Genomic DNA, 72,089 nt, shown 5'->3' on the forward strand with positions numbered 1-72,089 from the left:
CCAAGAAGCAATTACAATTGATAAAGATCGAATTCTACATCAAATCCCAATTCCGGCCAAAAAGCACGCCCGAGCCCACGCCTCGAAACTCGACAAAACTTACAAAATATGACAATCCATTCAATTACAAATCCTACCATACTAGTTTCACTCAAATCTGACTCCAAATTAGTGTTCAAAACTCAGAAATTCTTGTTATGAAACTTTAGGCCAAAACTCCCAATTTTCTCTTTCAATTTATCAACCAATTGCTAAAAATGAAGATAGATTAACGAAATATAATCAAAACAGAGTGTAGAACACTTACCCCAATCCTTTTGATAAATATTGCTCCAAAAATCGTCTCAATCCGAGTCCCACATCTCAAAATATAAAGAAATAACCAAAACCTCGATTTTATAGCTTCTGCCCAGCAGATTTCGCATTTACGGACAAATAGTCGCATCTGCTACCACCCTCTGTGGTAAATGATTTGCTTCTGTGAAAATAGCCATGTTCAGCAACACCTGCACCTGCGGTCTTAAGCCGCTTATGGGGTCGCGCTTCTGCGCTCATGAACCGCATCTGTAGTTGCACAGATGCGTCCAAGCACCCGCACCTGCGATCCTCACGCCCATCTCTCTTTCTCGCTTCTCGGATGACACTGCCACTTTTGCAGCTCCGCACCTGCGCCCAACACTCCGCAGGTGCGGTCACACCAGAACCAGAAAATCTTCAGCTATGCAACGTGGAGTAAAAATGATCCGAACCTCGTCCGAAACTCACCCGAGTCTCTCGGGACCCTATCCGAACATACTATAAAGTCTCAAAACATAACACGAACCTACTTGAGGACTCAAAACACACATAACATCAAAATGACGAATCACACCTCAAGTCAAAATCATTGAACTTGGAAACTTCAACATTCACTACCGATGTCGAAACCTATCAAATCACGTCCGATTGACCTCAAATTTAGAACACAAGTCACATTTGACATTTCGGTCCCGCTCCAACTTCCGGAATCGAAATCTGACCCCGATATCAGAAGGTCCACTCCCGGTTAAACTTTGCAAAATTCTAATTTTTGCCATTTCCAGCCAAATTCCACTACGGACCTCCAAAATACGATCCGGACATACTCCTAAGTCCAAAATCACCCAACGGAGCTAACAAAACCGTCAGAGATCCAATCCGGGGTTAAATACTAAAAAGTCAAACTTGGTCAAACCTTTCAAATTTGAAGCTTCTAGCCGAGAATCATTCTTTCAAATCAAATCCGGATAACCTGAAAACCAAAACCGACGATTCACATAAGTCATAATACATCATATGGAGCTACTTATGCCCTCAAACAACCAAGCGAACTGCAATTGCTCAAAACAACCTGTTGGATCATTACATTCTCCCCCACTTAAACATACTTTCGTCCTTAAACGTTCTGAGAGTTGTTCCAAAAACCATCAAATCGCTGTGTAATCTTTCTACGCACATACCCGAGGTGATCCCAAGTCACCCTACCCCATTTAGGTCTTATAACACAACATAACTGAAATTTCATAATCCAACCTAGCCCATAAGCCTTGGAACCAAAATTTTCAACATCCGGGATTTCTATAAGATCAGAATTTCGCATCCACACATTAAATAAGTCAGAACAAGCTGAAATCATAACCCAAGATGTAATCACATGATATACCACATAATTCAAACACTTATAGCGACAAATTTCTAATCACAGTAGTTGCTCAAAATAACTCAATACCGGTAATAAACCTCTTACCAACAAAGCCTTATTCTAACACCTTCATATACTGCCCATGATGAAAGAAACGCGCAGAAACTCATAACCATTCGTCAGATCAACAAGTCATAGAGCTCCCTCTTCTCCAATAGGAACTATACTCGGCCCCTTTCCTATTTAGCTGTGCCGCCTATTAAGAGAATAGGTCCCGAAAAAGCGGCCCGCAGATTTCTAAGCCGACTTTCGATATTTTCCCTCCAACTATGTTGTAATCAATTCTGATAGTATTCATTCTAAGTCCAGTGACCTCATCTCATCTAACACAACCACTCTGGTGATACGGCACATCAATACAACCCAAAGCCATAACCTATGCAATTCGTGCACCCAATAGCAACATCCAAAATGTACTCAATCATGAAAAAATGACTCAAACGAGAGAACTGTCCCGCCAGCTTAACAAGTACTATCACAACACCATGCTAAGAGCCTAGCACACATCGTATAACAAAAACACATGAATCCAATACCAAGGACCATATCTCAACATAACTCCACTACAATGCGTGAGCCCATCCAAATGCCGGTCCATTTTATATTCCTCGAGCCGCCTTGCTCAAAATCAATAACCACTCAAAATTCGATATCAAGTACCCAAGGTGCATTACCTTAACCACGGAGAGCAAATAACACAATGCCACCATCCGGAAAGAACATAGCCAACACGCCATCAATCATGCAATAAAAACTCATCCCGCTCAAATACCGATATAAAGCCCAAATAGAACCACACTATGTGTGCATATAACCAACGAATCACAACTCTTCGTAGCATAGAAGAGTAACTTACAGATCATTTCAGAACGTGAATAAGCTCAACAACAACTGAATGGCACATCCCTCAACAATAGCAGTTCAGGGCCAACAAATCCGACTTGGTGTAGAATACACATCCCAATTGGGCCTACCAATGGACCCCCAAATCAACACTGGTCACCCACCATAGATAAATAACCCTCCAAAGGTCCACAATGATTGAATCACAACACATACTATCCTCTGAATAACCTTGGCTACATTTTTACAGTCCACAACCATGAAATAATCCACTCACGAGAACTCCCCGTCTCCAAATCCATATAACATACGAATCGCCATATCTGATCTCAACTCTACCGCCTGAATGTCCATACTTCTCTAATTATATGGTCACCCCAAGAAGAATACTTATATAATTCTTCCGTGCCACAAAGAATTCGAACATCAGCAGTCGACCAAACAAAAGAATGCCACAATACCAATGAAGTGTTCATAAACCAAAACACATTTCCCCTTCTGAAATGTATACTCCTATTAAGCCACACAAGATAGTAATATCATTTACCTAGTCATCTGAAACTATCCATGCTGCCTAAGGACTCATGACGTTCCCTTCACAACTGAACCGCGACCTTACACATGTAAATCTCAATCCTACACAACTCACCACATATACCATGCAATTATATGAAAAATACGAGAACTTCATGGTCCACTCCGAGTCACAAGCAACTACATAATCAATTAGCCAAGAACTTTCTATTTGATTTCATCTAGAGAAAATCACTATACATCACATGCTCCTCACGCCAGTAGGAAATATAATCCTCGAACTGTGGTAGAAACTACTGAGATCTCTTCGAAACCCATTTGCACATGATTAAGCCATCAGAACTAAATCTCTCTAACTCAACCAAGCCACGCCGATCATTAAAAACCCAAGAGCATTACCATGAAACACCTGTAGAACCCCACCATCTCATCAGTACCCAAAGAACCGATCATAACCATTACCATGCCGATCCAACCTACTACCAACCTGTCCTATTTCTCCAAGTTCCTTCTAAATTACCTTCAAATTGATACTTCTCCTTGCCATAATGCCACAATCTTCAGCCAAGACTCACCACACGAGACCCTAGCATAAAACCACACCACACTAAGCTCAAAAGCGGCTGAATACTCTTCTTAAATATCCCCAAAAGTACCACATTCAAAATACTTACCCCCAAGAGTCTTCCTGCGAATCTAAGGCCTTTACCTTCACCTTCCTGATACTGATACGTAGAATCCATAATGATATAGAAATGCCACTAGTCTTGACACCGTCCAATGTAAACCTCAGTTTCTAGCCAAATACGCATCCTAAAGATCTCCAATTGTTACATATAAATCTTGAATCCATTAGAACCATTCTAGAGAGTCATCCACCCTACTCAGATCTCAATTAAACTGATCAAATGAACCGAACGACCAGTGCTCCATTAGCACTCCAACACCCAAGGAAGTAACCCCACCTTAATGCAATCAAATAAATTTCTGCCCCACATACATTATATCATTCACCAATAATAGCTCAAATCATTCCATGATTCTCATATACTCATAAAGCTTAATACAACTCGTATCTAGAAATGCCCTTACTCGAGTCATCCTTGATCTCAACCTCTAAAAATCATAAATAATTCACCAGTATACCTCAAACTGAAACTAATACGACACATGGCCATGCAATTAACTTATCAATAGCACCCATTTGGCTCAAAGCCATAGATCAAAGAACACAAAAAATTACAATGCCCATACTCTATTACTGCCATAATACCATAGTGAGATTCAACTAAATCCTTCATAAGCTCATGCAACACAAACCATCTTGTATTTCAAATCGTCTGCAAATCTCTCATTCACCCTTGTAACAGTCTAGCCAACTCCCATAAGCAATCCAAGCTCAAATTGCAACACATATAATTTACTGGTAAAAGAGAACTCCCAACAAACAACATAGGGATCACATAAATCAAAAAGCACATGCTCACACAATCAATACTTCAGTGCTCAAGCTACAATCAAAACTCGACTCAAGTCCTACAGACTGGCCCACCATCAGCATACCGAATTCATATCTCGCACCTCTTCCATGGAATCACAAGTTGTCGATGCACAGTTCATACCGAACGCTCACATGCGCATACAAATGCATGGAAGGAATTCAAAGAGTTACGTTTCAAGCTGAATCAACACCACACGATAAGGAAAGAAAGATGGGATATATATCCTAAATGTCCTGTAGCCTCTCGAAGATAGGTACTGTCGTCATCATAGCGATCCGCAAGACTCTACTAGACACTTGATCATGACTTGTAGAACCTATGAACCTAGAGCTCTGATACAAATCTGTCATGACCTAAAATCCAATAGTCGTGATGGTACCTAACCCAACCCGCTAGGTAAGCCAACTTCTAACGGTTCAATTTTAATAGTCTTAATTAAGCAATTAAATAAAAGAATTTTCTGAATCTTTTACATTTTTTCCAAGGACTAGTAGTACAAATCACGAGCTTCTAAGAATTGAGGTTGCAAAGCTGATATAAAGAAAATACATCTTCTGTTTGAAAATTACATAAACAGAGTTTATAGATCTAAGGCTACCGTGAACAAGAGGCAGCTACAACAGGAACGCAAGTATGCCTTCAAATCCAACAGCCATCGATCGAAGCAACATCAGATACAGGATCTGCACGCAATGTGCAGGAAGTGCAGTATGAGTACAACAGACCCCATGTACTCAAAAAGTAACAAACCTAACCTCAGGTTGAAAGCAGTGACGAGCTATAACATAGGTCGGGTCCAATACCAACCTATGTTTGTTATATAATCACAGAGAATAAATGTTCATCCTTTGCATAGTTTTTCGAAAATAGTTTTGCTTTTCAAGAATATCATTGAAAATCCAAATCCTTTATCAAAATCATCAAAAACAATTATGAGATAGTTTGAAAACTGTAGTTTTTCCTGACAAATCCTTTCCAAGTAACAAGTGTGAAATACCACTCTATGCCCACATATCAATGTGTGTAAAAAGTCATGAATGATGTGACACCGTACATCATGAGAAAAATGCATCTCTATGCATGCATGCCATATATGATTGCCAATTCCATGTATCTCATAGATGAATCATGTACTCACACTCTTAGAGTACTCAACCTCACTGCATCCCACTCAACCACTTGGTACTGTATATGGCCCATACGGCCCAGGGAAATCTATCACGGAACATATACAACACTGACTATAAGTCGCCCAGTACCGAGGATAAAAGGGTAATCCAACCATGTGGAGAAATCCATCTCTAGGTATCAAGTACTTTGGACAAATTCATGCCTAGGGAAATCCATCGCATAATAATATATAACTGCTCAACCATGCGATATCGTATATGGTCCATGCGTCCCAGGGAATCCATCCCGGAACATACTCAACAATGACTATACGTCACTCGGTATCAAGGAAAAAGGGAAATCCATCCCTGTGGAGAAATCCATCTACATATATCAATACTTTGGACAAATTCATGTCCAGGGGAATCCATCCCTCAATAATACATCCGCACTCATTGGGGGTATGTTATAGATTCCCGAGGGGGCTCCTACAACCCAAGAGCTATCACAAAATCAGTATAACCGCTGCGACGTGCAGCCCGATCCCATAACTGTCACTCATAATCAGGCTCTCAGCCTCACTCAGTCATCACTCTCCAATATCACCCACGGGCTCATAATGTCATGAAAACTGACCCGGAACAATGATATGACGTATCAATAAGTATCTACTGAGACTGAGATATGATATGAATGCATGAATGCGGCGGAGTACGAAATATCAATGATATCAATGAGATGACAGCAAGAAATAACCACTATGGTTCCCAACAATATTAGCATAAAATCTAAACATGATATCTAGCATGATGTACACCTCATTTACTTAATGACATGGTGAAAACACAGATATCAACAAAAATGGGGCCACTATTCAGTGCCCTGGGAACAACAGAATCACAATTCATAGGGTGCACGCCCACACGCTCGTTACCTAGCATGTGCATCACCTAAACGCCAATCACATAACACATAATTTGGGGATTCATACCCTCTACACTAAGTTTAGAAGAGTTACTTATCTTAAGCAAGCCAATTCCGACACCGAGCAAGCCAAGCGATGCTCCAAGAATGCCATCAAATCCCAATTCCGGCAAAAAATCATACCCAGGCCCATGCCTTGAAACTCGACAAAACTTACAAAATCTGACAATCCATTCAATTACAAATCCTACCATACTAGTTTCACTCAAATCTGACTCCAAATCAGTGTTCAAAACTCAAAAATTCATGTTATGAAACTTTAGGCCAAAACCCCCAATTTTCTCGTTCAATTCATCAACCAATTGCTAAAAATGAAAATAGATTAACGAAATATAATCAAAACTGAGTATAGAATACTTACCCCAAACCTTGTGATGAAAATTGCTCCAAAAATCGCCTTAATTCGAGTCCCACATCTCAAAATATGAAGAAATAACCAAAACCTCAATTTTATAGCTTCTGCCCAGCAGTTTCCGTATTTGCAGATACATAGTCGCATCTAAGACCACCACTTTTGTGGTAAATGATTTGCTTCAGCGAAAATAGCCATGCTTAACAACACCTGCACCTGCGGTCTTAAGCTGCTTCTGCGATCGCGCTTCTGCGCTCATGAAACGCATCTGCGATCCTCACACCTATCTCCCTTTCTCGCTTCAGCGATGACACTGCCGCCTTTGCAGCTCTGTACCTGCACCAAACACTCCGCAGGTGGGGTCACACCGGAACTAGAAAATCTTCAGCTATGCAATATGGAGTGAAAATGATCCGAACCTTGACCGAAACTCACCCGAGCCCCTCGGGACCCCGTTCGAACATACTATAAAGTCTCAAAACATAATATGAACCTACTCGAGGCCTAAAAACAAACATAACATCGAAACAACGAATCACACCTCAAGTCGAAATCATTGAACTTAGAAACTTCAACTTCCACAACCAATGCCGAAACCTAACAAATCACGTCCGATTGACCTCAAATTTTGCAAAGAAGTCACATTTGACATTACAGACCCACTACAACTTCCAGAATCGGAATCTTCCAGGGTATCAAAAAGTCCACTCCCGGTCAAACTTTCCAAAATTCCAATTTTCGGCATTTCAAACCAAATTCCACTACGGACCTCCAAAACACGATTCAGACATATTCATAAGTCCAAAATCACCCAACGGAGCTAATAGAACCGTCAGAAATCCAATCTAGGGTAAAATACTAAAAAATCAATATTGGTCAAACCTTTCAAATTTATGCTTCTAGCTGAGAATCATTCTTCCAAATCAGATCTGGTTAACCTGAAAAGCAAAACCGACGATTTACTTAAGTCATAATACATCATACAGAGCTGATTATGCCCTTACATAACCGAGCGAAGTGCAATTACTCAAAATGATCGGTCGGGTCGTTACAAATATAATCATAAATTCACATTGCATGACCTTAAAATATCATAAAATAAACTCAAAAGTCATGGAAAAACTATGAGTATTGGTTACTAGACCGTTTCCTATGGACCTAGAAAATTTCAGGCCAACCAGAGTCTATTTTTATATTTACAAAATCAATAGGCACACGAAAAAGTGGATGTAGTCATGCATGACCTGAAATAGCCAAAAATAAATTCGAAAGTCATGTCGAAGCAATAAATAGTGGTTATTCGGCCGTTTTCTATGGACCTATAAAATTTTAAGCCAATTAGAGTTAGTAATTTTTTTTTTAAAAAAGCAACATATGCTAATACACAATAAAAAGTGGATATAATCACAAATTCGTGTAGCATGACCCTGAGACGTCATAAAATAAATCCAAAACACCAAAAAGCAACGTTAGTCATGTTAAAGCAATGAGTATTGGTTACTAAATCGTTTTCATAGGCCTCTAAAATTTTCAGGCCAATCATATTCGTCAAAAAAATTATAAAAAATTAATATCTACTACTACACGCAAAAGTGCATACAATCATAAATTCATATTGCATGACCCCGAAACACCAAAAAAATGAACCCAAAGGTTATATAAAGCAATGAGTATTGATCATTGGGTTATTTCCTATGGACTTATAAAACTTCAAGCAAATCGAAGTCCGTCAATTTTTTTTACAAAATCAACATGTGCTAATAAACACAAAAGGTGTATATACTCACAAATTCATATTGCATGACCTCGAAATGCCATAAAATAAGCTTAAAAGTCATGGAGAAGCTATGAGTGTTGGTCAGTAGGTTGTTTCCTATGGACCTATGAAATTTCAGGCCAATTAGAGTCTGTTAATTTTTTATATTAAAAAATCAGCATAAACTAATACACACAAAAAAGTCGATATCATAAATTCATGTTACATGGCCTCGAAACGCCATAAAATAAACCCAAAAGTCATGGTGATGCAATGAGTATTGGTTAGTGGGTTGTTTCCAACGGACTTACAAATTTCAAGCCAATCAGAGTCCATCAAAAAAATTCTATAAATATATTTCTCTTATTTGCTTTCAGGAAGTTGAATTATGATATTATGTTTGGCTAAGTCTCAAATTTTTATTTCGTCATGACTCAATTCCTCCTATAGGCCATGATGGAGCCCAACGTTGCAGCTAGGAAAGCCTACAGTGAACTAACTCTGAGATCCTTTCTTTTAAAGTTTTAAAATAGTTGAGTTTTAGTTTGTGCATAAATAAGAAGTAAGAATTTGATAAAAATGAGAGATCAAGATTTTTAAAGCAAGCGAAATAAGCTTAATAACCCAAAACCATCAATTGTCTACTAGCATTAATCACCAAGTCCTGGTGTTACAAGTGTATGGGCAACTAGTAGAATATACAAAAGAATACTAGTCTACTATCTGAAGTGAAATAGACAGAAACTTCAAGCAAAAGAAAGACTTTGGCTGCTGCAGAATGGATTCAGAAGGGTAGCTCACCGCAAAGTCTTGAGAATCAGGAATGCGTGCCAGACTGATATCCAGATGCACCTACCTCAGATCCTGCACATTTAGTGCAGAAGTGTAGCGTGAGTAAGTATCCAGTCTAACCTCGAAGAAGTAGTGACGAGGAGTCGACTTTGACACTTACTATGGGCTAACAATAAAATGTCAAAATTATAACTAAGCATGGATTACATAAATATAGTTGAAAGCTCAATCACAAGAAATAATAGGCAATTCTCTCACTAATAATAAATTCCAAGTTTATTTCCATCATTTAACAATTTATATCTCAAGCCAATGAAGCAATATCAATTTTTAATTGGTTCAAGAGATTTATTACACTAAATTTATGCCGAGGTCGTATAACCCGATCTAACATAAAATATTTAAATTGTGCACTATCGAGAGTCGAACGACATGAACCATAGATGCGTCTATCTGCTACTGAGGCGTTTGGCCTGCTCCACAAAAGAGAAAATACTTTATAACCGCCGATTTAAGATTTATTAAGAGGCTAATATTTAATGAGACACCAATTCTCAATAACAGTCAAGTGTCCCATCCAAAAATTCAAGTAAATGAAATTTAACCTTTTACCATTCCATTATCAAGTTCCAACATGATTTAAGCATTTAAGTTAACAAGTAGGGAGAAACCATCATGAATATAACATGGTATGGGTCCTAGACTACCCAGACATAAGCATAATTAGTAGCTATGTACGGACTATCGTCACCTTGTGTGTACGTAGTCCGCAAAAATACAAGCACATATTAATCAATTCACATGTGGGGTTAATTTCCCTCTTAGAAGGTTAAAAAATAGACTTACCTCGTCTTAAAGCTTATTTTTCGGCCCCAAATTCACTCTAAAGCCTCAACTCGGTACCGAACAATCCAAAACTAGTCAAATAGTGTATAAACTAATCAATACATATTCAAAAACTCATATTCCAACTATTAAAGTGATTATCCAACCCTAAATGTAAGATTCCTAAAATTCACCCCCGGGCCCACGTGCCCGGATTCCGAAAATTTTCGAAAAAAGTTGTTACCCATAACCTTATGAAGTCAAATATATGATTTTTACCAAATTTGATAATCATTTTCGTGGTCAAATCGTTTAACGGGTTCGGGTTCATCCGGGTAAAAATTGAACCGTAAGGGGTTACGGGTTGAGGGGGCCGGGCTGGGCCGGGTTTAGTGTATTTTTTATTTTTTTTGTATTTTGTATAATATTGTAAGTTATATTAATACTTTGTATTAATTTAAAGATCACAAGTTATATTAATACAAAAGTATTAATATAAATTGCAAGTGCTACATTTATTTCAAAATTCAAAATTAAAATTTGCATTTAAAAAGTAAATTAACAAAAAATAGTAAAACTAAATTTTCATGCATAATAAATTAACAATACTTCAAATTAATCTAACAAACTAAAACATTAAGCATAAATACGTCTAATAATTTTAAAATAACACAAATTGTCTTAAAATCTTAAATACAAATTTCCGGAGGACACTCAAGACAATACTTTATATGCCTCCTTAAACTGCCTGTGCCAGATTTTGAACGAAAATTTAAGACTTGACCACAATTATTTCACTTTACCTTCTGACCTTCTTCATTTTCTTCTACCACCTCAAAGTGTTGCCAAACATATGAGCGCACTCTAGAAGTACGAGGCATGATTTAAATTGAATTGAGATTTGAGAATTGAGAATTTGAGATTGGGACTTGAAATCTTGAAAATTGGAGAATGAGAGAATGAGAGAAATTGAGATTGAGAAATGAGAGTTGAGTGAAGAAATGAAGAAGAGGGGGTGTATTTATAGTTTTAGAGAAGGTTAATTTTATAAATTGAAAAAAGGTTAAATCTTAAAGAAAAAAAAGGCTATTAATGCAATTAACCCGTTGGGCAACGGATCCTTGCCAGGTCTGACTGTTGCCAACGGTTAGTGGGCCCCACTTAATTCAAAAAATTTAAAAAAACAAAAAAAAGGTTGTACCGGGCTGGGCCGGGCCGGTTTAACCGGTACACGATACTGTTCAGGTGGACCGGGTTTGACCGGTTCGATTAACCATTACCAAAATTTAAACGGGCCAACCCCCTATACCCCTTCTACCCAGCCCCCACCCGGCCCCCTATGTACCGGTCCGGTCCGGTTCCGGTTTTAACCGATCTGGGCCGGTCCGATTACGGGTCAACCCGACCCGTTAGACACCTTTAATTTTGACTACTTATTAGTGCCATTTTACTTTTATTTTAATTCAAACGTACTTAATTGTATTCCCGAAAACTGATAAAATGTGCTTAAATGCAGGAGTATTGGAAAAATATCCACAAAGAAGAAATCCAAATCAAAAAGGAGTAAAGTGAACTCAATAACAAAAAGCCAGCTAAAGACACAATGTGCGGACCACAGAATTCTCTCTGCGGTCGCAGAAAGTGAAGTGAAACATGTTATAGGTATAATACAATGTGCGGACAACACAATTATTGTGTGGTCGCAGAAGTCACCAAAGAGTTCAAGATCAGAGAAGTCCCAGTTCGAGCTTCAAAGATATGCGGACTGCACAATTATTGTGCGGTCGCAGAAGTCAGCCATGTGGGCGCACTAAGATTTGTGTGGTCCGCAAAAAGAGCCTGTGCGGTCGCACTCACTATTGTGCGGACCACAAAATAAGCAACATGCAGCCGCAATCCAGAATTATGTGTCCGCAGACCAAGCTCCTGCCAAGACTGAAGAAGAAGTGCGGACCACACATGGAATTGTGCGGCCGTAGAACCTCCGAAAGGGCATTTTTGTCCGAAATTTCCAGATAGTGTATAAATTGTCTTTTTTGACTAATTTAGGTCAAGTTTTGAATATCCAAACTTCTGTAGCCATTTTTATTTACTGGTTTTAGCAACTTTGGCTTACTTTAGTGATTAAACATTAGATTTTTGTCTTTTAATCTTTCAATATGAGTTTAATTATCATTTCTTCTTTAATTTCTTCATTTTCATCTATGAGTAGCTAAATTTCTAGCTAGGGTTGTGACCCAACCCTAGTGTGGGTACCTAATAGGTGTTTGATTTAGGGCTTGTTTATGATTGGGTGTGTAATATTTATCTTAGTTCTTGCTATAATTATAGAATTGATGGTTGCAAATATTGATTCAAGCCTATTTGACGGTCTCTACTTGAGAAAGAGAGACTTTGTCTAGGAAAACTTGGCTAACAAGAAATTGGGGTGAACTAAAGAAATTGATAGCCCCAATTAAGTGTTGAACGTATAGATAGTAAGACCCGACTTGAGCACCTATCAACTGTTTTGTGAATTACCCATTTGGACTTGAGAAAGCTAAATTGGGCAAAACCACTCTATTACTGAGAGGTATTGAGTGGGTAATTGCGTGTTGATTGCTGTGTTACACCCCGACCGATGAAACTCGCTCTAAAGCCCACAACCCGTTAGGTAAACACCTAGGTAGAAGTCACAGCCCTAGATCTTTTACATAATGGAAAATCAACCACAAAAATATTATTCTCTTGTTTCAAATTTTATAATTGCAAACCATAGCATAAATTAGAAGTAGAATCAAAACAAAATTTATGGAAGTGCAACTTAGACACTTTACGCGCTTAGTCCAAATATATACCACTAATCCCAACTACGCTCCCTGTGGATTCGATCCCGACTCCTAGATGGGTAATTATTATTGCAATCGACCTCTTTACAACTTCAATTTGCGTCGTTGCCTAGGAGCTAAAAATGGACTTAGCTATATATTTGGTTTAGTGTGTGACTTGTCTTTCTTTCCTTTTGTGTTACTAATCTCTTTGTGAAACATCTGTAGGTGATACAATGGTTCTCAACAATAATGATTCTCTTGGAAAGATGCCATTGGGGGATGATGGGGATGATGACCAAGTTGAAGAGGTCCCTTTTGAACCTCAAGCAAATCGACAAGGCCGACCGCCTCAAGACAACGTTCTCGTTCCACCCCCACCTCCACCAAGAGCGGATGCACACCGGGTGTTGCCGAATGAAGGATACACAAGTGCCATAGTCCCGCCCTGCATTAGGGCAGGAACTTTCAAATCACAAATGTATGCTTACACTATTGGAAAAAATGAGGATTCTTCATCGGGGCTCTGAGTCAAAATGCATAAAAGCACTTGAAAGGGTTTGTTGACACCTTCTGGGGAGTAAACAGATAAATGTCTCCGAGGATACTTTACGGTTGAGGCTATTCCCTTTCTCTCTACGGGGGAAGGCTTTGGATTGCTTAGAGTGGTTTCCAAATCATTCTATCCATACATGGGGTGAATTGGCCAAGAAATGTATTTCCAAGTTCTTTTTTCCCAATCATATGACAACTCTTAGGGATGAGATTCTAGCTTTCAAACAAGAACCCAACAAGCCTTTGCATGAGATATGGGAGGGATTCCGAACAATGGTCAAAGAATGCCCCAATAATGACATGACGGGGGCTATGATTCAACAAATTTTCTATAGGGGGATCAACACTACTGATCAATATGTGGTCAACCAACTTGCTGGTGGAAATTTCATGACAACGCCATAAAGTAGAGCAAACGTTCCTCAAGGTGATCCAAATGTGATTCACTTGCATAAAGAATTACATGATCATGGGCAGGAAATTGCCGAGTTGACCACCATAATGAATCAACTATCCAAAGCTCAACTTTAACAAGTGCAAGGTCCCAAGCAAGTAAATGCAATGGAGGGAGTTAATATGATGGTAAACAAGAGAAGGCAAAGGTGTCCTCAAGTGCAAAACCGTGTTGAACATTATGTGCAAGATGATAGTAGATTTGATCAAGATTGAAAATACAATGAACAAGAGGAGGAGGTACAATATGTGAAAAATTTTCAAGGGCAAAAAAACAACAATCAAGGCTCAAATTAACAATAATGGCGACCACAAGAAAATCAAGGGAATTGGAATTCAAACAACCAAAGTAGTTGGAATGGTGGTAACAACCAAGGCAATTGGAACAATCAAAGTGATCAAGGAAATTGGAATGGTTAAAATAACTAAGGCAATTGGAGTGGCAATAATAAAGGCTATTGTGGAGGCAACAACCAAGGAGGGTGGAACAACAACAACAACTAGGGGTCGGGTTCTCGAAGGCCCCCGATGTTTCAACAATCGAGCAACCCACCTCCCTATCCTTCTCAAGGTTCGAGCTCTTCCAATAATGAGATGGGTCGAATTGAGAACATGTTTAAGCAAATGATGGAGAAGAACGCCAACTCTGATGCTCAACTAGCCTCTCACAATACTTTAATTCACAATTTGAAAGTTCAATTGAGCCAAATCTCGCAAGCTTAGAACACTCATCCTAAGAGGGCACTACCAAGTGATATGGTGGTGAAACCAAAGGGTAGGAACAACATGAGACATGCCATGGTCGTTACTACCAGGAGTGGAAAATATGGGGATGTAACCACCTCAAGTCAAAAGAAAATTGTGGATGATGAGCAATTGGTACAAGATGATGAAATGCCAAACAATGAAGTGCAAGCAAATGATTAGGTAAGAATTGATATTCAAGACAATGTGGAGGAGACTCAAGAAGAAGTGAACCCGTCTAAGGAGCACATTGTTGACATACCGGAACTGATAGTGCAAAAGGCTAAGGCACCAATGCCAAGGACTCCTCCTCCATATCCTCAAAGGCTTCCCAAGAAAAATGGCGTAGCCCAATTCAAAAAAGTTTATTGACATGATGAAGAGTTTGTCTATTAATTTGCCATTGGTTGAGGCCATGGAGCAAATTCAAGGTTATGCAAAACTCACGAAGGACTTGGTGACAAAGAAGATGTCGATGAATTGTGAGACTATAAAGATGACACATCAAATGGGTGCAATTGTGCACTCAATGGCTCCTAAAGGCGATCCTGGCGCTTTCACAATCCCATGTACAATTGGAAGTACCGACTTTGCCAAAGCTCTTTGTGATCTCGGGGCGAGCGTCAACTTGATTCTCTATTCGGTGTTCAAACTTTAGGAATTGGGCAATTAAGATCCACATCTATGAGGTTACAAATGGCGGATCATACTATGAAGAGACCATTAGGTATTATTGACGATGTGTTGGTTCGTGTTGATAAGTTCATCCTCCCAACGGACTTTGTAATTCTTGATTGTGAAGTGGACTATGAAGTGCCTATTATTTTGGGTAGAACTTTCCTTGCTATAGGGAAGGCTCTTGTTGATGTGGAAGTCAGTGAGCTCACCTTCCGGGTGGTTTATGAAAATATGGTGTTTCATGTATGTAAATCTATGAGGCAACCAAATAGCAATGAAATTTGTTCGTTTGTGGACTTGGTGACCGATGTGATTATTGATGATGCTAGTGCCACAATGAATATTGAGGATACTTTGGAGGATGTTTTGCTCAACCTTGATGATGATGAGGACAATGATAGCTATATGGAATGTCTGAATGCATTTCAAGGAATGAGGTCATACACTTTTGAGCCCCACAAATTATCCTTGGATCTTGAAAACCGGAAGACTCCTCCAACAAAGCCCTCAATCAAGGAGCCTCCCATTTTGGAGGTAAAGCCATTGCCTCCCCATCTCAAGTAAGAATTTCTTGTCCCTTGTTCTACTTTACCGGTTATTATTTTCTCTTATTTGACTAATGTGCAGCTCTTCGAGCTTTCTTCGCATGCAGACTCCACATTCGCAGTGCTACAAAAGAGGAAGAAAGTTATAGGATGGACATTGGCGGATATTCGGGGTATAAGCCCCACCTTTTGCTTGCACAATATTATTTTGGAGGAGGATGCCAAACCCTCTGTTGGATATTAAATGAGGCTATGTGAGGCAATACAAGAGGTGGTCAAAAAGGAGATCATAAAGTGGTTGGATGCCAGGGTTGTTTACCCCATTTCTAATAGTTTATGGACTTCTTCTGTGAAATGTGTCCCAAAGAAAGGGGGCATGACTATGGTTACTAATGACAACGAGTTGATTCCTACAAGAACGGTGACCGGGTGGAGAGTGTGTATGTACTATCACAAGCTCAACAAAGTTACAAGGAAAGAACATTTCTCGCTTCCCTTCCTTGATCAAATACTTGATAGGTTGGCCGGCCGTGCTTTCTATTGTTTCCTTGATGGGTATTCCAGGTACAATCAAATTCTTATTGCTCCAGAGGATTACGAAAAGACTACTTTCACATGTCCCTATGGTACTTTTGTATTCTCGCGGATGCCATTTGGGTTATGCAATGCACCGACGACTTTTCAACGGTGTATGATGGCTATCTTCACCGACATGGTAGAGGATTTTCTTGAGGTCTTCATGGATGACTTTTCCATGGTTGGAAATTCTTTTGATGATTACTTGAAAAATTTGGATAAGGTGTTGGCAAGATGTGAAGAGACGAACTTGGTATTGAATTGGGAGAAGTGTCACTTTATGGTCGAGGAAGGCATTGTCCTTGGCCACAAAATTTCAAAGAATGGTATTGAGGTGATAATGCCAAAATAGAGGTGATTTCTAAACTTCCATCCCCTACATCCGTGAAGGGAGTGAGGAGTTTCTTGGGTCATGCGGGGTTCTATCGCCGTTTCATCAAGAATTTTTTCAAAGTGGTGAACCCTTTGTGTAAGCCTTTAGACAAGGATGCCAAATTCCATTTCAATGAGGATTACATGAAGGCATTTGAATTGCTCAAGTTCAAATTGACAACTACTCCTATTATCACTACACCAGATTGGAGCTTTCTTGTTGAGCTCATGTGTGACGCAAGTGATGTGGCAGTCAGATCAGTTTTGGGGAAACGTATCAACAAAATCTTCCTTCTGATCTTCTATGCTAGTAAGACTATGAATGATGGCTAATTCAATTACACGGTGACTGAAAATGAGCTCCTTTTTATTGCCTTTGCTATGCAGAAGTTTTTTCCATACTTGATGGATACAAAGGTGATTGTCCACACCGATCATGCAGCGCTTCGATACTTAATGAGCAAGAAAGATTCTAAGGCGAGGTTAATGCGGGGGGTGCTTTTATTGCAAAAGTTCGATCTAGAGATCCAAGACCGCAAAGGTAGTGAAAATCAAGTGGCGGACCACTTGTCTCGATTGGCGGAGGAGGGGAGGTTACATGACGACTTTGAGATCAATGATTCCTTCCCCGACAAGCAACTTTTAGCCATTTCATTGACTGAGATGCCATGGTTCGCCGACTTAGCAAATTATCTTGTGAGTGGCATTGAACCGAATGAGTTCTCTTCAAACCAAAGGAAGAAGCTCAAATGGGATTTCCTTGACTATTATTTGGATGAACCGTACCTCTTCCGGATTTGTACCAATGATGTGATTCGAAGATTTGTGCCAGAGGAGGAACAAGTGGAAATTCCTGAGGCTTGTCACTCTTCACCATATGGTGGTCACCATGGTGGAGCTAGAACATCAGCAAAAGTGTTGAGTTGTGGATTTTATTGGCCTACTCTCTACAAGGATGCTAGTGATCTAGTCAAGCATGTGATGAATGTCAAAGGGCCGGTGGAATCTCAAAGAAAAATGAAATACCCCTCACCACCATCTTAGAGATTAACATTTTTGATGTGTAGGGCATCAATTTCATGGGACCGTTTGTGAGCTCTTGTGGAAACATTTACATCCTAGTCACGATTGATTATGTGCCCAAATGGGTTGAGGTCGTGGCGTTGCCCAACAATGAAGCGAGGAGTGTGGTGGCATTTTTGAAAAAGAGAATCTTTACACAATTTGGTACTCCAAGGGCTATCATAAGTGATGGGGGTTCGTATTTTTGCAACAAGGCCTTTGATACCTTACTCATCAAGTATGGTATCACGCACAAAGTCTTGACCCCCCATCACCCTCAAGAAAGTGGACAAGTGGAAGTCTTCAACAGGAGATCAACTGTATTTTGTAAAAGATAGTGAATGCCAATCAGACGGATTGGTCAAAGAAACTTGATGATGCTTTATGGGCCTATAGGAGGGCTTACAAAACACTGACTGGGATGCCTCCATGCCAGTTGGTGTTCGGGAAAACTTTTCACCTTCTGGTGAAACTCGAGCATATGGCCATGTGATCATTGAAGAAGTTGAACCTTGAGTGGGATGTCGCCGCACACTTAATGGTGGAACAATTGAATGAGCTAGATGAATTCCGGTACCATGCCTACACAAGCTCATCCCTATAAAAGGAGAAGATGAAGTACCTCCATGACAAGTACATTCAAAACAAGGAGTTCAAAGAAGGTAATCTTATGTTATTATTTAACTCTCGGTTGCGGATGTTTCCGGGCAAGTTGAAGTCTAAATGGAGTGACCCGTTTGAGGTTGTGAATGTAACACCTTTTGGTGCTTTGGACTTGAAAAATAAAAAATGATGAGGTGTTTAGGGTCTATGGGCATCGGGTGAAGCACTATCTTGGAAAAGTTGATGATGGCCACTTTGTGGTGGTTCTAAAAGTGATTGGTAATCTGTATCCTGCCACGACGTTAAATTAGGTGCTTATTGGGAGGAAACCCATTGTCTTTTTCTTTTTCTTCTTCATTAGATAGGTCTTATTTTGTGCTAATGGATTTTGAAGTGGATGCAAGAAAGAGTGTGCTTGGCAGGGATTGTGCCTAGAAAAAAATGGCTAAGTGTTGAAAAAGTGCGGACCACACATTAGTTATGCGGACCGCACAATTTTGCATGCCGCAGTAGAACGAAACCTGCGGTTGCATAATTCATTGTGCGGTTGCACAACTGGAGTCCCAAATATGCACTCTCTCTGAACTTTGTCTGACAGAAAACATAGCCAATCTGTGGCCGCACAAAAAATTGTGCGGTCCCTAAAAATTCTGTAACCACACTTGATAGTGCATGGACCGCAGATGTTCACTGAAGGGAAGTGGTATCAGGTAAAGAGTGTGGACCGCACACAAAATTGTGCAGCACTCAGCTTTAAATTTTGCCCTACCTTGGGCAACCTATAAAGAGGCCCTCATCACACTTGTCACACTTTACACACTCCGCATATTCACAAGAGGCAAGAGCACAGTAGTTTCATCCAAATCAAGTTCATCATCTTAATCTCTTCCCTGCATCACTTCATTACTGGTATGTTAAATTCATCCTTAGATTTTTTTCAATTTTCTTAATTTTTGTTCATAGTTAGGTTAGTATTTTGTACCCTAATCATAAAATTAAAGATCATGTGGGCTTAATTTCATGTGAGTAACTTCATACTTGCTAAATGGGGTATGGTTATACTAGTTATCATGTTTAATTGGCATTACCCTGCATTATTTTTTCCTAGAAGTTAGATACCCAAAGTTACTGCTAATTTGTTTTGAATTGTGTGACCGCACAAGAAATTGTGTGGTCCGCAGATCCTTTATTCAAGGCAGTATTGTGAGTTGAATGTGTTGACCACACTCAAAATTATGTGGTCCGCAGAAGTTGGACTGAAAGAGAGTTGCTGTTTAACGGCCTCTCTACTCCTTCGGGGTAGGGGTAAGGTCTGCGTACATACTACTCTCCCCAAACCCTACATGTGGGATTTTACTGGTTTGTTGTTGTTGTAATCAAAATTGTGCGGTCCGCACTTCAATTGCGGGGTCGCACAAAAATTTGTGCGGAGCACAGAATCAGGGTTGCGACCGCACTTCATAATTATGCGGTCTGCACTTTCCTTTGTGCGGTCGTACTCAATATTGTAGGGACCACACTTCTTGACTCTACTTCTATTTTTACTGCAACTGTCAGTAACTATTTTACATTGTGAATTTGGACTGAATTGAACCTTGCTTCTATGAATTGCCAACAATGGTGAGATCTCATAGTAGAGGCGATACATCCAAAGGGAGGGGTAAACCCTCCCGTGGACGGGGTAGGGGTACCCTACCATTTGCTGCACAAAGAACTATAACAAAAAAGCCCACTACTGGGAGAGTCCCAAAGCCTGCAGAATCTAGCGAATATCTCCTGTCTAGGGAAGCCTCAAAGGGCAATTATGTGCCAGAGCAACCTAATGCACAGTCTCTACAAAAAAGAATACAATTCAGGGATGACCCTTCCTCCTCAACTAACTCTTTTGAGGGTTTAGAAGAGGATAGCCAAGGTTTAGAGGCTTCTTTATCACATGCCCCGCAACACCTGTCCAAGTTGTTGATAATGATAGTAGAGGGCGTGATATCCGAGTTGTTGGCCTAAAGAGGTCGACGAAGAAGGAAGTGTGGGAGGACAAATTACTGAGCCTAACTTCTTTCGAAAGCTTTAGAGAATTGTAGACTCAAAGATCGCTCACTATTGAGCATAAATTTGACTTGAAAGATTTGGATAGATACAACTTGAACATGGCAAGACAGTTTCGAGAAAGAAAAGGGTGGTCGTCATGCTTCACCCAAGCTGTGGTGGACGCCAAGGAGCACTTAGTCCGAGAATTTTATGCCAATGTGGCGCACATCAAGAAAGGGACTAAGATGACCAAAGTGAGAAATTTGAAGGTCAGATTTGATCTGACATCCCTGAACTCTTACTTGGGGATCGAGGATATGGAGCCCATACATTATCTGGAGAAATGTCGATTAGCTAATGCGGCTCGCCCTTGGTTGGCTGAGATACTAGAAGCTCCAAGACCCCCACCACCATGGATCACAACAGGGGTTCCCGTTCAGCGGAACACCCTCAACTTTGAATCCAAAGGTAGGCAAACATTTGTCTATAGACGAATTGACCCATGCAGAAATAAGAACATCCTTCCTATCCCTCAGGCAATTTTAGTAGCATCTATCATGGACGGGTACCCTATCAACGCAGGTGCCATCATGTAGGCCAATATTTCAGTGGTTGTCTAGCAGGGTGAGAGCTCCTACCCGTATCCAAACACCATCATAGAATACCTTACAGATGCAGGAGTGGAATCAATGCCATTTGATACAAGGGTTCGAGCAAAGCAGCCCTTTTCATAGTACTCTCTAAAGGACCCGAGGAACCCAAAGAACAAGAGAAAGGGTTAGCAAACTACTACTAAGGTCCAGTCTAAAGAGCCTTCGGTAGTTGCTACAGCTTCGGCAGCCATACCTTTAAGTGACAGATCTGCCACTTCAGCCGGGACGTCTAGCAGTATGACTACCATACCTCTACCACCATCTGTAGGGATACGATCAGCTTTAGTGCCTTCATCTTCTATCTATCCACTCACACCGCTGAGTCTCCCAGACTCTAGAAAGTATCAACAACTGGATACAGACAGCTACTGCAAAGATGGCTGACTTATCCAGTGCTGTTGTAGCACAGTCTTCCACCCCAACACCCCAGACTTCTCCCATAGTGGAGGAGACCTTGAAGAAGATTCTGGAAAACTAGCAGACTATTATGGATACTCTGGTGGAAAACTAGAAGACTATTATGGATACTCTGGTGGAAAACTAGCAGACTATTATGGATACTCTTGTGACACGTGGGGGAGTTATTGAGGAGTTAGGCAAACAGGTGAAGAAGATGAGGAAATCACAGACCTCGAAGAAAGCACTTGACATGTTGACCAAAGAGGTAGCCAAGACAGTATCAACTAGGGATCTTCCACTTGATCTACTGATGGAGTCAGCACCAACAACACCATTAATACTAGAGGCATTAGAGGCAGCAGCTGACCAGTCTGAGGAGCCAGACCTCGCTGCCCACACTGCTAAAGCGGTGTTATAGATGTTCACTAGCCCCTCTCCTCCCCAAGCAGAGGACGATGAGATACAATTGTTGGAGCCTTGGGGTGGTGATGATGCTATGGACACTGAGGCCACATAGGGAGTTTTCTCTACTATTTTCCTTCCTTGATTTTTTACTTTGTTAAGCATTGAGTACAATGCTTATTCTTATTTTGGGAGGAGGGGGTGGAGCTTATTTTGATTTGATGACAGTTGGCCTGTAATAATTTGATAACATTCTCTTTTCCTTTTTATTTATGTACATATTCTTCTTTCTCTCTATTGATGTATATATTCACTTTTCCTTTCTTATTTTGTATATTCAGTTATGTTTTTAGTAGTTTATTTCATAGCTTCTTTAATTTGTTTTCATAGTAGTCAATATTTAGCTTAATAATTTCTTATTTATGTTGTTAGCCTCTTTTTGACTTGATAGCTTCTATTTATGTTTAAGTTATCAATAATCCTTTAGTTTTCTTAATGCCACGATTCTTTTCAAGGGCGATTTTTGTGTGAACCGGGTGGATCTTCCCACGATGGATGGCGTGAAAACCTTCTTAAGGGATTGAGTCCGATGTTTATATTTAGGTAAAAACAGTAGTAATGAATAAAAGGGTCAAGCATCCTTCACTTGGTACCAACACATTTAACTATGGCTTTATGGTTAAAAATAAGTTCTTGGCAAGAAATAGTTTTAGTTAGTGACCTTTTGACTCTTGTATTGACTTAAGAAATCATCAAGTGGTTTAGTTGAACTATTAGCAATTTTCAATCTTAAATATGGTTATTGAGGGCCCTCGACTCTATTCTCTTTAACAATCCAGTTGCGCGAGAAGTGAGATATTTTTGCAAGTCTAAATACCCGTGCGAATGGTCTAGAACTTGCTCCTAATTTGTTTCTAGGCGAAATTCTAAGTTTTGCTTAGCTTGAGAAGTGATTGTAGGCACTACTTGGCCCACTTGAAATTTTCCATGTCCCACCAATGTTTCTATCCCTAGACAACCCATTTGAGTCTAAGACCTTTCTCATTTAATAACCACGTTACAAGCCTTTAGCCGTTTTGTAGTAACCCTCTCATGGCACCCGAGCTTTATCGCTCACATGGAATTCACATAACACACAGTCCGAGGGTTTCTAATTCCTTCAAGTCAAGGTTAGACACAACACTTACCTCCATCCAAAGGCCACTCAAAGTTCAATCACAACTTTACCTTTCAAACATGCCTCCGAACCAACAATATCTAGCAAATTACCAGCCAAACATTTTAAAGTAAACCTTAGGAATCACCCACAATCGATAAGAATTAAATTTAGGCCATTATTGAACACCCGGTTCCGCTTGGTCCAAACCCGAAATTCAGACCAAAACCCGATTACCCATTCAACCTCGAGCCCATATATACAATTGATTTTGGAATCCGACCTCAATTTGAGGTCTAAATTCCTAAATTTTGGAATCCCCAGTTTCTACCCAAAAATCCCAATTCCGCCATGAAAACCTTAGATTCTAGGTTGAAATCTTGTAAAATGAAGTGAAAGATTGAAAGAAACTAGTTAAGAATCACTTACCTATGATTTGGGGAAGAAATAGTCTTTGGAAAATATCCTCTTGTGTTTTAGGTTTTGAAAATTTGAAGAATGAATCAAAAATCCCATATAACTTCACTCTTACACAGTTGCAGATGTCGTATTTGCGACATGAGCTTCGTAATTGTGAAGCTTGCAAATGCGAGAAAGGTATCACAAATGCCAAACCTGTCGCATTTCTGCTTCTGTTGCAAATGCAAACATAATGTTCACAAATGAGGATCTGGGATCACAATTGCAACCCCCTTCTTCGCAAATGCGAAGAACCTCTTCCCCAAACCAACTTCGCAAATGCGAGGACTGCCTGGCCCACCTACTTTTCGCATTTGCGATGAGTAGCTCGCAAATGCAAAGTTGTCATGCTCGCAAATGCGAACTCTGATCTCACAAATGCGAGATTAGAGGCCAATTACCACAAATTGCAGATATCAACAATGCTTCCAATTTCATTCTGTAGCCTATTCGAAACTTACCCGAGCCCTCGGGGATCCAAACCAAATATGCACACAAGTTTTAAAACATCATACAAACTTGCTCGCGCGATCAAATCTCAAAAATAACACCTAGAATTACGATTTTAGCACCAAATCAAATGAAATTCTCAAGAACACTTTAAATTTCTATTTTCTCAACTGGACGTCTAAATCACGTCAAACCAACTCCGTTTCTCACCAAATTTTATATACATGTCCTAAATAGTATACTGAACTTGTACCGTGCTCCGAAACCAAAATATTAACCCGATACCAACAAGATCAGATATTAACGATTTCTTAAAACCCATTAAATTTTAAGACTTACAATTTTAAACAAAAATTCATAACTCGGGATAGGGAACTTTGAATCTGATTCTGGTCTCATATTTTGATATGGAACCATCGGGACTTTCAAAATACGAATTCGGATTCGTTTACAAAAACTGTTGACCGAAAGTCAACTCAAATGAAGTTTTTAATAAAAAAATCCCTATTTTTATCAACTTTCAACACAAAAGCTTTCTGGAAACACGCCAGGACCGCGCAGGCAAGTCAAGGAGGGATAAAATAAGGTTTTAAAGGCCTCGGAACATAGAATTTGGTTTTAAATCATAAGATGACCTATCGGGTCATCACAATCTTTGGTCCGCACCTTTCGACCCTCCGGCAGTGCATAGTTAAATATTATGTTGGATTGGGTGTACAACCTCGGCATGATTTGCGCATGACTTAATTAATTGTTTTGGAATTATTGATAATCGATGTGGCCTCATTGGCCATAGATGTAAATAGTTAAAGATGAAAATAAATTTGGAAAATCTCCTATTAACAAAAGAATTGTTTACAGTCTTTTTTTTGCTAATTATTTACAATCATCATATTATTGAGTTTACAATCGCCTAATAAAATCCATGATTTATCACATTATCGGTATATTATTATTGGCCATCACAAGTGTTGGAGTCAACCTCTCGTCACTACTTCTTCGAGATTAGACTGGATACTTACTGGGTACGCGTTGTTTTCGTGCTCATACTACACTTGTTGTACATTTTATTGTACATGCACATGTATGTCTAGTGGCCTTGTGGGCGCAGCGGAGTGGTTGATACAGGGTCTTAGGTGAGCTGCATCTTATGAGACGATCCGCAGCCAACAGAGTCTCCTTCAGAGTACTTGTAGTTTCTTTTTTGTCCAAATCTGTATTTCAGATAGTTATTGTATTGTATTTTTAATTCCTAGTAAATGCTCATGCACTTGTGACACCAAATTCTCGGATGATTATGGAATATTCAGTATTATAATTTGAAAATGTTATTAATTATTCTGTAAAGTTCATCCTTTTACTAGTTAAATTGAAGGAAATTATGATTTCAAAACTATTAAAATGAGAATTTAATTAACTATTTAGTGTTGGCTTGCCTGACAGTGGTGTCCGACGCCATTATGACCTTTAACGAATTTTGGGTCGTGACAACATGGTATTAGAGCATTAGGTTCATTTAGGTCTCATGAGTCATGAGCAAGTTTAGTAGAGTCTTGCGAAACGGTACGGAGACGTCTGTACTTATTTTCGAGAGGCTACAGGACTGTTAAGAGTACTTTCCTTCTTGATTCCTCATCGTGCTATAAGATTCCTTTGAGGCTTATGCCATTATTTCCTTCCCATCCAGTCTTATGTGACGTGGAACACTGGTTATAAATCGAGAATTGATGAATTATAATGGTACTACAGATGCGGTGCGGGATGCTGCCCAATGCGTAGTTGATTGGGCAATTGTCATCGCCTTGCGGAAGGATATTATGTCATTTCAGCTCATTAGCTGTACTTTTGAGAGCTTTGAGGCTATGCACAGGTTGCTAAGATGCTCATGAGTTGTTATCGCATAGTATTGATGTGATGGTAAGATGCTTGCCTATGTGTCGAGGCAATGAATGACTTGAAATGAGGTTTACTCAGTGTATGATTTAGAGATTTGGTATTTTATTCCCCGCAGAGGAAAGGCAATTGGACTATAAGTGTTCAGGTTTGGGTTGATGGAGTAACGAGACTTGGTACTTTCGAGAGTGGTGGAATTTTCATATGTGCTATGGTGTCATTGTCCTTGTTAAATACGTTAAGTTCGTCGGTGTTATAGTTTTCTTTAATTTGCCTTTGGGGCACAGTAGCGTGAAATAGTGCTGGAGAAGTGGGTATAAAGATCGCGTTGTACGGTGGTTCAGGATCAAATCAGTGTTCCTAGTATTGATGGCTCGAGGAACATGATTCTCGAAAAAGTTTAAAGTTAGGAGCGATCTATTGGTTTAAGTGCTACAAAGATAGAATTTGATTTAAGGCAACAATTGGGCAATGAAGGATGAGGAAGGACATGCTGTGTTAAATTTCTAGAAGGCCAGATGTAAGAAGCAGAAGTCGAGTAGTTTCTTAAAGAAGCGGGTTTGACCAAAGTGGAAGAGTAGCAGAGTAGCATATGGGTTATGTGGTAGGATGACTACACGCTTTGAGGAAGGTTTAGAGTGATTTGGGATTCATGTTGGGTAGTGGCTTGGTCTACGGAGTGTATTTGGAATATTGGCTATTATACGGGGGAGATTGGATACGACAGAGATGGGTTTCTTGATATGAAGAAGGATACAACATGTATTTAGATTGGAATGTATTGTCGCACCTTTAGTTGATATCCATGAGGAGTGAATGGACTTGTATGGCTGGTGAATGAGCACGAGTTCAGGATGGGTCACTGATTTCATAGCAATTGTACTTAGTGTGGGGTCGTTGGGTGATGTCAGCATGAAATTTCCATATGTGGGTTATCTCCTACGAGCAGGTCAACAATCGCGTGGTTGATGAAGCTTCTGTGAAGAATTTTACTGGCTATCCAGTAAGAGGTCGGATATGTAAACGTGGCTGGTAATTCAGAGTATTCATGAAAGGATGACAGAAGGATTCCGAGGAATTTGGCGGGTTGACCAATCATTGGTCAACCAATCATGAAACATGATTGTGCGTTAACCAATCATGATCATCATAGTAACCTGCGCATAGCCTCAAGCTCTCAGAAGTGCAACTGCCGAGCTGAAATGACATAATATCCTTTCGCACGGCGACGACAATAGCCCAACCAACTATCCCGGGAGAAACATCCCGCGCCACCTTTGTAGTACCATTAAACTTCCTCAATTCCTGATTTATAATAAGCGATTCACCTCACATAAGATTGAGTAGGAAGGAAACAAGGGTATAGGCCTCAAAGGATTCAAATCGCACGACGAGGAATCAAGAAGGGAAGTGATCCTAACAGCCCTGTAGCCTCTCGAAGATAAGTACAGACGTCTCCGTAGCGATCTACAAGACTCTACTAAACTCGCTTATGACTCGTGATACCTAAGGGAACCTAGTGCTCTAATACCATGTTGTCATGACCTAAAATCCATTAAAGGTCGTGACGGCTCCGGACACCTCGGTCAGGCAAGCCAACATTGAATAACTTATTAAACTCTCATTTTAATATTTTTGAAACCATAAATTTCCTTTAATTTAACTAGCAAAAGGTTTCTTCACAGAATAAATAAAAGTATTTACAATTTCCATTACTGGATATCCCATAATCACCCCAGAACCCGGTGTCACAAGTGCATGAGAAATTTCTAGGAAATAAGGTACAATACGATAACTGTCCGGAATACAATTGGACAGAAAAGAAATACAATACTCTGAAAGAGTCTCTGCTGGCTGCGAGTCGTCTCGAGGGATGCATCTCACCTAAGTCTCCGTGTCAACCATGCTGCTACGCCCACTAGGCCACTAGAGATACATGTGCATGTACAACAAAATGCACACCAAGTGTAGTATGAGTATGAAAACAATGCTTACCCAGTAAGTATCTAATCTAATCTCGAAGAAGTAGTGATGAAAGGTCGACTTTGACACTTACTAGTGGTCCAATAATATACCGATAATATAGTAAATTGAGGATTTTTATAAAAACGGCTATAACTCAATAGCATGAAGTAAGTAAACAATTCTTTTATTAATAGAAAATTTCCAAAATTTATTTTCATTATTTATACATTTATCTCAAGCCATGGAGATAATATCATCATTTATAAATTTGCAAGTCAAGCAATACAAGCATGCACAAATCATGTCGAGGTCGTACGGTCCGATCCAATATAATAATAAAATGTGCACTACCCGAGGGTCGAATGGCGCGAACCATAGATGCATCTATTACCCTACTCGCAAAACATACATGCGACGCGGTTAAGTATAAATAAACACATCAAACAATCAACCAAGAATTTATCAGGGAAGCAATTACTCAAAGATATGGCAACTTCTTTTTAACAGTCAAGAACATGATGTTTAATCTCTTTAGAAATTCATTTACCAATTCGAAATGATTTAAGCACTTTAAATTGACAACAAGATTTCAAATATTACGAGTACAACATGGTTTTGGGTCCTAGACTACTAGGACATAATCATAATAGTAGCTACACACGTACTTTCGTTACCTCGTGCGTAGGTAGCCCCCATAAATAGGAGCACATATTTAATTATTTCACCTATGGGGTTAATTCCCTCTCACAATGTTAGAAAGAAGACTCACCTCGCTCTGAAATTTCATAACCGGCTTCCAAGACCTTTCAATGACCCAAATCGATGTCCAACGCTCCAAAACTAACCAACAACTATGCAAACCCATTAGTATATGCTCAAATACTTATAACAATTCAATTTATATCAATTCTCTAACTCCGTTCGAAAAGTTTACCAGATCGCACTCGAGCCAGCGTGCCCGGATTCGAAAATTGTTTGAAGATAAAGTTTACCCACAACCTCACGAACTCAAATATATAATTTATTCTCAATTTCATGTCTAAAATCGTGGTCAAAATCCAAGAATACCAAATTCCTAGGTTTTCCTCAAAATCTCAAATTTCTACAAATTTCCAAACTTTAATCCGCATCTAAATCATGTATTAACTTGTAATGAGTGGGAACAATTTACCTTGACATTGATGACGAAGAATGAGCTCCAAACTCGCTCCAAGACTGGCTCTCATGGAGGAAATGAGGTGAAAATGAGACAAACCCTCATTTTTAAAAGATTACATTACCTCTATCCTTTCCGCACTTGCAGTCACTTGACCGCTTCTGTGGTTCTGCAGGTCCGGCCCCACTACCGCTTCTGCGGTCTTTCACTAGGCCCCTCACTCCGCTTCTGCGCTTCCCCTGCCAGAAGTGCGGTCCCACTTCTTCGGCAAGATGACCGCATCTGCGGTCCCAACATTTCCTTTCTCAACCGCATCTGTGCTCCTTTGACCACTTCTGCGGCTCCGCACCTACGACCAATACCTCGTAGGTGCAGTTACACCAGATTACAGCAGGCTTCAGCTCTATCTCTCAACTCCAATCCGATCCATTAACCACCTGAAATCCACCCGAGGCCCCCGGAACCCTGCCCAATCACACCAATCAATTCCAAAACACATTACGAACCTAGTCGAGCCTTCAAATCACATCAAACGACGCCAAAACCATGAATCGCACTCCACTTCGAGCTTTATGAACTTTTGAACTTTTGAACTTCAAACTTCTTCATTCGATGCCGAAACCTATCGAATCACGTCCAATTGACCTCAAATTTTGCACACAAGTCACATTCGACGTTACGAACCTACTCCAACTTCCAGAATTGGAATCTGACCCAAACTTATGAAATTTATGACTCAGAATCCCAAACGGACTTCGATAACACTGAAATGCACTTCAACCCAAACTTATGAAATTTCTTCCAAAAAGGCTAACTTCGACAATAGGCGCCGAAATGCCCCCGGGTCATCCAAAATCCGATCCGGACATACGCCCAAGTCCAAAATCATCATACGAACCTGTTGGAACCTTCAAATCCTGATTCCGAGGTCGTTTACTCAAAAATCCGATCTTAGCTAATTCTTTCCACTTAAAGCTTCCGAAATGAGAATTTCCTTTCCAAATCAACTCCGAGCTTCACGAAATTAAATTTTGACCACGCGTACAAGTCATAATACTTAAAGTGAAGCTGCTCATGGCCTCAAACTGCCGAACGACGTGCTAGAGCTGAAAACGTCCAGTCGGGTCGTTATAATTGATGTATAGAACAGTTAGGACTTTTTAGAAGCTTGTGAAATTTTGGCATTCTGGGTTTTGGGAAAGATGATTATTATATATGCCGAGTGACACCAATTCTGCTTATTAATTTTATCTTCTAGTTGTTATCCTTATGTTTTTATTTTATTTCTGCAATATTAGGCTTACTTAGTCGTAGAAACTAGGTGTCGTCACGACAGTTCACGGAGGGAGAAATTGAGTCGTGACACGTGACCTCCTAGTCACAGGAACTTTAAGCCAAGGCTCCCGTTAACGGTATAACCACGCTGAAAATATTAGCAATGCATATTCGTGAACCATTTTTGTAAACGACAAGCTGCTGGTGTCACGACCCAAAAATCCCTCCGAAGGAGTCGTGATGACACTTAGTCTCTAAGTTAGGTAAGCCTAAAATTTACTGAAATAACATTGATATTTATTAACTTCAAATGAAATTTTTCTAAACAATTTACAATTCCCAAAACCGGTAGTACAAGTCATAAGCCTTTCTAGGAGTAGTCATACAACATAATTACATCACTATTCGAAACAAAGGGAACAAATGGAAATAAGTACAATTGAAGGTGACTCTGAGGACTACGAACGCTACAGTAGGTTTACCTTGAGTCTCCACTGCAACGAATAGCTACTATCGATCAAATACCTGGATCTGTATACAAAAATATACAGAAGTTTAGTATCAGCACAACCGACCCCATGTGCTGGTAAGTGTCTAGCCTAACCTCGGCGAAGTAGTGACGAGGCTATGACCAGACTACCAAATAAACCTGTGCAATATAGCGTACAAAAATAATACGAAGCAGGTACCGATGATGGCAACAATGATCAACCAATGATATAAAAAAGCAGGTAATAAGAATACCATAAATGTTTCTCAACAATTAATAAATACAAGTGCAATCATCTATTCAAGTCCTTCAAATATAATTCTTTCACCTATAAATCATTCAAGTAATAATCTTTAAGATAATATGCTTTTCAATAAATATCTTTAGAGTATATTTCCTTCAAAAAAATCTCTTTCAAATAAGCATCTTTCGAATATAATTCTTTCGAGTAAAGGTCACCTTGTGACACCTCATTTCATAGTCATAATTAATATAGGTCTCAACCCACTTTCATATTTTTCACGACATCTCGTGCTCATATTTATATCACAACCGCACGGACAACTCGCGTGCTATTAAATAAAACCATAATATGTTCAAAGAGCCCCATTTACTTAATATAAAGTAGAGTACAACTTCCAACCCAATTAGAAAATAAACAAGAAAAGATGAAGTTATTTTTAGAAATCGTTTGAATAAAGAAAATACCCTTTTTAATTAAAGTACAATTGTTGAAAATTTAAGTATTGAAAGCTTTATATAAATGCGGCGAGATATTGAAAAAAATATGGCTTACAACACAAGGGATCACAACACAGTAAATGACTCTAAACAGTTAATACACTTGAAATGTTAATAACAAATAAACACAACAAATAGAAAGTGCACGGCATCACCCTTCGTGCTTTACACTCTTCCTCACCATACACGACATCACCTTTCGTGTTGTACACTCTTCCTCACCATACACGGCATCACCCTTCGTGCTTTACACTCTTCCTCACCAAGAAACATTCACAAAGCAATCCAGGCAAGGAAGTCAATAATATCAGGTATTAACAAGAAACCAATAAAGGAATATAAGGAAAGCCATAATTCAATTATCAGCAAGAATCAGGAAAATAAAGGACAAGTGCACGACATCACCCTTCGTGCTTTTACTCTCGTCCTCACCATAAGAATCAATATAATCTGCACGGCATCACCCTTCGTGCTTTTACTCTCATCCTCACCATAAAATCAATATAATCGGCACGGAATTGTACATCGTGCGACACGACATCACCCTTCGTGCTTTAACACTCTTTCCTCACCATATGAATAATATAAATGTGCACGGCATCACCCTTCGTGCTTTATCGCTCTTCCTCACCCAAGCAACAATCACAAAGCAATTTGGGCAAGGCAAAATAAAAAATATCATAATTTGAGCCAATGCTCTATAATGTTCAACAATTCAATTCTCAACTTGAGCCAATGCTCTATAATGTTCAACAATTCAATTCTCAACTTGAGCCAATACTCTATAATGTTCAACAATTCAATCCCGGCAAGGGAACAATAGTACAACAATCAAATCCCGGCAAGGGAAACGACATCAAAACAATAACATCCCGGTAAGGGAAACAACATCAAAACAATAACATCCCGGCAAGGGAACAACATCAAAACAATAATATCCCGGCAAGGGAAACAACATCAAAACAATAATATCCCGGCAAGGGAAACAACATCAAAACAATAATACTTCCACAAGTCATATTCCTCAATAGAAATTATCATATAGAGCATATACACTACGAAACGGAGTCAGGTTAATCAAAGTATAAGACTCACGGGCATGCTTGACACCAACATATAGATACTCGTCACCATGCCTATACGTCGTACTCCACAATTAACATGTAACAAATAATACATAACTCCTAATCTCTCAAGCTAAGGTTAGACCAAACACTTACCTCGCTTTGCAACCATTTCAAAATTCCAACAAGTCATGCCTCGCGAATTCGTGCCCAAAATTCTCAAATCTAGTCATAAACAATTCGATTCAGTCAATAAAAATTATAGGAATTAATTCCATATGAAATTCTACATTTTCCATTAAAATCCGAAATTTGCACTAAAAATTTGCCCGTTGGGCCCACGTCTTGGAACCCGACAAAAATTATGGAATATGAAACCTCATCCAACCACGAGTCTAACCATACCAAAATTACTAAATTTCGATAACATTTCGACCCTCAAATCCTCAAATCTATCCGAGAGAGTTTTCAAACTCTTCCAACTAAATTCACAGATTTAGTATCAAAACTAGTAATAGATTCGGGTAATCTAACCAAAATTAAGTTAAGAACAATTACCCTGTTGTTTTCTCTGAAATTCTCCAGAGTACTGTTCACGCGTTCGGGTACTGTTTACGGGGTACTGTACACGATACTGTTCACGGGGTACTGTTCACAGGGTACTGTACATGGTATTGTTCACGGGGTACTGTTCACGGTACTGTTCATGGGGTACTGTTCACGATGCTGTAAAAAATAGCAGCTTCCCAAAGAGAATTTCAGCAGCTTTTTTCTACCTGTTGATCTTCCGAAATCCACCCGAGACCTTCGGGACTTCAATAAAATACACCAACAAGTCATAAAACATGATGCGGACTTAGTTGAAACCTCAAATCGCATCAAATAATACTAAAACCGTGAATCACATCCCAATTCAAGCCTAATGAAATTAAGAACGTCCAACTTCTATATTCGATGCAAAAACCTATCAAATCAAGTCCGATTGACTTCAAATTTTACACACAAGTCATAAATGACAAAACGAAGCTATAAAAATTTTCAGAACTGGATTCCGACCCCGATATCAAAAAGTCAACTCTCCGTTCAAACTTAAGAAATCTTTAGCCTTAGATTACTAGATTCCGTTAAATGACAATAATTTGATCTGGGGACCTCCATATTCGCTTTCGGGCATATGACCAAGTCCCAAGTCACGATACGGAACTACCGGAATGGTCAAAACTTTTATCCGGGCTCGTTTGCTCAAAATGTTGACCGAAGTCAACTCAGTTGAGTTTTAAAGCTCTAGTTCACAATTTAGTCCATTTTTCACATATAAACCTTCCAAAAAATTATACGGACTGCGCACGCAAGTCGAGAAATTATTGATACCGCTTTTCAAGGTCTTAAAAATACCGAAATGGTTATTTAATTTAAAGATGACATTTTGGGTCATCACATTCTCCACCTCTAAAAAAAACGTTCATCCTCGAACGTACTAAAAATTATTCTCAAGTTACCAAATTGAAGATTTTACTTTTACACAATTATTCGCGGTTGACCCCACATTATCGCATTCGACATAAGTCCGACAACACCATTTCAATTGAGATCATTTCCTTTATCCATATTCGTAAACTTCAAGACCAAATTTCTTACACTCTAATCATTTCTAGAAAGGTCCGATTTTTACGTCAACACACGATATTAGTCCCGACTGGCTATAGCAACTCGTGCCTACGCACCCATCAAATACGGGGTATTACATTCTCCCCTACTTAGGGTCATTCATCCTTGAATGAGAAGTAGAGTCCGCCTTCAAACACATAATGTAACTTATCTCTTTCTTTGCACATCTCAATATCCCAAATTTTTCTAACTCCCAAATTTTTCAGAAAATTCGACAGAGTCTCCCCTGTAATTGGGTCTATCCACCTGTCAGAGTAACACCCAAACAACTCCTAACAACATGTCCACAACCCAACAACGCACCACAAAGTATATATCAATAACACTAATCTCCGCATTACAAGCACGCCATTATCACAATGATATCTTGACATAAAATGTATCATATGTATGACCATAACCACATCTCTGGTCTTAATGGTTGTTCATAATAGATTACAACATCGCCAATTAACCTCATGTTAACAAAATTTCGTTTCAAACCTCCAGATTACTAACAACAAGGCATGGAGATCTTATAATTACTTACCTGAAGTAACGAGTCACAATTTAACGCCACTTTACTCTCACCTTGTAGGCTAAAATTCAATAGTTACAATACAATTTTGGCAAATTATGCACAGAAATATTCATGCAAGAATTTTCAAATAAGCCTAATAGGCATGACTCCCTACAAGTGCTACACCGCAAATTTTAATTTCACAAAAAGAAAATTTAAACACATAAAATTTTCACCACCAGGACCTCATCCTTATATAACATCCACCGCAGCTTGTAGCCCGGTTTAAATATTTTATATCATATAAAAATGTGAGGATCTCTTCCTCAACTCTGAATCACAAGTATTTGCACATTGTGCCAACTAAAATTTTCCATTTCCTTTCTTCCTTCTTTCAAATAAATTTGGTTAAACAAAATCACAACATACAATGATCCCTCTTACCGGCAGGGCATATAATTTACAATGGAAATCAATTATTTAGAAATTACATCAAACTCATTGAATTGATAAACAAGAGTCACTTTTAGCCTCACAACTATTTTTAGTGACCAACACATAATGATAGACATAGATATCTCCATATAATCTCCCAACAGAAATATTCACAGATGTAGATTTAAGAATTACGAAGCTCACTCATAAGTGGAGCACAATAGGAGAACTTTCCTCGATACTCAAAACCGAATCAAGTTAAGAAAATTTTGACTTTATAATAATTCGAGACCGTACTTATAACGATACCGTCTGGTATAGCAACCTCAGTCATACCATAGAAAATATATCAACGGACTGGGTCTCCACGTCTAGGAGTCTCACCTCCACCTCTAATATCCTGACCTCTACGTATGGTTGGTCATGTAAGTGGAGTAGTAACTACAATGGGGCACGTAGCCTGAGTGCTTTGACGAAATATGCCTCTCACAAGTCTAGGATAATTTCTCAAGATGTTCCTAGTATCACCATTTTCATAACAACCCATCCGCAGTTCGACTGCTCATACTAAGTCCGTACCGGATAACTTAAATAACCATTCCAGGAAATTTCATGCCGCTGGTACATTAAAAGATTATTGCCCTACGTAAGTGCCCTGATTAACTGGAGCACTATGAGTATTCTGAAATTGTTTCCATGTCCCTGCTGATATTGAAATGTAGAATTATTAAGGACGCGGGAATACCAAAAGTCCCATCATCATTCCTTTCAAATATCAGCTCTTAATCATATACAAGTTTCGACAAACCTTTCAATACCACATATATACAGCTCAAGACAAAACTAATATAACACATGACCCCACAATTTGAGCGTTGATAGGAAATTCCCTAACTTAGCACGAAGCCATATGAAACATTCCGATGATTCACAATACTAACCTTTATCACTCGTATGACACCGATCATAAGACACCTCAAGCTATTTATTTGGCGCATGTCATCCTCGTGATAGTTAAACTCGCCTCTTCCAGTGTCTCGGCTTGCTAGTAAATACCATTCGCTAAATAGAAATCCCATACGAAACACATAATCTCTAGTACGACCAACTATTTTTAGGTCTACATCCACATGTGATGATTAGGCAACCAATTAAACCTTCTTAAGATATTACTTATCAACCAAATGTCAGAATCTGATGCACCCTCATGCGCGCACAACTGAAAGGTCTCTTTGCGCTTCTATATCTTCAATTCTGAACGACACGTGGTAACAATGGTTGAGTAGCCCTGGCTCTCTTATAACCTTTTACGATATCACAAACCATTGGTGTAATGCGCAATTCCATACATGAGTGGATGCAAAAGAACATAAGATATATGCTTCAAGCTGAATAAATGTCGCACGATAAGGAATGAATGGAGTGGAAATTTTTCCTACTAGTTCTGTAGCCTCTCGAAGATAAGTACAGACTTCTCCGTACCGATCCGCAAGACTCTACTAAACGCGCTTATGACTTGTAGCACCTATGAACCTAGAGCTCTGATACCAACTTGTCACGACCCAAAAATCCCTCCGAAGGTGTCGTGATGGCACCTAGTCTCTAAACTAGGCAAGCCTAAAATTTACTGAGATAACATTGATATTTATTAACTTCAAATGAAATTTCTCTAAACAATTTACAATTCCCAAAATCGGTAGTACAAGTCATAAGCCTTTCTAGGAGTAGTCATACAACATAATTACATCACTATTCTGAAACAAAGGGAACAAATGGAAATAAGTACAATTGAAGGTGACTTTGAGGACTACAATGCTGCGGCAGGTTTACCTTGAGTCTCCACCGCAACTAATAGCTACTATCGATCAAATACCTAGATCTGTACACAAAAATGTACAGAAGTGTAGTATCAGCACAACCGACCCCATGTTCTGGTAAGTGCCTAGCCTAACCTCGGCGAAGTAGTGACGAGGCTAGGACCAGACTACCAAATAAACCTGTGCAATATAGCGTATAAAAATAATACAAAGCAGGTACTGATGATGGCAACAATGATCAACCAATGATATAAAAAAGTAGGTAACAAGAATACCATAAATGTTTCTCAACAATTAATAAATACAAGTGCAATCATCTAATCAAGTCCTTCAAATATAAATCTTTCACCTATAAATCTTTCAATTAATAATCTTTAAGATAATATGCTTTTCAATAAATATCTTTTGAGTATATTTCCTTCAAATAAATCTCTTTTAAATAAGCATCTTTCGAATATAATTCTTTCGAGTAAAGGTCACCTTGTGACACCTCATTTGATAGTCATAATTAATATAGGTCTCAACCCACTTTCATATTTTTCACGACATCTCGTGCCCATATTTATATCACAACCGCACGGACAACTCACGTGTTATTAAATAAAACCATAATATTTTCCTTGGTACCTCGTGCCTATATCATAATCTGTCATTAATAAAAATCATCATATTTTTCCCGGCACCTTGTGCCCACATGTCTCCGTCTCACATTTCGCAACAACATTCTCATGTTACTCAATTCATAGGGTCCATAACCCAATACAATTAAAAATGTTCAAAGAGCCTCATTTACTTAATATAATGTAGAGTACAACTTCCAACCCAATTAGAAAATAAACAAGAAAAGATGAAGTTATTTTTAAAAATCGTTTGAATAAAGAAAATACCTTTTTTAATTAAAGTACAATTGTTGAAAATTTAAGTATTGAAAGCTTTATATAAATGCGGCGAGATATTGAAAGCAATATGGCTTACAACACAAGGGATCACAACACAGTAAATGACTCTAAATAGTTAATACACTTGAAATGTTAATAACAAATAAACACAACAAATAGAAAGTGCACGGCATCACCCTTCGTGCTTTTACTCTCGTCCTCACCATACACGGCATCACCCTTCATGCTTTACACTCTTCCTCACCATACACGGCATCACCCTCGTTCTTTACACTCTTCCTCACCCAAGCAACATTCACAAAGCAATCCAGGCAAGGAAGTCAATAATATCAGGTATTAATAAGAAACTAATAAAGGAATATAAGGAAAGCCATAATTCAATTATCAACAAGAATCAGGAAAATAAAGGACAAGTGCACGGCATCACCCTTCGTGCTTTTACTCTCGTCCTCACCATAAGAATCAATATAATCTGCACGGCATCACCCTTCGTGCTTTTACTCTCATCCTCACCATAAAATCAATATAATCGGCACGGAATTGTACATCGTGCGGCACGACATCACCCTTCGTGCTTTAACACTCTTTCCTCACCATATGAATTATATAAATGTGCATGGCATCACCCTTCGTGCTTTATCGCTCTTCCTCACCCAAGCAACAATCACAAAGCAATTTGGGCAAGGCAAAATCAAAAATATCACAATTTGATACAATGCTCTATAATGTTCAACAATTCAATTCTCAACTTGAGCCAATGCTCTATAATGTTCAATAATTCAATTCTCAACTTGAGCCAATGCTTTATAATGTTCAACAATTCAATCCCGGCAAGGGAACAATAGTACAACAATCAAATCCCGGCAAGGGAAACGACATCAAAACAATAACATCCCGATAAGGGAAACAACATCAAAACAATAATATCCCGGCAAGGGAAACAACATCAAAACAATAACAACCCGGCAAGGGAAACAACATCAAAACAATAATATCCCGACAAGGGAAATAACATCAAAACAATAATACTTCCACAAGTCATATTCCTCAATAGAAATTATCATATAGAGCATATACACTACGAAACAGAGTCAGGTTAATCAAAGTATAAGACTCACGGTCATGCTTGACACCAACGTATAGATACTCGTCACCATGCCTATACGTCGTACTCCACAATTAACATGTAACAAATAATACACAACTCCTAATCCATCAAGCTAAGGTTAGACCAAACACTTACCTCGCTTTGCAACCAATTCAAAATTCCAACAATTCTTTGCCTCGCGAATTCATGCCCGAAATTCTCAAATCTAGTCATAAACAATTTGATTTAGTCAATAAAAATTATAGGAATTAATTCCATATGAAATTCTACATTTTCCATTAAAATCCGAAATTTGCACTAAAAATTTGCCCGTGGGGCCCACGTCTTGGAACTTGACAAAAATTACGGAATATGAAACCTCATCCAACCACGAGTCTAACCATACCAAAATTACTAAATTTCGATAACATTTCGACCCTCAAATCTATCCGAGAGAGTTTTCAAACTCTTCCAACTAAATTCACAGATTTAATATCAAAACTAGTAATAGATTCGGGTAATCTAACCAAAATTAAGTTAAGAACACTTACCCCATTATTTTCTCTGAAAATCTCCCGAAAATCGCCTCTTTCCGAGCTCCAATTTGACAAAAATGGATTTTCAGAAATTAAGAATCTGCCCAGAAAATATCGGGGGCACTGTTCACGCGTTCGGGTACTGTTCACGGGGTACTGTACACAGTACTGTATATGGGGTACTGTTCACAGGGTACAGTACATGGGGTACTATTCACGGTACTGTTCATGGGGTACTGTTCACGATGCTGTAAAAAACAGCAGCTTCCCAAAGAGAATTTCAGCAGCTTTTTTTCTACCCGTTGACCTTCCGAAATCCACCTAAAACCCTCGGGACTTCAACAAAATACACCAACAAGTCCTAAAACATGATACGGACTTAGTCGAAACCTCAAATCGTATCAAATAATGCTAAAACCGTGAATCGCATCCCAATTCAAGCCTAATGAAATTAAGAACGTCCAACTTCTATATTCGATGCAAAAACCTATCAAATCAAGTCCGATTGACTTCAAATTTTGCACACAAGTCATAAATGACATAACAAAGTTATAAAAATTTTCAGAACTGGATTCCGACCCCAATATCAAAAAGTCAACTCTCCGGTCAAACTTAAGAAATCTTTAGCCTTAGATTTCTAGATTCCGTTAAATGGCGATAATTTGATCTGGGGACCTCCAGATTTGCTTTCGGGCATATGACCAAGTCCCAAGTCACGATATGGAACTACCGGAATGGTCAAAACTTTTATCCGGGTTCGTTTTCTCAAAATGTTGACCGAAGTCATCTCAGTTGAGTTTTAAAGCTCTAGTTCACAATTTAGTCCATTTTTCACATAAAAACCTTCCGAAAAATTATACGGACTGCGTACGCAAGTCGAGGAATTATTGATACCGCTTTTCAAGGTCTTAAAAATATCGAGATAGTTATTTAATTTAAAGATAACATTTTGGGTCATTACAGCTGGACGGCAACAACGACCCTGTTGTGTTCAACCTTCTCACGTTCTTTAAATTTTGGATAGAGCGGAGAGGAGAAGGAGAAATGGGGAAGAGGTGCATCGAATCTTTACTAATACGATAAAGGTTTATAAGATAGTTAACAAATTGAGCAACAAAATTTTTTTGATATCTATAGTTTAATTCGGCATGAAATTTGAAAGAAAAAGATTTTTTTTAAAATATAATTTTAAACATGTTATAATATTTAAAAAATAAGATACTGAATACATGCGGCATTCAGGTGCTAAAGCAAAAGCAGTTGCGGAGTTACATATCTCTAAGGTGCAGTACTGCCCTATTTTACTCGATGGTTCACATAGCTCTACCACAAGTTATGGCGGAGCTATATAGCTTCAAGGGATGTTAATTGACACACCTCATATAGAAAATTATATTGTTTAGATAGGTAAAAGGATTATATATATATACACACACTATGCGTGTTAAATGCGTTTTATCTTTTGTATATTTATTTTTTAAAATTTTGACTTCCTTTAGTGAAAATTTTGGCTTCGTCGCTAAGCAACATAACACTACTCTATTAATCTTTTTTTCTCTTGGTTTCTTAGCCGGTATTTGGTACTCCCATTGGGGCCCGACTAAATTCAAATTCGCGCAGAAAAATCCTACATTGGAGGTAAAGAGCTCACAAACAAAAGCGACTCCATACCCAGGGACTCGAATATTCTCTTCCTATATAGTGATGATGCTTTTATGTTTTAGCGTAGGTCGAAATCATAAACTCCTTTTCTCTAAAGATTGAGCTTTCCTCCTTTGTAGAGAATATATTACATGCAAAGTGAAAAATAGCATTTTCTTATTTAATCATGATATTTTAGAGATCTTTCTTTATGTTTTATAATACTAATCCCCCTTGTAATTTGCAATACTAATGATCTTATCTCTCTTATTTAATTTTGTGTTTGCTTTTTGTAACAATTAGTTTAAACTATTTGTTACTAATGCAAAGTAATTAGAATTTTATCAATTTCCACCTTCTAGCTTACTCTTGTTTAATTAATCAAATCTATCAATCTTAATTAACATCAGATTCAGCCAAACCTAGTGATTTTTGCTTATGCTATGTATATTAAGAAATTTAATAAATAAATATATAAATATTTAATTGCGAACTCAGTAACTAAAACGAGCTATGAATTTTATGAAAGATTCAGAACCCACAAACTTCAAATCCTAGCTCGTCTCTATTAGTAGCTTAGTTGGCCGGCTACATTAACTTTCACCTTGTTGGTAGAGATTCGATTTCCCACTTTATTATCCCCAATCCCAAAATAAAAATTTACACATCACATAGAAAATATTGTTATTGTTACATGCCATTTTAAATAATTTTGACCAATATCCTTTTGGAGAAAAAATAAAAGACAAACAATACGGAAATGAATACAAGTTTGCTAAAACAAATCAATATTATTGGCAATTCATTTTTTATTCTTACTAATTCACTTTTACAAAATAAAATATTACTATTCACCAATCACGATATTTCTTGTAAATATTTTTATTAGCTTTTTCATCAAAATAACCCAAATAAAAACCATCATCCTGCACTTTCCATAAGCATTTCTTAGTATCTGATGGAACAAAATCTTTTCCATCCGCAACGCATATATTTATATTGTTAAATACTTCGAAACTTAAATCTTTATCGCCCCACCAAAAGTGACAAAAAAATAAAGTATAAAAAATCCCGCAAAATTTCCAGTTGAAATCTGTTCCTATAGCTGGATAATGATAGCCAAGATCGTCATCTCCAGATGCACAATGAAATTCTAGTTGAGGAGTGTTACCAGGAAGACTATTGAGAATGTGCACCTCATAACTAAATCCAGGGACTGAGCAACTATGAATATTTTTGGGCATGATAATAAATAACAAGAATATGATCTTCACTAAGTAGTGAACCATGTTGAGAAATTAATAAGAATACTTCTGAATAAAGAAATTCTTTTGCTTTCTCCCAATTACTACTGTTTTGAGGGGTATATATAGGAGAAATATGCTAAGACTTGCACTTTTTTTAAGCCTTTTAATTTGAATAACAACATTCTCTACCTTTTGAAGACATAAGTAATAGAGAAAATATATTTTTCTTTTTTCTTTTCCTCTACTCTTATGTTATAGAAAGCAAAACAATTAGAGGAAACAAATTAATGTATTTTCTTAATTTTATTACCTCAAAAGTTTTGGTCATTTATTTATTTTATTAATTAGGAGAGGTGATTGCAAATCCGATTGGAATATCCTTATACAATACCTTTATAAGGAAGAGTAGATAAATATTACCAAAAGTGTTCTCCATAAGATGATGATAAAATTAAAACAGATTAAGTAAGAAATTCATTAACTAAACAAAAATATGTTCTAGTTAAGGTTCAATCCTTTGACCTCAAGCAGGAGAATCTTTGTCAAATTGTGTTATTTTTTTTCACTTATTCATTTTCTTATTGTATTAATACACATAATTAGTAAAAAATTTCGACAAAGCGGTGTGTTATGACCCAAAATTCCCACCGTCGGGACCGTGATGATGCCTAACATTTTACTTACTAGGCAAGCCAATATTAGAGATTATTAAGCAACATTTTTAAACCTTTCAATGATTAACAATAATTAAGCCATAACAAGTTATAAAAGTGCGAAAATCCATAACAACCTTAATATTTATACACAAGTACCCAGAATCTGATGTCACAATTCACGAACTTTTAAGATTAACTACAAGTAATTGTCTGAAAGAAAGTACAACTGTTTTCGAATTAAAAGAAACATTAAACTGAAACAACTAGAAGAAGATGCCGACATATCTATCTTGGGTCTCTTGGTGAATGAAGCCAACAGCTAGTCTCAATATCGGCTCGGACCGATACCAAAATCTACATAGGAAGTGTAGAGTACAGTATCAGTACAACCGGCCCCATGTATTGGTAAGTGTCAAGTCTAACCTCGACGAAGTGGTGACGAGGCTAGGACAAGACACCCACAAACAACCTGTGTAGTATAACCATACATATACAAATAACAGTAATAAAAGAAGCAAGACAGGTAATATAGGGAGGGGGACATGCTGAGGAGATCACAATTTAAGGAATCAAAGTAATAATAAAGACTTGATCAATCAATATGCCTTAAATAGGTCGAACAAGTAAAAACGGTAAAGGAAACTACACAACATCACCCTTCATTCTATTACTTTCAATCTCACCATATGAAACAATAGAAACGATACGACATCATCTTTCGTGCATTAACTTTCTCATAACATGGCACAACATCACCCTTCATGCATTAACACTCTCAATCTTGCACGACATTACCCTTCGTGCATTATCATTCACAAAAATATGGCATGACATCACCCTTTGTGAATTAACAATCTCCCTCACCAAAACAAGGAACAATATAGATAGGGAGACATAAATGGCAATAACAAGTCTTATTTCAAATATTTGGTTCCACAATATCAACCTCAACTTTGAGTCAATACTCGATCAATACCAAGGTTCGTAAACATGATAAGAGTGCTCAACATAACAAGTAGCTAGTCTAAACATGGATAATATGATCAAGGAAAGCAACAATCACAAGAATATGACCCACTCGCATGCTATGACTCGACAACAACGTATAGGTACTCGTCACTTCACCTATACATTACACCTAACGTTCAAACATATAACAAATAGGCAAATAAGACCTAATCCCTCAAGCCAAGGTTAACCACAACACTTACCTCGCTCCAATGGCCAACTCAAAGCTCAACCACCGTTTTTCCCTTTACACCAGTGTGATGACCTAAAAGGTCATCTTACGTCTTAGAACTCAATTCTGCGCTCTCAAGCCTTAAAAATCTCATTTTTACCTTCCTCGATTTGCGTGTCCAGTCCGAGCATGTTTCCAAAAAGCTTTTGTGTTGTAAGTTGATAAAAATAAGGATTTTTGATTAAAACTTTATTTGAGTTGACTTCGGTCAATAATTTTGGTAAACGGGTCTGGATTCGTGCTTTGACAGACTTGGTGGGTCCGTATGAAAATATGGGACCTGGACATATTCTCGGAATCAGATTCAGAGGTCATAACACGAGTCATAAATTTTTGTTAAAAATTGAAATCTGAAAAGTTATTGGTTTTTAAGAAAATTATTGATGTTTGATCTTTTTGATATTGGGTCCATATTTTAGATCTTGAGCCTGGTACAGGTTCATTATAATATCTAAGACTTATCTATAAAATTTTGTGAGAAACAAAGTTGGTTTGACGTGATTCGGGCGTCCAGTTGTGAATATAGGAATTTCAAAGTGTTCTTGGGAATTTCATTTGATTCGATGCTAAATTCGTGGTTTTAAGTGTTAGTTTGATGATTTGATCATGCAAGCAAGTTCGTATGATGTTTTAAGACTAGTGTGCATATTTGGTTTGGAGCCCCGAGGGCTCGGGTGAGTTTTGATCGCGCGAGCGAGTTCGTATGATATTATTAGACTTGTGTGTGTATTTGGTGTGGAGCCCCGAGAGCTCGGGTGAGTTTTGGATGTTCGGAAGGTTGGGAAAAGCTTCAGTTTTCTGGTGTTTCTTTGCTGGTGCTGCAAGTATTGCAAATGCGAGAATTTGTTCGCATTTGCGAACATTGCATTTGCGAGAAAGGCTTCGCAATTATGAAGAAGCCTGATCTGGGCAGTGTTCGTATTTGCAACTATTTGGTCGCATTTGTGACCTTGGCAATAGGAGCCCATGGTCTATGAATTGGTCTATGTGATCAAAGATAAGGAAACAAAGGGATGTGGGGAGTTCATTATTAAACACAAGTAATCGATTTAAGACAAGGTGGGGGGTTCTAAATTTTTTAGCCTAAAGGATCACCCCGTGCAACATAAATAATACTTCGTAACTTCCTCAATATGAGGTGTTACTCATATTATTCAGCGGGCATAGACTATCATCTCCTACTACCCGATTACTATCTTTAAGTTGTTATCTAAAGCGTACTAGTTCAATTATAACTCGTACCCTATACGTGGCCTCTATTTTGGATAGTTCTTCACCTAACTTAGGTTGCTCAAAATGAGAAAACTAGGTGACATACAAAACAAGTTGGACTTCACATAAAAGTAGTTAAGGGCTCAAGTCAGCCTCCACACTTGACAACAAATGCACGCAACCAGATTAGGCATTTGAGAGTTGCAGAATTTGGATCCTATAAACATGATTTCTATGTGATTCTGGATTTTGAACGCGCAAATAGTTTCATGTGCAAAGCCATTTTTAATTCGATTTCTAAGTGACTACGTAGTTGCCTGTTGATTATAGGTTGTAAGCGATTAAACAAATATGAATGATATCTAGGTGATTTATGCAGTGTTAGGCAGTGACAAGCAACGTGAGATAGTCAGAATTACTCAATCGTTCCTATAGGCATGCATACTAAATGGACAAGTATGACACTAGCATATCAATCAGTTAAGAACCCTATAGGCATAATTTCTAAAGAGACAGATTTGAATATACTGCAATGCAAATTGAACTTTGATTATTTTATTTCCTCTAGGCATGATGTCTAATCATGTAAAGCAAAGTAGGCAGGATATTCGTGTTTGAGCTCTTGTGACGATATGTGGTTTGATTCATGGAAAATTATGACCAACGCTAACAATTTCATATAAAATTTACTGATTTGTGCGTCTCATTCTCGCGCATGAATCATGCTAATTAATTTTTTTTTTGGTATTGAGCCAATTCTATCGGATGTCCCACGGAAATTTTAAATTCCTATAGAATTTCAAGATTTATCGGCTTCTAGATCAATGTAAACTACCATTCTGATTTAAGAATGCGTTGCGTGTTTGATCTCTTTATAAATATTCAAGATTGTAACGTCAAACATACAACTATACAAGTGAATTCTCATTGACAAGCTCGTTTAGGGCTTACAATTTTGTAAAGAGAAATCGAAATGTAAAATAGAGACTATTCTTTTATTTCTTTGTTTTTAAATGTTTCTTTATTAATAAGGTAGCTTGGTGTATTCTTTCATTCCTTCTATAAATATATAAGGCATGTCTTTTTTAGGTGTTTAATATACATCTTTTTGTGTCAATGATCCCACAATTGCCTATTTACATTATTAACTAGGCAGAATTCAATTTGATGTCCATTTATTTGTTTGCTTCTAAATTATGATTGTATACTCTAAAAGAAACTAAGGGCCCGTTTGGCCATAAACTCTTTTTCACCTTTTTTTGAAAAAAATTTACTGTTTTTTTCCAAAATCAGTGTTTGGCCATAAAATTTTCAATTTTCACTTGAAGATGAATTATAAATTATTCAAAAATTTGAAAAACTCTAAAAAGTTGTTTTTCAATTTTTTTATTTTAGATCACTCATAAAATTCAAAAAAGCCGCAAAATTGTATTCATGTCCAAATGCAACTCTAATTTTCAAATATTATTTTCACTTGAATTTTTGCTGTTGCTATTTCAGAATTTTACAATTCTTATGTCCAAACGCCCACACACTAAATTTCTTCGATAACCTTCGGAAAACATTTTCCAACTCATCCTCTTTAATCTAACAAGTCAAACACAAGGATAAAAGAACAAAAAACATCTACAATTGATAGCTGACACCATGCTAAGAAGAGTTTGCATTATTTTTGTGCTGAGAGTCTATCGAAAATAATTTTTCTACTCTTCGAGAGTAGGGGTAAGGTCTGCGTACACACTCTATACCCTTTGCAGGCTCTACTTGCAAAATTTTACTGGATTGTTGTTATTGTAGTAGTAGTAATTTGCATAGAGATGGATGGAGTTTATTAACTATGAGTTCAACTGAATTATCTTTAAGGTGAAACATAGTTGCACATATAAAAGTTATTGAAATTTCAAGAAAAATATTAAATATTAAAACCAAATATTTTTAAAATATAATGAGTTTAGTCCATCAAAATTAAATTTCGCATATGTTTCTGTCAGGGGCAGAACTAGCATGAAAGTAGGAGTTCGCCAGAACAGATAACTTATTCCAAAGCCTAGATATTTGTTGAAAATTTTACTAAATATTATATATTAAGAATCCGTAAATATCAAATTTAGAACTTATAAACGTCATATCTTGAATCTGCCTCTAATCTATGTTTGTGTAGAAATAAAACAAAGACCGCTCTTTTTGGTAGGATGCTAACATTGAGTTGTGAGTATACTCATGATAAGGTTGAAAAACAACCATCACGTTCAAAGGTGGATTTAGGATTTAAATTTTATTGGTTTAATAATCGAATGTTTTTAATATTAAATTCATTATATTTTTAAATTATGGGTTCATAGTTACTATTTGTTGCAATACTAATGATTTTTTATACATAAATTATGATATGCATAAAAAATATCACGTTGATAAATTAACTGCTATTTTTGGAAACAGACCACGTTGAAAATATTAAAAAAAGGGCAGCACAATGCACTAATCTCCCGTTATCCGCGGGGTCCGAAGAAGGGCCGGACCACAAAGGTCTATCATATGCAAGTCTTAATATGTACTTCTATAAAAGACTATTTTCACGGTTCGAATGTGTGACCTCCCGATCACATGGAATCAACTTTACGCCAAGGCCCCTTTAAAAGTTCAGCCACGCCGAAAATATTAGCAATGCATATTTGGGAACCATTTATGTAAACGACAAGCTGCTGGACGGAAACAGCGACCCGGTCGTGTTCAACCTTCTCACTTTCCTAATATATTAATAGCCCACCATTTTAACTTATACTTTATTTTCGTTAAATTATGGATAGAGCGAAGAGGAGAAAGGAGAAATGGGGAAGAAGTGCATCGAATATTTACAAACACGATAAAGGTTTATCAGATAGTTAACCAATTGAGCTACTAATTTTTTTTATATGTATAGTTTAATTCGACATAAAATTTAAAAGAAAAAGAAATTTTTAAAAAAATATAATCTTATAACATATTATAGTATTTGAAAATAAGATGCTGAATACATGCAGCATTCAGGTGCAAAAGCAAAAGCAGTGGCGGAGTTACATATCTCTAAGCAGGGGCGGAGCTAGCATGTTTCTTACGGGTTCAGCCGAACCCGGTAGCTTTGGTTAAAACCCTACATTTATCTTTAAAAATCCATTGAATATGTATAAATTATTTATTTAGAACCCAGTAACTTAAAAGGATTAGAATTCCCGAACCCATAAACTTCAAATCCTGGCTCCGTCTCTGCCTCTAAGGGGTAGTACTACCCTATTTTATTTGATGGTTTACATAGCACTAGCACAAGTAGTGGCGGAGCTATATAGCTCCAAGGGATGCCAATTGACACCCCTCAGACGAAAAATTATACTATTTATCTATATATATATATATATAGACATACATACACACACAATGCGTGTTAAATGCCTTTAATTTTTTGTATATTTACTTCATTAAATTTTTGACTTCCTTTAGTAAAAATTTTGGTAACACTACTCTGTTGATCTTTTTTTTTTTAGTTTCCCACTGACGAGCGCAAAACCGGTGTACAAAACGTAGGCTTGCTAGTCAAAGAAATTATAGTATAAAATCGTCTCCACATGGATTGGTTTCAATAATGTTCTTTTAGTTCTTCAGCTTAACACTATCCAGGATAATAAACCTTTTGATTTATGTTATTATTGACTTCAGATACACTAAGATTATCTGTCACGACCCCAAAACAAACCCAGTCGTGATGACTCCTATCATGGAACTATGCCAGCTGACACAACCCAAAACCAATCGGTATTTCTCCATTCTTAGGATAAATTCCAAATCCATTTAATAATAAACCTTTATATAGGGTTTAAAACTAAACAACAGTGCAGAAAGAAGCCCGACATTGGGGTGTCACTAGTCATGAGCATCTACTACAACTGTCTAACAACCTCAAGACCAACATGGTCAGGAAAAATTACAAAAATACACTAAGGGAGAATAATAAGGGAGAAAAGCAGGGCTGCGATCGCCAGACAGCTACCTTGCTAACTCCGATAAACCTGCCACCGAGCTCAGAAATACCTGGATCTGCACACAAGGTACAGAGAGTAATGTGAATACGCCAACTCAGTAAGTAATAAGAGTAAATAAAGAATGAGCAGTAGGAAACGATAAATCCACATCATGATAAACTCAGTAAGTACAACATGCTTTCAAATCAGAATATGAGTCAATTGTCTCATTTAAAATCCAATTTTTGGTAAAACTCATTTGAAAATGCTTTCCAACAATTTCAATAGAGGTTCAATACTGTTTATAGTAAAAGTGATGAAAATCAAAATTAGCCCCTTGGACAAAACATAGTTCGTATACAGCCCCTCGGGAAAACATGAATCATATACATCTCGTAAAAACTCCAATTTCAATGAAAGATGTTTAAAAGCATCTGTTCAACATTTTCAACAGAGGCTCAGTATTAAGAGGAGTGAAAACAGTAATTTCATAAAAAATAGCCCCTCGGGCAAAGCATGTTTTGCCCGAGGGGCCCTTTTTTTATGAAATTACTATTTTCACTCCTCTTAATAGCATATATATATATTGTTGCGGCGTGTAGCCCGATTCATAAAAATATAATCCTCACAACCAGGCCCTTGGCCTCTCTCAGTCATCAACCTCACAATCGGACCCTCGGCCTCTCTTAGTCATCAACCTCACAAGCCACTCGGGCTATCGGTACCATTTATAGTAAAAGTGATGAAAATCAAAATCAGCTCATTGGGCAAAACATAGTTCGTATACAACACCTCAGACAAACATGAATCATATACATCTCGTAACATAAGAATTTCAGTGGAAATAACAAAGCCAAATCAGGGATTAAATTCCGAACATCTCGTAAAAACTCCAGTTTCAATGAAAGATGTTTAAAAGCATCCGTTCAACATTTTTAACAGACGCTCAGTATAAAGAGGAGTGAAAATAGTAATTTCATAAAAACAAGCCCCTCAGGCAAAGCATCACTCATATACATACATACCGTCATGGGCTGCTTTCCAGACACGCTCCATGACCCCTTGGCCGCGCCCCATGGCGGCCTAGCAAGCCTCACAATGCCTAGCGCCATGGTCGGCCCCGTGGTCTTGGCTGCGCCAAGTGACAAGCGCTCATGTGCCTTTGTCGCCCCACCGATGCCTCTCGCCAGCACCCAAGGGCTGGCCATTAACAACAGCGCCGCGCGCCCTGACAATGCCGCGTGCGCAGATCCTGATGCCTCGCCAGCGCCCAGCTGCAGGCCCATTCCAACAGCGCCTCGCGCACAGACCCTGATGCCTAGCACCAGCACCCAGCCTCAGGCCAGCACATCAAGTGTCGCGCGCGCCCACAGCAACGCGCGCGCAGACCCTGACCCGCAAGACAAAGATGCTGCCATCGGACTTAGTTTTACCTTGTAATAATCTAAGTCCTTTTCATTGTAATCATAGACTAGTTTTCATCATTTTCATTTCAGTGTGCTTCTACAGCTTTATTAGGACTAGTCTTGTAATGTTGGTTTATTTTTTTTAAGCATTATTAAGGGGGACCAAACAATCAAACATTTTCAAGCAAGCGTTTTCTGGTGTCTCTCCCCCTCGACACCGCATCATTGTAATCATCATTTTCAGTCATCAATAAAATCATCATCATCATTCAAAACCCAATTCTCTCTCAGCTTCCGCAATTGCTCATGACATTGGTTTTCCCGCACGGCACTGACAATCTAGTCTAGCGTGCGGAGGGGACCTCATTGGCGGACAACAACCGCACTGACATCGGTTGCTTAGCCTTACGTTGCCCTTCCAAAGATCATCAGGAAGGCGTTGCGTAACAGTTGGTATCAGAGCCTAGGCTCGACATCGGACGAGGGAACATTTGCCATCATCACCATTTCTGACCATGGTGAATCATGGGGAGCGTCTAGCATCCCTAGAAGAGACGGTTGACCGATTACGACCCATCGTGGATACGGTGCCTGATCAAAACAACAACCTAGTGCAAAGGTTGGACGACCTGGACCGCCGAATGCGGCAGGCCGAAAATGACATTGCAAATATAAGTCGTGACTCTGACGACGACCGACAAACGGCAGCCATCGAAACTGCCAATATTCATGGCAAATTTGAGGACCTCCAACAAGAGCGTGCCGACGATTTAGCCCATCAGCAACAGGAGGCAGACAGACTAACTGTCATGCAGCAAACCATAAACGACTTGACAGAAAAGCTCAATGTTGTCAATGCTGCCTTACAGAGCCTACTTCGAGAAGGCGACCATCACATCAGGGGTGCATCAAACCTCACCCCCATTCCACAAAAGCTTAAGATACCGGAGCCAAAGCCATACGACGGATCCCGGGATGCTAAAGAAGTGGAAAACTTCATCTTCGACATCGAACAATACTTCGATGCCGTGGGCCATTTGGAGGAATCCAAAAAGGTAGCGACTGCTGCCATGTATCTTCAGGGCGATGCCAAACTTTGGTGGCGGGTCAAATACGAAGCCATCAAGGCCGGTGAAGATACTCTCCAGACATGGGATGAATTGAAGGTAGCCATACGCCTGCAGCTCTTCCCCGAAAATGTGGAATACAATGCAAGGAGAAAGCTACAAGAACTCCGCCACACCAGATCAGTGCGCGAGTACGTGCGCGAATTCTCCGCACTCATGCTAAACATACGCGACATGGGGGACAAAGACAAACTCTTCGCATTCATAGAAGGTTTGAAACCTCATGCCCGTATGGAACTACAGCGACAACGGGTAGACACCCTGCCCAAGGCCATTCAAGCTGCAGAATGCCTTGGCGATTATCATTTGGGAACTCAGAACGACAGGCCCCAGCCGTCTGTCCGAGGGGGATTCAACGGGCACCATCCCAGTAATGGTGGCCCAAGCAAAAGTGGGGGAGATCGGAGTGCATCCAAAACTAAGACTCCTCCCTCCAACAGCAATAGTGCTGCATCCATCAACAACAATCAGGGGAGAAATCCTCCTTCAGAATGCCGTCATTGCGGCGGGGCACATTGGAACAATGAATGCCCAAACATCAAGGTCAATTCTCATCAGACGGTCGAGGATGAGTTAGACACATCAGACATATCAGACACATAAGAAGACGACCAGGTAGGCGCCTTCAATGCAATTGTTGGCTTTATCCCACATGCCTTAGCGGGGACCAGTACAGGTCCTCCTAAGAAAACATCAGTCCCGATCACCAAGAAAGGGAAAGAAAAGATGGACGAGAGGCCTCCTAAACAAGCGAGGACCCTAATGTTCGTCGAATTGAAAGTGAACGGCAAGCCTCTTCACGCCTTGATAGATACGGGTGCCACCCACAACTACTTGTCATCAATGCAAGTAGAGCGCCTAGGTCTTGTTGTACAAAAGAGCAAAGGCCGCGTCAAGGCTATCAACTCACCACCTCAGACATTGAGTGGAACAGCTACAAATGTCCCAGTGAAACTTGGCCCATACAAAGGAAGCATCGACCTGCGCATCGCAGTCATAGATGACTTCGACATCATAGTGGGTTTGGAGTTCATGAGGCAAACCAACACTATACCGGTACCATATGCCAACATGCTCCTGATGATGGGAGAAAACGGGGCCAAGCCCTGCACCATACCATGTTTTCCCATAAAGATGGCCACTGAAAACATCTCGGCCATGCAGTTGGAAAAGGTAGTCGACAGACATGAACCCCTAGTTCAGGCTACCCTTCGCAGCAACAATCAGCCATCATGTCATCGGCCTCAAAAGACTGGTGACGCTCCTCATCGTGTGAAGACTTGTCAGCCATGCCACAAGGACAAGTCGGATCACTCATCACAGACGGGACCCTCGCAGCCATTACACGTCCCTCAGAGACCATGGGAAAGTGTTTCCATCAGATTCATCACAAGATTGCCCCAAGTTGGCAATCTTGCATCCATCATGGTTGTCATAGATCAGTTCTCAGACTATGCAACTTTCATAGCAGTCCCACAAAACGCATCAGCAGAAGATACAACTCGACTCTTCTTCTCGCACATTGTCAAACATTGGGGCCTGCCCAAAAACATTGTTAGTAGGCGTTCACTAGCAACTTTTGGCCCATCTCTTCAGGTGCTTTGGGTCAACATTGAGTCACAACTCAGACATCCATCCACCATCGGATGGCCAGACAGACCGGTTCGATGACATGCTGGAGGAATATCTCCGCAACTTTGCAACTGGATCACAGAAGCATTGGGTGAAGCTCCTGGATACTGCTCAACTGTGTTTCAATTCTCAAAAGAGCCATCATACAAACAAGAGCCCTTTTGAAATTGTTACCGGACAGCAACCGCTTCTCCCGCAAACGGTGAATGCCTCAACCATGCCGAAATCTCCTCGAGCTGCCAACTTCTCGAGCGAATGGGAGCGCAACATGGAGATAGTGCGGAGCTATCTAATCAGGGCCCAAGAGCGGGCAAAAAGGTTCACCGAACAAAAGCGTTGCTTTGCCCAACATCAACCAGGTGACAAAGTAATGCTATGCATCCCAAAGCGGTACTTGTTTGTAGAAAGGACCCATGACCCTCGCCTGCAACAAAATTCATCAGGCCCCTGCCCATTGAAAAACGCATTGGGGAGTCCACATACCAGGTAAAAACTCCATCCTGGTGGAAGATCCATCCAGTCTTCCATGTCAGCCGCATGGAATCATTGCGCCGCTACAACAGCAAGCTCACAGAGCAGAGGGCCGCAGACCTCCCATCCAACAACCATCAGAAACATCATCATCATCATCATCATCATCATAAGGCTCTGAGGATGGCGCCAACTAAGGTGGGGGAGAATGTCATGGGCTGCTTTCCAGACACGCCCCATGACCCCTTGGCCGCGCCCCATGGCGGCCTAGCAAGCCTCACAATGCCTAGCGCCATGGTCGGCCCCGTGGTCTTGGCTGCGCCAAGTGACAAGCGCGCATGTGCCTCTGTCGCCCCACTGATGCCTCTCGCCAGCGCCCAAGGGCTGGCCATTAACAACAGCGCCGCGCGCTCTGACAATGCCGCGCGCGCAGATCCTGATGCCTCGCCAGCGCCCAGCTGCAGGCCCATTCCAACAGCGCCTCGCGCACAGACCCTGATGCCTAGCACCAGCACCCAGCCTCAGGCCAGCACATCAAGTGTCGAGCGCGCCCACAGAAACGCGTGCGCAGACCCTGACCCGCAAGACAAATATGCTGCCATCGGACTTAGTTTTACCTTGTAATAATCTAAGTCCTTTTCATTGTAATCATAGACTAGTTTTCATCATTTTCATTTCAGTGTGCTTCTACAGCTTTATTAGGACTAGTCTTGTAATGTTGGTTTATTTTTTTTAAGCATTATTAAAGGGGACCAAACAATCATACATTTTCAAGCAAGCATTTTCTGGTGTCTCTCCCCCTCGACACCGCATCATTGTAATCATCATTTTCAGTCATCAATAAAATCATCATCATCATTCAAAACCCAATTCTCTCTCAGCTTCCGCAATTGCTCATGACATTGGTTTTCCCGCACGGCACTGACAATCTAGTCTAGCGTGCGGAGGGGACCTCATTGGCGGACAACAACCGTACTGACATCGGTTGCTTAGCCTTACGTTGCCCTTCCAAAGAACATCAGGAAGGCGTTGCGTAACAATACTCATGCGAACATGAAGCACCAAATCTCAGCCTTCCACGAACACGAGCCTTCAAATGCGAGCGCGAAGGCTTAAATTCCTGCCTCCCAAATCCCTTCTACGCGGTCGTCAACCTCACAATCGGACCCTCGACCTCTCTTCGTCATCAACCTCACAAGCCTCTCGGGCTATTAGTAACCAGAGTGTTCAACCCAAAATATCATTTTTATGCATCAAAGGAATAATAAATACTGGGTTATGAAATCAATAAAAACATAACATTACTGAGTACAACTCTTAAGTCAAAACAGTAAAGAAATAATATGGAAAAGCCCCTAAGGGTCCAAACAACTTGGCACGAGGCCCAAATATGGCATTCAGCCCAAAGCCTAATAATATTTTCCAAAACACAAGTGTATCAAATAGTTTTCAGTCATATACACAACTTAAGAGTCGCTACGGGACGGACCAAGTCAAAATCCCCGACAGTGCACAACTCCACGCTTGTCATCTAGCATGTGCGTCACCTAAATATAGTGAAACAAAGTGAACTCCGGGGTTTTATACCCTCAGGACAAGATTTACAATCATTACTTACCTCAAATCGGACAAAAATATACTCCGCAATGCCCTTGCCTCTCGACTCGGCCTCAAATTATCCCGAATCTATCCAAAATCAGAATCATAACATCAATACAAGCAAAAGGGATAAAGCCCACGCGAAAATTATCAAATTAAACTCAAAATCCCGAAATTGGTCAAACCTGGCCCCCCGGGCCCATGTCTCGAAATCCGATAAAAATCATAACACTAGAATCCTTATCCTTTCACGAGTCTATACATACCAGGATCATCAAAATCGGATCTCAAATGGCCCCTCAAATCCCCAATTTAACTCTCCAATTTCAAGCCCTAATTTCCCAACTCTTTCTCTAATTTTTCCACCAATTTTCATGATTAAATAATGAAATAATCACCATAAACACAAGATACAAAGCCCAAGTAGCTTACCTCTCTGTCAACACTTGGTTCCCTCTTGAAATAACAGCTTGGAGCTCCAAAATAGCACAAAAATGATGAAAAAATGACTAAAAATCGCGAAGGGGCCTTTTTATACATACTGTCCAGCATTTTTCGCACATGCGGCCCATTTCCCACACCTGCGGGACACTTCTGCGATCAAGATTACCGCATATGTGATTTCCACTAAAGTCACAAGGTCCGCATCTGCGCCCAGGCACCGCACCTGCGGTCCCACAGATGCGTCCCAATAACCGCAACTGCGGTTCTTCTCCTGAGGGCCAAACTCGCATTTGCGATCTCCTCATCGCTTTTGCAGCCTTGCACATGCGGTCCCTAATCCGTTGGTGTGGAAATAACAGGAACAACAAAATCTGCAGCACAACTCAAATTCCAAACTTCCCGTCAACCACTCAAAACCATCCTGAGCCCTTGAGACCTCAACCAAACATACCAACAAGTGACATATCACCATTCAAACTTATTCCAAACTTCGAAACACTCAAAACAATATCAAAACATCAAATCACCCTCGGATTCAAGCCTAAAGACATAGAAATTCTCAAATTCCACCAACACGCCGAAACCTATCAAATCACCTCCGAATGACCTAAAATTTTGCGCACATGTCACAAATGACACAACGGACTTACTCCAACTTTCGGAATTCCATTCCGATCCGGATATCAAAATTTCTACTGTCGGCCAGAAAATACCAAATTTTCAATTTCGCCAATTCAAGCCTAAATCTACCATGGACCTCCAAAATACATTCCGAACACGCTCCCAAGTCCAAAATCACTCGACAAAGCTAACCAAATAAAAAAAATCCAAATCCGAGATTGAATACTAAAAAGTCAAGACTGGGTCAAACCATTCAAATTAAAAGCTTTAAGTTGAGAATCATCCTTCCGTATATATTCCGATTAACCTGAAAAATCACAATCGACGGTTTACATAAGTCATAATACATCATACGGAGCTAATCATGCCCGAGAACTGGAATGAAGGCAAATGCTCAAAACGACCGGTCGGGTCGTTACATCCTCCCCCACTTAAATATACGTTTGTCCTCGAACGTGTCTAGAGTTGTTTCAAAAGCCAAGAAATCGCTGTATAACCTTACCAAGCACATACCCGGGGGTGATCCCTCGTCACCCTATCCTATATCGGTCCAATAGCACAACATAACTGAGATTTTGTAATCCAATCTAGCCCATAAACCTTAGAACCAATTTTTTTTTCCACTTCCAAAATCATCTATAAGATCAGAATCTCACATCTATACTTTGAATAAGTCCGAACAAGTTGTAACCAACCATACCTGTAACCTTAGATGCAATTACATGATGTGCCACATAACTTAAACACTCGTAGCGATTTCTAATCACGGTAGCTGCTCAAAACAACCGAATACTGATAATAAACTTCTTGTTAAATAAAGCCTCGTTCCAACACTTTCGTATACTGTCAAATATGAATGATACACGCAGAAAGTCATAACCATTCCTTAGATCAACCATTTATGAAGCTCCTTCTCCTTTGGCAAGGACCATAGTAAATTTCTAAGCCGAATCCCGGCATTATCCTTCCAACATGCTAAACCCGAATCCAGTAATATTCATTATAGATCCTAGTGACCCCATATCATCCAACATGACTACACTAGTGATATGACACATCGATACAATCTCAAGCCACAGCCCGTGCAACCCGTGCACCAATAAGCAACAGTCCAAATGCACTCAAATTATGGAAAAATGACCCAAATGAGAGAGCTGTACTGCAAGCTCACCTATACCACCACAACACGCTGCTAAGAACCCATCACACACCGTAGGACCAGAACGCACGAATCTAACCCAAATGATCATACCTCCATATAACTTCGTTGCAATGCACGATCCTATCTAAACAGTGGTCCACTCAAAATACCTCAAGTCACCATGCTCAAAATCAACAACCACGCGCAATTTGATGTCTAGTACCAAGAGTGAATCACCGTAACCACGGAGAAGCAAATGACGTAATAACACATCGGCCCGGAAGAACATACCTAATGCGCAATCAATCGTGCAATACCCAGATACTCATCTCGTTCAAATTCCCTATAAATCCCAAATTGAACCGCACCATATGTGCATATAACCAACGAATCACAACTCCTCATAACACCAAAGAGTACTCATAGATCACTCAGAACACGAATAAGCTCAACAACCATCGAATAGCACATCTCTCAATAATAGCAGTTCGGAGTCAACAAATCCGACCTGGTGCAGAACACACATCCATGTTGGGCCTACCAATGAACCCCAAATCAACTATGGTCACCTACAACAGATAAATAACCCTCCAAAAGTCTACAGTGACTGAATCACCAAACATACTACCCTCTGACTATCCTTAGCTAATTTTCACCATCCACAACCACAGAACGGTCTACTCACGAAAACTCTCAGTCTCCAAATCCATAGAACATATGAATCACCATCTCTCATCTCAACTTCACCACTTGAATGTCCATACTTCTCCGATTACATGGTCATTCTACGTGGAATACTCCTGAAATTTTTCTGTGCCACACGGCAAAAATCTGAACTCCAGTAATCAATCAAACAAGAGAGTGCCGCTATACCAATGAAGTATCCATAACTTAAACACCTCGCCCCTTTGTGAATGTATATTCTCATCAAACCATACCAATTTGTAATATCATTTACCTAGTCATCTGAAACTACCCATACTGCCTAAGAATTTATGACCTTTCTTTCCAAACTGAACCGTGACCTTACACATGAAAACCTCAACTCCATACAACATACCACATAAACCATACCACCCTATGATAAATATGAAAACTTCATAATCCACTCCGAGCTACAAGAAACTATGTATTCAACCAGCCAAGAACTTTTCCATTTGATCCCATCTAGGAGAAAATCACTATACATCCCGTGCTCCTCGTGCCAGTAGAAAATATACACCTCCAATCATGGTAGAATCATTAAGAACCCTCCGAATCCCACTTGCACAAAATCAAACCATCAGGACTGAATCCTTTTAGCTCATCCAAGCTACGTAGGTCACCAAACACCCAAGAGCATTGCCACGAGACATCTGTAGAAACTCATTACCTTATAAGCACCCAAAGAACTAATCATATCCCTTACCATACCGATCCGACCTAATACCAAGCTGTCCTATTTAACCCAAGTTTCTTCTGATGTACCTTCGAATTGATACTTCTCTTCGCCATAATACTGCAATCCTCAACTCAGACTCACCACACGAGACCCAAGCATAAAACTATATCATCTAAAGGTTCATAAGTTGGTGAATACTCTCTTATATATCCCCCAAAAGCACCACATTCAAAATACTTACCCTGAAGAAACTTCATGTGAATTTAAAGCCATTACCTTCACCTTCCTGATACTGGTATGTAAAATCCAAAATGATACAAAAATGCCACAAGTCCTAATATCCTCCCATATAAATCTCAGTTTCTAGCCCACACATATCCTGAAGATTCCCAATTGCCACGTATAAATCTTGAATTCATTAGAACCGTTCTCGAGAGTTATCCATTCTGCTTAAATCTCAATTAGACTGATCGAACGGACCGGACGACTATTCCCCATTAGCACTCCAACACCCAAGGAAGTAATTCCACCTTAATGCAACCAAATAAATTCCTGCTCCATGTAAATTACATCCTTCACCAATAACAACTCAAGTCATTCCATAATTCTTATAAACCCATAAAGCATAACACAACCCCTATCCACAATTTCCTTTATTCAGGTCATCATTGATCTCAACCTCTGTAAGCCATAACTGATTCACCAGTGTGCCTCAAACTGGAACCAGCATAGCACATAACCATGCAATCAACTGATCAATGGCAGACTCCCCCACTTGGCTCAAAGCCATAGATCAAAACACACGAAACTCACATTGCCCATACTCTATTACTGCCATAATACTATAGTGAGATTCAGTTAAATCCTTCATAAGATCATGCAACACAAACCATCCAATGTTTTGAATCATGTGCAAATCTCGCATTCACCCTCGTAACAGTCAAACCCATTCTTATAAGCGATCCAAACTCAAATTGTACTACATATAGTTCACTGGTAAAAGAAAACTCACTACTAACAACATAGGGATCACACACCCTCAGGACACCCTGCAGAAGATAACCCACCTGCTTAGCCTCAAACCGGTATCTCTCTATACTCTTCCATAATCATAACTATTACACAATTACTTAATCTTCCTGAGTCTGAACTCATATCACAACATGAAATCTACTTCACTTCCTAACTAGACAACATGCAAAGGTCCTTCAACACACTACAACTCGGGGCTATGTATCAAAACATGATGGAATTCAAGCACCAGATAGTTCTTTCTACCCTCAAGCAGACTCTTCCCGTCACATTCAAATTATATGAACACTGTAAGCACGTGATTTTTGCCCTATATAAGAAATACTCCCACAAAATGCAAAATAAAATGATTTTCCTTGGTGTGCAATTTTGAGTATTTTTGTGATATTTTTGGATAATTATTTGTATTTGTCTGTGTTTGCTTATTTGTTAAATTAATAAAAAATATAAAAATATGTCGCATTTTGCATGTAGGATTTCATTCTACAATTGTTAGTAATTAAATTAGTTTTACAAAAAAATTAAAAATTACAAAAATAGGCATCTTTTGCATTTTTACCATTTAATGTCCAAATGAACAATTTTATGCTTAATTATTACTTAATTGTGCGTTAATTGTTATTGAGAGTTAATTTGCGCTTTTATAACTTAATTTAGTTCTTAATAATAATTTAAGTATTTTATAATTTATTTTTAGGAAATAAAAGAAGAAAAGATAACAAAAATACAAATAAAAATCGGATTGGGCCACTTCTTCAATTTTCAACCCCAGGCCCAAACAATTGTCCACGACCTAGTCCACTTCACACGGGTCGACCCGATCCGCCCCATTAACCCAATACCCAACCCCTTTCTTCATTTTTTGGTCTAAACACAAAACAAAACAAAAATAACAAAAAACCAAAAACCCTAAAGACTAACTCATCCGCCTCCTCTCTTCATCCTCTCAAAACTCCAAGCTCACAACCATGGCTGCCCAAACCATGCTCCCTTCTTCTGCGTCCACCACCCAGCACCTTCCCACCGCGAACACCACCACCATGAACGTAGCCCGGACTCTCTCACGTCCAAACACCTTCGACCAAACAGTCCCCGTCAACCACCAGCTTCCCCCTCGTCGTTACTGTCGAGTCGACGACCAAACAACCACCAAACGCCACTGCCCAGACAAACCCTCGCACCCCCAATGCTCGAACCATCGGACCTCCCTGTCGAGTAGCAGCTGTTGATGCTGATGCTGCTGCTGCGTCACGTTCTTCTCCGGCATAAACCCAGAAAACGAACAAGAACCCGTCGCCTCCAGCTGCCTCCCCGTCATCGTCACGACCCAGTTCTATCGCGTCTCCGCTGTTTCCATTGGCCAAGCTCATCGTCCAGTTCGAAGCCCCGTCCCCAGCTGTCGCGTCTCCGCTGTCCGTCGACCTCTCATATGGGTTTGTACTGAAACCTCGTCGTCCACGGATGCTTTTACTGCTTCACTTCTGCCCCGCCAACTGCCTGTTTAGCTTTGGCGTGGTTTTCAGTTGTCAACCGCCGATATTGCTTCGTAGGTTCATGTTCGTTCGTCGTCTGCTCGTGTTCGCCATCGTTGGTTTGAGCTTTGGTCGAGGCTCGTCAAGTTCGTTGTTTGTTTGGTCGTTGTTCGTCGTTTCGATCCGGTTAGTATTTTTTTTTTTTGAGTTTTATTTTTGTCCGTATTTTGTTTTGATATTTTCGAATCTAAAATCGGCAAATGTTTGTTTTGTTTATCGTTTGAATTAATTTTTAGTTCATGTTCATGTGTTGTTTGTTAAATTATTTTTTCAGATTTCAAATGAAAGATTAATTAATTGTTTTTCATGTTTATTCCATGTTTGTATTGTTGTTTAAGTGAATGTTTGCTAGTTTAATGTTTGTTAGATTCAAATTGAAATTTAATTTATTATTTCTTCAATTTGTTTCATGTTGTTATGTATTTTCCAGAAATTATTTATGTTGTTTGAGTCATGTGAACCCGTCATGTTTGTTGCTAAAAATAGATTTAATTCATGTTCATCTTTGTTTGAAGTTCATGATTAAATCCAGTGATTTAATGTGAGTTTATGTTGTCTTTGATTTGTTTAATTTAGTATTTTGTTGTTTGTATTGTTGTGTTTTGCTCATACATTCATGGTCTAAATTAACCAGGATTGGTTCCCGATATGGTTAATTCATTCCATTAATTTTGAGTTGTGTTGTTCATCGTGTTCATATAATTGTTGTTGAAGATTGTTGAGAAATTGGTCATCTTGACTATATTTTGGTTGAGTTATGATTAATTGATTGTTTAGAGCAGAGGGGTAATTTGGTAAATTGCATTGCATTCGGGGATAGATTTGTAATTGCAATAAGGTCGGAGGGGTAATTTGGTAATTGAACATTATTTTGATTCTTTATGTTAAGCATGGGGGACAAATATAATGGGGTGGGGTTTTTGATGTACTTGTTTAATATAATGGGGGACAAAACAAAAATGGGGAGGAACCATGCACTTGTTTAATGTAGGCATGGGGGACATATTGTAATGGGTTGGTAATGTGACATTTATTTAATGTAGGCATGGGGGACATATGGTAATGAGTTGGGAATGTGATATTTATTTAAAGAAGACATTTAATAGTGGGACACAACATGCCATTGGGGGAATAATTTGGGGTTGGGAATTGAAGACTTGTCTTGCTATATATAGAGTCATTCTTGACATTAAAATGAGACTTGAGAGTTTTAAGAGAGATTTTTTGGGGGGAGAGAAAAAGAGTTGAATATTATTGAGAGGATTTTTAGAGAGAGTTGACAGATTCTTTTTACACTTGAGAGTTGACATACTTTTATACTGGGAGAGAGTTTGTGATAGTAAAAGAGAAAGACAATTTGAACTTTCACTCGAACAATTCTGTTTGCTCTTCTTGGAGTGTCATTCAAAAGTCAGAAACTATTGCATCTCGTATCTTTTCTCTCTTCTGCTTTGACTGCGATTGTACTTTTGCACTGCTGAGTTTTCAATCTGTTACTGGGTTATTCTACTGGTTTTTACTGGTTTTGCGGTGTTGCTAAACCTGCTGTTGCCGCGTTATTACTGTCACTGACTCCTACTTCTTTTGTTCTTGTACTGCTGTTTCCAGGTACACATTTGTACAATCTCGGCTTGAAGCAAAAAATGAAATATTAATCAGGCTTTGTTCCTGTTGAATCCGAACTGTTTAGATTTGTTGTTTGAATATAATTTTCCTTTCTTTATATAAAAATGTAGTCGATTTATTAATAAGTAATGGATTGCATATGTATAACTTCTTCATCTAATAATGTTAGTTGAATTAATCTGTTTTTGATATTATTGTGTATCTATCTCATGCTCTAGTATTAGTAAATAATAGAATGTAGAATTAAAGCAGTTTTTCCTTGTACAAACGCGATCGCAATTTTCCGTTCACATTAGTCGTAACTTAATAAATAAGTTACGTTTTTCAGCATGTAAATAATTAAGAAATTTTCTTTTATTTTAGAGATGAACTTAATAGAAAATATAGTCACTGTAGGTTTATCCTTTTAAATAAAAATGAGACGAGCCTCGACAAACAAAAATGCACAAGCTGCGGGGCCCTCTAAATGTATATATTAAAATACTTAGAATTCGGGACAGGCCGTTTAGCGAATTTTACGGCCTTCCCAAAATAATAATACGCTAGTTACTTTAGGCGCACCTTTAATAATTTAACCTTCTTAAACACGGGTGCACATTGATGTGACCCAAATCCGAATCTCAACGGAGTCAAAATGTGTTGACGACCACGGGTGCATTGATTGTGACGTGGTTCGAGATGCATTTTCACGACGTTGCAATTCTATAAAAATAAATGATAATAATAAAAGCGGTTTAAACTTAATAAAAGCACGTAAGTCATAACATATATTTAAATCAGATATTTAGCCATTATAACAATTTAAGCTACCGTGCTAGAACCACGGGATTCGAGGGTGCCTAACACCTTCCCTCGGGTCAACAGAATTCCTTACTTAGAATTTCTGGTTCGCAGACTTCATTTGGAAAAGTCGAATATTTTCCTCGATTTGGGATTCAAGATAAACCGGTGACTTGGGACACCAAAAGCCAAACCTTTCCCAAGTGGCGACTCTGAATTAAATAAATAATCCCATTTCGAATATTGTCACTTAAATTGGAAAAACTCCCTCGCGCATTTAACCCTTCGGGGCGGGGCGCGCAAAAAGGAGGTGTGACAGCTCTGGCGACTCTGCTGGGGAAAAAACCCAGAACCACTGGTTCAGGGTTCAAGAATTCGAGCTTAGAATAATTGTTATATTTGGCTTTATTATCTGATCTTTATTACATGTTTTGATACAACGTGCTGAATGTTGTCTTTTACCGCTTTGATATTATCTGAACTGTATATAAACTGTGCCGAAACCCTTCTCTTCTTACCTCCGGGGAGAAGCTCGCTGGTCGAGACTCCCTATTCTGTTAGTGTCAATACCTGAAATAAGAAAGAGGTCGGACAAGTTACAAAGCTGGACGATCTCGCGGGTCCCCGGTACGTAGCCCCCTCCTCGACTCGAGTTGTCCGCTCGGGTACACAGTCTAGAACATATACCCAGGTTATAAACCTAGTATAACGAAGCCTCATGCCGGATCCCTAGTAGGAACGCTTATTTGCATCATGTTGCATTTGACTTAGGGGACTCAACACAGAGGTTGGGTCCGTCTAGGACTAGCAACCTGAAATGAAAAGACCATCATGTTGCATCCTATTTGTTTCCGTGCATTTATTTGTCTCGGACATGCATGCTGACTGACTTTAGAGTATTTGAAAAAAACAAAAAAAAAATAGCAGTGTATAGGGTTAATTTTCTACTTTGAAAAAATAACAATGCCCAATTACTGTCAAAACTCTGCCGAAATTTTGAGATAATAAAAAGGAAAAATGTTTTATTTTCAATAATTTGCTTTACTAAGAAAAAGAAAAACAAAAAGATAGAAAAATAGTCTTTTATTTTTGGGAAGTTGTTTGTTGAAAAATAAAAGGAAAAAATTTTGTTCTAAATTAATTCGGTTAATTTGACCGAACTACGCGGGTCTGATTCTCACCGGATGTGAGATACGTAGGCAAACCTCATCGGTTCCGACCCCAATTTTTAAAAATCAAAAAAAAAAAAAAATACATTTCCCTTTAGTTCTTTCTTTATAAATTTTTCCTTAGAAAATACAAAAAAAAAAGAAATAAAAAATAATATAGAAGTTTTCTTTAAACTCAAATAAAAAATAGTCTCCTTCTTTCTGAAGTCTTTCATGTGAAATAATGAAATAAGAATTAAAAATCAGCAATAAAAATCCAAAAAATACTCTTTGCTTTTTAGTCTCTCTTTTGTAAAATGTTCAAAAAAAAAATAGTTGAAAAATTGAATTCCAAAATATTAGGACTTTTCTTTAGAAGTACTTTTGTAAATAAATAAAACTCAGAAATTCCACCTCATTTTCTTAAAAGTCCCTCTTTCAAAATTGAAGAGGCAACATCATAAATCAAAAAATATGCATTCTTTCTTCCGTAGAAAAGGTGAAACAAATGGAAAAAAAAATCAACCAAACACATTTTCTTTTTCGTTTTTAAAAAAAAAAAATATATATATATATATATATATTAAAAAAAACACAAAAAGAAATTCCCAAAGTTCAAGTCAAAAGCAAATAAATTTTTTAGAAGTCTTTCTTTAAAAAATAAAAAAAAAATCAAAATAAAAAAAAATTTCTTTCTTCTTTTAAAAGCATTTCTTTCAAAAATTCCCAAAAAAAAGGGTTAGTTTAGTTACTCCATTTTCGATGCCCGAACTACGCCGGTTTGATTCTCACCGGATGTGAGATACGTAGGCAACCTTCATCGGGTCCAACCCCACCTTTTGCTAAAATAGCCAAAAATCAATAAATAAATAAAAACGTGTCAAATTTTAAATTTTGCCATAAATAAGTTGGGTGGTGTCCAACCCCACCTTTTGCTAAAATAGCCAAAAATCAATAAATAAATAAAAACGTGTCAAATTTTAAATTTTGCCATAAATAAGTTGGGTGGTGTCCAACCTTCCCTTTTGCTAAAAATAGCCAAAAATATATGTCAAATTTTAAATCTGTCATAAATAAGTCGGGTGATGTTGTTTTGTCATAAATAGCCGAATGTTCCCGAAAGGGACGCCGGAAGGCTGACTTTGCATAAACAACCACCTTTGGGTCATTTTTAAGGTTTGGTCCAGTTGACTCACACAGCCTTAAAATCTTCGTCACCGAGGCGTTGAAAGGCCGTGTTGGCAATATTGAGTTTTCTAATTTGAAAAACGATAAAAAGAGTCATAAATAAGTCAGGTGATGCTGTTTTGTCATAAATAGCCGAATGTTCCCGAAAGGGACGCCGGAAGGCTGACTTTGCATAAACAGCCACCTTTGGGTCATTTTTTAAGGTTTGGTCCAGTTGACCCACACAACCTTAAAATCTTCGTCACCGAGGCGTTGAAAGGTCGTGTTGGCAATATTGAGTTTTCTAATTTGAAAAAAAAAACGATAAAAAGAGTCATAAATAAGTCAGGTGATGCTGTTTTGTCATAAATAGCCGAATGTTCCCGAAAGGGACGCCGGAAGGCTGACTTTGCATAAACAGCCACCTTTGGGTCTTGTTTAGTATTTTTATCTAGTTGACCCACACAGCCTTAAAAACCTTCGCCCCAAGGCGCTGAAGGGCCGTGTTTGCAACACCAGGTTTTTATTGTAATTTGAAGAAAAAAAACCAAAAAAAAAAACAAAGAGTCAGCGGTCGGGTGAATACCGTTTGAATTTTGTCATAATAAGCCGAGCCAGCTTCGGTCGCGTCTTAAACCGTTCTTGCCGAAGTAGCCTTAGAGTATCTTTCAGTTGTCGAAAGGTTATTTTCGTAAAAGAACAGACAAGTTTGTAAAATGATCCTCCCCGGCCTCAAAATTCATGTGAAATTTGGAAGGGGCCACGTTTGTAAAAAATAACCGTTCGGTTGCATTTTGTGAGTGTTGAAACCCAATTTTTATTATGAAGAAAAAAAAATGTTTCATTACTTTTACCTTTCATTTGGTCCGAACTACGCAAGATCTGATTCATGCGGGGTCATGATACGTAGGCAATCTCCATTAGATTCGATCATAGCTATAAAATAAATTGAGAAAAAAAAACTGAAAGAAAAGGAAAAAGAAAATCGAGTGAAAAAGAAAATAGAAAAAAAAAGGAAAAAAGAAAAAAAAAAGAGTGCAAAAAATAAAAGAGCGGCAAAAAACAAGATCAAGAGTGACTAAAGAGAGGCAAGAATAAAAGAAAAGAGGTACATAGTGAAGAAGGCTAGTTTAAGGCCGGGTTGAAACATGCAACCCGTTCAAACACATGGTAGAAACGTTTAACTGTTTGGGTGCATTGCATCCCAACGCGCGATTTCCTATATGATTAAATGCCTCAAAACTAACAAGGTTGTGTGTGTGAGTAATCAGCCAGGTTCTGTTCAGGTGATTGGTTTTGTTGGTATGCGGTGATGAACATGCAGCCCTGCACGCGGCCACAACATTATACACAAAACTGAGCTCCACCTCCCAGAAATGCCCATCCTTACCAAACTCCATATAGTCGCCAATCAAATGTTCCTCAGTACAATCCTCACCCAAGAGAGTCTTTCAAAAGGAATCAGTTCACCCCTATTGGTGAATCATACTCAGGCTTGTTCCAAAAGCTAGTCAGGCGAAGTCTGCTGCAGCCAGTGGCCCCAAATCAGCCAAACACCGAGTCCCCCCTCCCGCATCGAGCTGATACTAGATGTGAATTCCACTCCGGAACAGTGGGGCACGGTACAAAGGACTGTTGGTCATTGGACCCTCAAAATGGCAGATGAAGACTTGATTGAAGCTGAAAGAATCGTTCCCCGGGACGAAAAGGTTACTAATATGAGGAACATTCCCCTGCCTACTCTCACAAATGGGCCAATAGACGGAATGATCTGTGAAGCTGAGGAATTTGATCCGGCACTGAAGGCTATTGCAGCCATTGCCGAGACAGAAGAAAAGCCAAAAAATGATTGTCAAGCCTGAAAGTTCCCCATCAGACGGGAGTCTCGGTAGCCTGTCTTGCTATCCTTTCTGCATCTGGATTATCTCAGGGTGTGATCCAGATGTTTTACTTTATTGTCTTACTTACCGATGTAAACCCTTCTATCTTCAAAAATTAAAAAAAAAATAATAATAAAAAAAAGAAAATCAAATGAAATTGATATTTCATTTTCCCGGAATGTCTCTTTTCTTAAATCTTGTCAATTTTCTCATTCTCTTTTAGTTCTGTTAAATGCAGATTTCAATAATATGACATGCTTGCGGACTTCATGCCCGGATCTTAAAACTCTGTCAGACCTCGAAATAATGAATCAAGAATTGGGTCGCAATGAAGAATAGCTTAAGGAAACAAGACAAAGAGTTAGAACAACTGAAGGAAAATTGATTCCCGAAATTGGAAAGGTCCATACATTACAACAAAAGTACTGCCAAAAAGAGTGCGTTGTACTTGGGACACATCGAAGGAAATGTCCTTGAAATAACTGTCAATGCAAATGCAGTCAAAAGGTACTATGTTGGATCCTTTATATAATAAAATCTTTTCCGGTTGAGATGACGAAGGCTTTCATTCTCGCTACCCAAACACTATCAACCCTTTGCAAAACCCATTTGAGCTGGTTACTCTTCTTTGATTACCCTCTTTGGAACCTAAGAATATTATTGAAAATAAAATGAAAAAAAAATTGAAATGAAAAAGAAAAATGAAAAAAGAAGAAGAAAGAATTGGAAAAATAAGAAAATATATATACAAAAAAGCAAATCAAAAAAAAAATCCAAAAACAAAAGTGGCCTGAACTACGTTTGACTTGATTCCGAAAGGATACGTAGGCAACCTCTCCTTGGGGTTCAGTCACACCAAAACGAAAATCCAAGAAGTCCCCCAAAAGTGAAACTGGGGCAGAAGTTATAATGGTTCGGCAATGATCCCGCCCAAAAGGTTCCAAAGTTGTAGTTCAATCCAAATCCTTTTCACCCCAAACCTTGTTCAAGTCCTTCTGATCAATCGGCAAAGTGGTTCAAAATGGGAGGATGGATTTATTTGGGTCTGATACAACAAAATGAGAGGAATAAAATGAGAGAGCCTTATTGGTGAAAACCCACACGGGCACTATAAGGCGACGGTAAGCAGAGGAAATAAAATGAGAGAGTCTTGCTGGTGAAAACCCACACGGGCACCGTAAGGCGACGCTAAGCAGAGAAAATTAAAATGAGAAGTCTTGTTTAGTGAACACCCATACGGGCACTATAAGGAGATGGTAAGAAATGAAATGGAAATGCTAGCTCGTGAAAACCCACAAAGGGCGCCCATGACCGAAAATGAGATCCTCACAACCACCGTCATCAACAGAGTCCTATCAAGGTTCCTCGGTACTCAAGGCAAAGTTGTGATAAATTTTTGGGAGTCAGACGGTTTACACAGATCAGGCATCCAGTCCAAAAGGCATGTCATGTTCATTGAAGTCCGCATGTACTCCGGATAAGTCTTTCTCTCCTTTCCCCAAAAGGGACACTTCTAGTTTTAAACTCATTCTCCATTCAATTATTTGTTTCTCTTTGAATCCCTTTTGGTCTAACACTGTTCCAAAACCAAGACAAAGAAAGGATGGCAAGACTAATTTACAGGGCTTTCGTTGGATACACGCTAATGTGCAAAGGGCACCCAGCCTCAGCAGGGGGCATCAAGACGACCTCGACTGGTCATGGCAGCCTATAAAGGCAATTGAAGTTGAAAGGTTTGGGTTTCACATGGTTAATCACCTCCACGAAGTTAAAAAAAAAAAAAGAAATCTCCACAAAGCCTCCCCTTGTAAAAATTCTCCAGCAAGCTTGCCCCAACAAATACCCAGCAAGTCCGTTCTGTACAAATCCCCACAGAGTCTCCCCTTGTACAATCCCCACAGAGTCTCCCCAATCAAAAAAAAATGGAATCTCCCCAGCACATCCCAGCGAGTCCCTTTGTAAAAATTCCCCAACAAGCTTACCCCAACAAATCCTAGAAAGCCCGCTTTGAAATAAATCCCCAGCATGCCCCATTGTACAAAAATTCACACAAAGAATCCACTTTGTAAATATTCCCTCACAGAGTTTCCTTTTGTACAAATCCACACAGAATACCTCCAATAAAATCCCCGTTGAGAACCTCCAAGCAAAACGGGACAAAAAAAGAGAAAAAAAAGGAAAAGAAAAAAAAGGAGAGCCTTACGAAGCAAGTCATCACAGAATCTGGAAATACAAGCCTGAGCAGTCTAAAGGGTTTCGCCATTCGAATCAAATCAATGGCGGGACTTCGCAACAGAAATAGAGACGCAACAAAGCAACTGGGAACGATCAAGGTCACCGAACCGACCGTCATTTCCGAACTAACAATTGTTCTTTGTCTGAAAAGTTGAAACAGGTATAATCCAAGACAACCATGCAAGAAGCAGGTGTCGCCCAAAGAGGAAGGTACACGGGTACAAGAAATACTTTGGCAATGATGAATTCACTCGAAAGGTAAGTTTCCACGAAACCCCCTTTTATCTTCTACTAAAACAAGAAAATTCAAAAAAAAAAGGTCGCTTAGTATTCTCGAACTTTGTCCCCAGCCAGCCAGCATTAGGGTTTTAAACCCTAAACTGAGCTTTTCCATGCAATCAGCATTAGGGTTTTAAACCCTAAACTGAATTTTTCCTTTAGTCAGCATTAGGGTTTTAAACCCTAAACTGAACTTTTTTCCCATTCAACCAGCATTAGGGTTTTAAACCATAAACTGAGCTTTTCCATGCAATCAGCATTAGGGTTTTAAACCCTAAACTGAATTTTTCCTTTAGTCAGCATTAGGGTTTTAAACCCTAAACTGAACTTTTTTCCATTCAGCCAGCATTAGGGTTTTAAACCCTAAACTGAGCTTTTCCATGCAATCAGCATTAGGGTTTTAAACCCTAAACTGAATTTTTCCTTTAGTCAGCATTAGGGTTTTAAACCCTAAACTGAATTTTTTCCATTCAGCCAGCATTAGGGTTTTAAACACTAAACTGAGCTTTTCCATGCAATCAGCATTAGGGTTTTAAACCCTAAACTGAATTTTTCCTTTAGTCAGCATTAGGGTTTTAAACCCTAAACTAAACTTTTTTCCATTCAGCCAGCATTAGGGTTTTAAACTTTAAACTGAGCTTTTCCATGCAATCAGCATTAGGGTTTTAAACCCTAAACTGAATTTTTCCTTTAGTCAGCATTAGGGTTTTAAACC

This window comes from Nicotiana tabacum, chromosome 5 (assembly GCF_000715075.1).
Source record: "Nicotiana tabacum cultivar K326 chromosome 5, ASM71507v2, whole genome shotgun sequence".
Lineage (NCBI taxonomy): Eukaryota > Viridiplantae > Streptophyta > Magnoliopsida > Solanales > Solanaceae > Nicotiana > Nicotiana tabacum.